At 44.6% G+C, this 71873-nt stretch overlaps 4 long non-coding RNA genes across 4 annotated transcripts in view; 1 reads left to right on the forward strand and 3 right to left on the reverse strand.

Annotated features, from left to right (window-relative positions):
* Nucleotides 1-23404: 23404 nt before the first annotated feature.
* Nucleotides 23405-31488, reverse strand: LOC140697927 (uncharacterized). Its single transcript, XR_012075307.1, has 2 exons — nucleotides 31249-31488; nucleotides 23405-23565 (listed from the first exon to the last, which is right to left on the reverse strand). It is a non-coding gene; the product is annotated as an uncharacterized lncRNA (long non-coding RNA).
* A 2593-nt stretch (nucleotides 31489-34081) lies between these two features.
* On the reverse strand, nucleotides 34082-34841 carry LOC140697928 (uncharacterized). Its single transcript, XR_012075308.1, has 2 exons — nucleotides 34634-34841; nucleotides 34082-34284 (listed from the first exon to the last, which is right to left on the reverse strand). It is a non-coding gene; the product is annotated as an uncharacterized lncRNA (long non-coding RNA).
* A 6781-nt stretch (nucleotides 34842-41622) lies between these two features.
* Nucleotides 41623-48505, reverse strand: LOC140697929 (uncharacterized). Its single transcript, XR_012075309.1, has 3 exons — nucleotides 48420-48505; nucleotides 42183-42321; nucleotides 41623-41780 (listed from the first exon to the last, which is right to left on the reverse strand). It is a non-coding gene; the product is annotated as an uncharacterized lncRNA (long non-coding RNA).
* A 20187-nt stretch (nucleotides 48506-68692) lies between these two features.
* Nucleotides 68693-71873, forward strand: part of LOC140697930 (uncharacterized) — a 22980-nt gene continuing 19799 nt past the window's right edge. Inside the window, exon 1 of the long non-coding RNA XR_012075310.1 lies at nucleotides 68693-68977. This is a non-coding gene — a long non-coding RNA (uncharacterized lncRNA). The remainder of the gene's footprint in view (nucleotides 68978-71873) is intronic.

The raw sequence follows: 71873 nt of genomic DNA on the forward strand, positions 1-71873 counted from the left end.
TCCCCACAGACCTGGCCCTCCTCCTGCCGCCAGCAAGCTGACCTCCCTGTGACCATCCGTCCTGCCTCGGCCTCCGCTTTCATTCTCTTTTCCCACCCTCGCTTACCAGGCCTGTGTCTCTAACGTGTCACTGCCTCCAGCCTTCACCCGTCCTTCTCCACCTCCAGCGCTGTGACTCCAGTTCTCGCAGGGACTACGCCCCAGTGAGATTATGGAGAATTTCCTATTTGTGACCCTGAGACTGCTGGTTGGGGTCTGGTCTTGCCGGCTTCATGACGTGCTCAGTGCTGCAGCCGGAGTGGTCTTCTGAAAGCACAGGTCTGGTCAGGGCACTGGCCTGATGGAGGCAACTCGGTGGTTTCTGGACCTCCTGCTGGCGAGTTTCTGACAGCACTCACTCTGCCTGCGTGTTTACAGCTCTTGCTCTTCCTTCTTCTCCCTCAGAACTCCAAACAAATGATTAAAAAAATTTTTTTTAAATCTTAAATAAGACATTCTCTCCCATTTTCAGGGTAGTTCCCTTTGCTGAAATGTACTTTCCTCCACTAGCGCACGTAATTCCTGCTCGTTTTCCCCTAATTCCTGCTCATTTTTAACTTTTCATCTTAGATTTACGTCCCTTCAAATATCTCCTCTAATGCCCCAAGCCCGAGTTAGCTGTTCCGTTTGTGTGCTCACCCAGCTGTCACTTACACAGAAGTAGAATGACCCCAAAGTAGGGTATCTGGAGGCCCATAAAAATGCTCAAGGAATACACTGAGGTTTGGCAATATTTGATGTATCTTGTTAACTAATGAGCTAAGCAGTGCTATTCTGGGCAGGAGAGCCACCTGATCTGATGGACTCTTTCATGGTTGAAGTTGGAGTATTCTCCACCCCCTGCCCACCCCACCCCGCCAACCAGAGACTTTCATCATGTCCATGGTCAATCTTCACTTGGCCTTTGGGGAGACCCTACACCTCTCACAGTCTCCAAAGCCTTTCTTGTTTAATTGAGCTGATTTCCACTAGATCAGGCTGCGCTCAACCCCAGCATTTTACTCCACTGCTGTAGGTAGTAATTTATTCTTTTGTAACATGCCAACAACTTTGATTCCTCACTTTCTTCCTAAGATTGTGTTGTTGTTGTTGTTTAATTACATGAATCACAAGGGGTATGACCCTGGAATTTGGGAAGAAAATTAAAAATGAAAAAAAAAAAAGATGGCAAAAAAAAAAAGTGCCGACAGCTCATTTATGAAAGCCATTTTATCAATGCCTGCTCCTGACTGATAGCTGAAGAGCCCCGGGAAGCAAGCTAGTGCTTATGGCTGGGATTGGAGGCAGCGACGTCGCATGACTTTAATTTGTGAAAACATTACCAGGCAATTGCTTATATTCTTGAGATGTTCTTTTGAATCTTGCCAGTGTTTTCCCTTAGTCTGTTTGGACAACATATAAAAAGACATGTATATAAAATCCTACTGTATTGAAACATGTACTAGTTGTAAAATGTCTTTTAATAACTTGAGACAATGTAGGCTCTCAGTACATGTTTATTGAATTAAATCATTTATTGTTAATATTTTTGTTTAACTTCAGAGCACTCATTTTTTTTTTTGTCCACAAGTATTTCTAATGTGCTTTTAGTAGTTTAGAGAATTTCATTTCAGTGTAGATTAACTGTTTTCTTTACATTAAAACACTATGCATAATGGACATTCTTTTGAAAAATATAAAATCATACATTAGGAAACAGTGATGTTGAAGATTTCAAGAGAGTAGTCATTTTATCTAATTCAGCTAGTGAATCCTGAGAGTAGAGTTTTTAATTCTTTATTTTATTGCTCTTGTGTCTCACCTGAGTCTTAAATAATCTTGGAGAGAACACACTGTACTATTTTATTAAGAAATAAATGTCTGTTCTCTAGGCAGGAGAAAACACAGTAAAAGGTTAACATTCTGTTGTTGAGCTAAAACGGCTAGCGGTGCTACCTACCGGAGCATGGAAATGCTGCTTCCTGCGGAGCGGCACTGACGCCCAGACAGCTGCGCCTACAAGGTCTTGTGGACTGGCCCCGAAAAATGCAGGTCTGAGTAGAGATACCCACGTGTAGCCCCCACATGTCACAAGCAAACAGTACGCACTTATAGAAATAGATCCTTTTTTTTTTTTTGATCAGGAATGCACTGAATAATTTAAAACATTAAAAAGTAATTTTGACTTCACATTAATAGGACAGTATCAACTTCAAATTTTAGATAATACTAGTTATTTTGCCTGAAATGCCCTAATATCTCAAATATTTGGGGCGGCTTGTGACAAGTACTAAAATCTTGATTTTTCATTACTGCAAGTGCTTTAGTAAATCCGCATGGGCCCTTTGTTAATTTTTTTTTTTGCCACATTTGGTTAGTTTTCAGTCGTTTTTTCCATTATTTTCTTCTGCCCCTATTCTTGATCCTCCCCTTCGGAGACTCCAGCTGTCTGTATTTTGTGTGTATGTGCTATTGTCTGATAGCTCTCTGAGGCTCTGTCCATGGTTCTTCAGTTATTTTTCTCTCATTTCTTCATAATGAATAGTTACTTCTAATCTATTTTCAAGTTCACTGAATCTTCCATAATTTCTAATCAGTTATTAAGCCACATCCATAAAATTTCAATCTATTTCTATTTTTTGGCCCTAGAATTTGCATTTTTAAAGATATATATTTTTAAAGCACATTTAAGTTCACAGCAAAATTGAGGGAAAGGTTGAAAGATTTCTCACATGCCCTCTGCCCTCACACATGCACAACCTCCCCCGCTGTCAGAGTCTCCCACCGGAGTGAGATGTCTGTTACAGCTAATGCATCGTAACCACCCAAAGTCCACAGTTCACTTGATGGTTCTCTCCTAGGCTTGTAATTCTATGCATTTGGACAAATGCATAATGACATGTATCCATTATTACAGAATTATAGAGTATTTTCACTGCCCTAAAAATCCTCTGTGCTTCACCTTTTCAGCCCACCCTCTCTCCTCTGACCCCTGGCAACTACTGAACTTTTAATTGTCTCTATAGTTTTGCCTTTTCCAGAATGTCATATAGTTGGAATCATACAGTATGTAGCATTTCCAGATTAACTTCTTTCACTTAGTAATATGTAATTAAGTTTCCTCCATGTCTTTTCCTGGCTTAATAGCTCATTTCTTTCCAGCACTAAATAATATTCCATTGTCTGGATGTACCACAATTGATTTATCCATTTATCTACTGAAGGACATCTTGGTTACTTCCAAGTTTTGGCAGTTATGAATAAGGCCGTTATAAATATCTGTGTGCAGGTTTTTTGGTGAAATTTGAGGTTTTTTGTGTTTTTTTTTTACAGTTTCTCTTTCTCTCCTGAGATTACCTATCTGTTCATTATAAGAATACTTTCTTTGAGTCCCTGAACATATCTGTGGTAATTGCTTTAAAGTCTTGTCTGCTAATTACAACATCTAGGTCTTCCAGGGGGGATTTTTGGATGGCTTTTGCTCTTCAACTTTGGTCAGTTTTTATATCTATTCATTTTTCTAGCTGTTTTTAGGTGAATTTGAGGTGTAAATATGTGTTGTAGAGAGTGTGGGGTCTGTTCTATTCCTCTGTAGAGTATTGATCTTTGTTGTCACAGTTGTTAACTTATCTGCAGTCAAACTCTAAACTCTGTGTCCCCTGCAGTGGACAGAAACTGAAATCTTTGCTATATAATTTAAGCTTCCAAATGCTGTTTTTTTCCATAGGGTCTCTCTGTGTGTACGTAGTTTAGGAGTCAGGGTTTACTCACTCTGCATCTCTCTTCCTTCTAGATTTTCCTCCCAAGTTTGCAGCTGCTCTGCCTTCTGTCTTCTCTGTCCTCTGGTACTTTTAACTGTAAGACTCTGACTTTATGCCCCATGGGATGAATGATTGGGGTGTACCCTCAGTCAAAAAACTACAAACTCACAAATCTCACAGTTGATCTCGCCAGGATAGACTCTGCTCCAATTTATGCCTGTTTTTGACCACTCTTGGTGCCTTAGTCTTTAAAAAATATTTTGTCTACATTTTCTGATTGTTTTCTACAGGAGGGTAGTCTGACCATACAACTCTACTGTTATTTCCCCTTTGTTAAATTTTCATGATTCTACATGGTTCCATAAATTGAATTGATCATGTTGGTAAGTGATCAATTTTAAAGATGTAGGTTATTTTATACACAGAACTAACAAAGTTCAAGGGTGTAACTGTGGAAAGAAGCTGGGGTGCAAAATGACTTATCTAGTTGTATTAAAAGGTTTTTAAGATGGGAAAATCCAAACATATTTAAAATAGTGATCATGCAATGATTTTGAAAAAAATTATTGAAGAGATATTTATAGAAAACTTCAGTAAAATTTGCTTGGATGAATATTTAAGATGAGTCACATATGGACAACTCTTCTCAAGGAACTCAAAACCCAGAAAAAAACAGGAAGAAATGCCCTAAGCTGTGAAGGTGAGTGAAGCTGGAGAACGGGAAGGACAGGGTCTTAATCCTTTGCTTAAGAATATCTTTTACCACTGGAACAGCATATGCTCTGAGGTCTGGACTAGTGAAAGTTGCCAACAGTTAAACAGCAAAATGCTAGGTAGCTAAATTCTGGGGGAAAAAGGAAAAGAGGTAGATAACTGCTTGAAACAGGAAATACTATAGAAATTATAGTTTCTGCACAAAGTGGAACTCTTTGTAAGGAACACTCAATTAAGAAGCCCTATTGTACTTTATAAAGCACCAGATAATAACGTGCCCATGTTGGTTCATTGATTGTACCAACTATGCCACACTGATGAGGGATGTTGAGGGGAGGGGAGGGTATGTGTGTGGGTGGGGAGGGATATGTGCGAACTCCCTGTATTTTCTGCTCAATTTTGTTGTGAACCTGAAACACGCTCTAAAAGAATAAAGTCTATTTTAAAAAAAAAAAGCATCAGAAGTTCCAGCATTGGTGAGTAAGGGTGGGATAAATGTTCAGAACTGAAGAGAGCATTGTCATCTCCAGGGGGCAAATATTCCAGGAAAGCAAATCTCCTGAAATGTGCTGATAAGATGTGATCTCCCAGCAGGGCTAGGCAGGAAGGCTGAAACTTTGTGTACAAAGAAGAAACCATGCATGCCAGTGATGGTGGTGTGGCCTGGCAGCGTGAGGCAGAGCGAGTCAGAGAAGAAATGGAAAATTCACACCTGCCTGGGTCAGAAATTTCCCTGAGGACCCCACAGTACGGATTTCATCAAGTCTCTGGTGGATTGGGGATTGGACATTTGTGCTAGAATCATGATAGATAGGTAATAGAGATAGATGGATGGACAGACAGATGAATAGAGGTAGACAGGCATACGGACATCTAGACGCAAACACACACATATTCATAGGAAATGGTACTGCAGTTTACAGTCAGGGTAACACAGTTCTCATTTCATCTGTTAGTTCAGTGTTTCTCAGTTTTTTTGCTGTTTTTTTTTTTGTTGTTGTTTTTTTACAAAGAAGCCTTTCGAAGTTTTGTACTGAATTAGACAGAATTCAAAGGAAAATTGTTTCAGATTTTGGCCCCATAATAGGCAAGTCAGTTGGGCACATCCTGTTCCGACTAGGCTAAATGAAACATTGCACATGGGTGTGTAACGAGTCGTGATTGAAAAGACTGGTTATAAAATGGAGGACGGAGAAATTTTAAAAATAGATTTTATCCACTCAGCTTAATACACAGGCAATATGTTGAGTTTTGCAAGGAGCTATCCCCTTCCGCCACGCTGTGGGTGCTAAGCACAGTAGGGGTGCATCTCTAACACATTTCAACCGGCAATAAGCCCTGATGCCTCTGCGCAAGAGAGAACAACTTCCAGGAGTACGATGTTCTGTGTGATTAAACAATGCAAATGCGTAAACAGATTCTAGATCTGTGATTGTGGGTTTAGTGTGTGTGTGCATTGGCAAGCTGAGTGTATGGGCGGAAATGATTTTGCCTGGATTGAATGACTTTTTGGAAGTCATACTACCAAATTTCCGTCCATCTACGCAGTCAAGCATTAATGTCCTCTGGGTCAGGGTTCTATCATTCCTTCACGATTCCTATTGGAATGCCACTCCTGTTCTAACAGCAAGAGTACTTTAGTTCCAGAATGCACCAGTCCCTTCCAGATTTCCTCTCTTTTCCTAGAGTTTTCAGTGAGTCAATCTGAATTTTAGAATTATTTAGTATTGAGCAAAGTAAAAGTAATCTGAAGAAGGGAGAGGCTATAAGAGTTTTCATCTAACAAAGTATTTTAACAAATGTTTATTGATGTGTGGCACACAGAGAAGTACACGGATCACAATTGCATAACTCAGTGAGTTGTCACAAAGGGGCTGTGTCTGTTTAACCACAGCCCAAGCCAAGAAATCAAACCCTACCAGCACCACTGACGCTCCCTTGTGCATGTCCTCATCATTGTCGCCACTCCGAAGGTAATTGCTACCCTGAATTCTAAAACCGTTGGTTAGTTCTGCCTGTTGTTAAACCTTATATAGATGGGATTATGCAGGATATACTAATTTTTTTGTTTGTGTTCTTTTACTTAACATTAGGAGACCCATCCATGCTGTTGCGTGTTGTTGTGGTTTATTTTAATTGCTGTATAGTACTTTATTTTGTGGACATATCAAACTTGATCATCCATTGTCTTGTTGATGGATATTTGGGCTGTATTCTAATTTTTGGGTATCATAAATAATATTGCTGTATCGATTCCTGTACAGTTCTTTGGGCGAACAAAAGTATACCTTCTATATATATATCAAAGAGTATAACCCCTGGGTCATAGGATACATGCACGTTCAGTCTTGGCAGATGCTGCTAGACAGTTTCCCAAAGTGATTGTACAAATAAACACACCAACTATGTATGAGTTCCTGTTGTCCCACCTTCTTGCCAACTCTTTCTATTTCCAGTCTTTTTAAGTTTAGGGTTTCTTAGTGTGATTATAATAGTCATTTGTTGTAGTTTTAATCTGTATTTCTTTGATGACTAAGGGGCTAAGGACATTTTATAGACTTACAGACCAGTGAGTTATCCTGTTCTGGGAAGTCTTTTTGCCTATTCTTCTGTTTGGTTGTCTGTCATTTTTCTTATTGGCTAATAAGAGTTCTTTATATAATGTTTAGAAGACGGTACACAAAGAGAAGGGATTCAGTGTAGCTACACATCAGGCCTGCCCCAATCCTCAGGTGTTCCTGAGGAGTCACTGGAAGTCTTATGGGATGGCAGATGAAGCATATTTTTACTACTTTTTGTGCATTCTCCCAGCTGGCCCAGGCCCAGAATGAGGTGAGAAAAAGTCTCCACAGGATGCTCACCTCTTGCCTTCTCTGCTTACCTCGAACAAATGGGAAGATGCTGGTGATCACCCGGTGGTCCCAGTGATTACGTTAGTACCAATAACCCCCCTGAAACTAGCCACTGGTGGGCAACATTTACCAAGTGTCTGCATTAGGGCTGAAATAGGGGAAAAGAATTCTCCTATGTTCCACCACACATAGTTGAGGAGTCCCAGAAGTTAGAGGACACTTGGGTACAGACTTGTCTAAGTGAAGGTTTCCCCAACAGATGGTGGCCCAGCTCTGTCCAGACACTTCAAGTGACATGAAACTCCATTTTATGCTCTGTTATTGGTTAGCTCAAATTGGGAGAAAATTCTGGTCTGTATTTGTAGGAAGTGTGGCTCCCTGTTGCTTCTACCCGCTGATCTTGTTTGCCTGCTGCAGTGCAGGGGGGAAGGCCACTTGCTCCCGGCTTCTTATGGGAGCTCTTCAGATATTTCAAGACAGCCATCATGTCACCACATCTTCTCAATTTTTCCTTTAGATTTTAAAAGAAAAAAAAAACTAACCTCCTTGGAATAAAAAATGTTAAGCAGAGAAAAGAAAAGTACCACAAAGGGTGCAGTAAGATTGAAGGTGAGAAATTCATTGAGGGTATTTTCTTGTTGGATAACATCCATTATTTTCCTCTTTGTTTATTTTTCTTCTTATGAAACAGCAATTACAAGTGGCTCCTGGCAGGCTCATTAAAATCCTTAACTTCCGTTAATACAGGTAATTCCCCTCATTTTGTAGACCAGTTTCCTTCCTGCTTGCCTACACCTGTTGTCACCTCCTTTTTTGTGGGGGGGGATTATTGTTAGCAGAATAACTTTGCAATGGGGAATCCTTTAAGTGTGTGACCCTGGTGAACACAAAGTTCTGCCCAGGTTTTACTTCTGCTCAAGGTGCTCAAGGTTCAAGGAGATTGGCCAAACCATTGTGGTGCATCTTTGCTCATTTGCATAAGGAACTGCATTCCTGATCCTACTTCCTGGAACTCAGGAGCTTTCACAGGGCTGCTGGGAGCATAGGCTGAACTGTTTTTAGGGAAGAAACGATCTTTAAGGGAAGAAAAGGGGAAAAAAACCCCAAAACAAGAAAGAGATGTGTTGATCCATGGTACGGGAATACTGGCACTGTGGAGCAGTTCTCCCTTAGTCTATGAAATGGACTATTTGGAAGCTGCATTTGTTCTGTACCTATTTACGAAGCGCCTACTTTATGCCAGGCACCAGACTCAAAGTATTGAGAATACAGTGGTGAAAACTGCCTCCACTGAGCTTACCTACTGACTGGAGAGACTGGTAAACAATACCACTTTGAATGCTTAAAATATGTCTAGTAGAAAGTGCTCAAAAATGGCAGCCATTAAAGGTTATTACAAGATAACGAACATAGTTCCCTGTGCTATGTGAAAGAAACTTTTCCTTTTTTAAATCTATTTTTATATAGAGTGGCTGACATTTATAAATCTCCACCTCCCAAATGTATCTCCTCCCATCCCCTTCCCCAGTAACCATAAGACTGTTTACTATGTCAGTGAGTCTGCTTCTGTTCTGTAAAAACATGGAAGTGAATACGTGTATGTATATGCATGGCTGGGACACCGTGCTGTATGCCAGGGACTGACACACCGCAACTGACTGCACTTCAATCAAAGAAAAATGGCAGCCACGGCCACTGCGGCCACTGCGGCCACTGCGGCCGCTTCTCCTGCCTTTCCTACCATGACTGCTGCTCCTGCTGCTGCTCCCACTCCGACCGCTGCTACTATCGATGCTGCTGGCATTACTGCTACTATTACCGCCACTACTGGCGTTACTACTGCCATGGCCACTGCTATTACTATTACTGCTGCCGCTGCTCCGGGTCCTCCTCCGCTGTCCTAGCCCTGCCAAACTATCTGGCCTTTGCCATATTACTTAATCTACTTGGGTGGCTTTCTCCCCTGTTAAATTGGAAGTAGATACATTTCTGTCTGCACCATGGCAATGAACATGTTACGAAAACAAAACAAAACAAAACAAAATGAAGGAAAAAAGGTGGAAGAGATCAGTATACAAATATTTTGGGGAATGCTATTTTAAACAAAGTTGGCTTAAGGAAGAATTTCCCTTTAATGTTTAATATGCATGATGAATCTCTAACTGTATGTACCAAATTTATTTGGCTGCAAAATACTGTTCTTTTTCCTTTGTTTTTTGTGTTAGGCTTTTTATTTTTTATTTTTTTGATGTTTCTCGGTATTAATTAAACCAGTTTCTCAGAAGTAATGCCTCTTGTTCTGGGAACAGATTTTTTTTTTCCTCCCTTAGTACTAAACTACAGGATTGCCTAAGAACTTTTTAGCTTTAATGCTCTATGATTCTATTGGGTCTTAAAATCTCCTAGTACCAGGGTGGCCACACATCCCAGTGTGAGTGAGGTAATTATTTATAGCACTCCTTTTTTCTTTAAAATATTTCCCATTTTGAACAATAAATGACACAGTCACCTTACCCAACACAGTGACCCTACCTCCTTCTTGTGAGGGTAGGGAGGACACAACTCAGCACACCGCTTCAGTTGTCCAGAGATCCTTGGTACAAACCATTCATTGGATTTTGAATAATAGTAACATTTTCCCTCCCTTAACACCACCTTTTCTCAACTGATCACCGCCAGTTTCTTTTTGTGATTCTCCATTGCAATGGGGAAAAACGAACAGGGTAACATTTATCAGCTCTGGGAAGAGCAGAAAGTGGGGAGCATCTGTTGGGCTCCTAGCCCTGTGACAGCTGCCATGATATATTAAAAAATATGAGCTATGACCTTTGCTTTTAAGGAGCTCAAAACCTAAGAACCTTGTGGGGGTGGCATGTGTTTGGTAAAGCATTTTACAATGTACTGAATTTATAAATTAACAAGCGATCTCCATAATGATTACTAAGACAGCCAATTACAATTATTATCTCTGTTTTGGGGTGCTTTTTTAACACATGCAGTAATAATCTGAATAAGAGCATATGAATTGGGTCATAGCTAGCTGCGTCCTGAAGGTCCATATTTAATTTGTGACATTAGGCTGATGTTAGTTATTAGTTTTTCCTTCTTTTCACCTATTTCGTGTGGCAATGATTTGCCTGGTCTCAAACGGAGGGAGATACAGCCTGGACAAACTGAGGAATTTAATTTCTGAAGGGAATTTTTAGACAAGTCACAGAAGCAACAGCCTGAAAACCAAGCTGACTTTGATTTATCAGGACTAGACTTTACTGAGAAAATAATAAAATGTTTTTGGAGATTAAAGTGGGTAGGATTTGAATATCAGTAACTCACCTTAGAACATGATGCATAGAATATATACCAAATGCTTTAAAGGAAAAAGGAGAATTAGATGACATCACAGCCATTTTCCTCCCTGGAAGGAAAGCTGGATTCAGTAAGCTGATGCGGCAGTGTTGGCGGGAGGAAGATCTGTGAGCCCAAGAAAGTCTCCTCTCTTTATCCACCAAACCCCAGGGGGGAACAGCAGATACTTTGCGGTGGCTCAAGAGCAGTGAGATGGCACCTGCCATTCCAGCATATGACCAAAAAGGCCAATGTTCTTTTTGAGGACATTTAGGTTCAGAATCGCCCTGGAAACACAGAGCTTCTAATCCAGACATCATCAAATTAGTTCCCAAAGAGACTGCTAGTAGCCCAGTGAGGTTCTCCCATCATTGGCCTGGTGGAAGGGATGCAGGCATGGATGTTCCTGTAACCAAGAAGACTCTATTGTCATCAGTGACCACGTGGTGTTTATAACTGCCTAACTGTACAATAATGTAAAGCATTTTTCTCATGCTTTTGCTGACCAGGATTGGGCTGGAAGGGAAGGGGGATCTTGGATGATCTGCCCATCCCCCTCATTTCGTTTCCAACACCTCAAAGATAGCAGTTGGGTATTTTGTGCACCTTCTCGTTCATAACTCACCCCAACTGCGCGTGTCTGCAGCTGCTTTCAGCCCCTTATGGTTTCTTTGTGTCCTGTTGCCCCCACCTGTGCTGACACTGTAGCAAGAGGTCTCAGGCTTCAGCCTGCCTAAAATGCCAGAAGCGTACACCAGTCTGCCTTTAAACTGCAGAAGTTTTTCCCTAGACCACGTCCACAGACCCCTCTCCTAAGCACCTTTGTTCTAGGCACAAGGATATTAGATTTCCAAAGCCAGAGGTGAACATCATACCCAGCAGAAGGGGACAGCTGCATCTATAAAAGTAAGGACAACTTTGCAACAGGTTGTTACCTTAGATGCAATCTCTATGGAAAACAGTGCCGCCCCTTAAACTTTTACTGTAAAACCCCCCGCAGGCCCACAGCCTTGGAGGCAGTAGCCCACTGTGACTTCCTTTGTCTGCAAAGAAATAAAGCTGCCTTTTCTGCTTCATCTAAAACTCTGTCCTTGAGTTGCACTTTGATAATTGGGGTACATTTGGGAGCTGAGTTTCAGTAACATTCTGAACATTCCTCTCCCCAAAAGATGGTGAAAATGGTTCTTAGAAGCCCAGCAGGTGGATGGGAGTAGCCCAAGATAAGAACAGGGATGGAGAGGCTGGAGAGAGTGCCAGAGCAGAACACTCAGGGACCAAGGGGGTCAGACCAAGCCCTATCAGCTGCTTGGGTGGACATCAGAGGTCTGGGTGGACATCAGCACGGAGGGAAGTGGGAAGATGTGAGGAGAAGGGAGGCTCAGGACCTGTTCTGATAAGGGAACCACAGTTAAGCCTCGGGGGGATAAGATGAGAGACTGGAGAGAATGAAGGGGAGAAAGCGGGTAGATTCTGAGTTAACTATTTACTCAAAAGAGGCTTGTTTAAACCTCAAGTGGCTGAATTTTGTTGAATTGACAGTTTTAAAGAATAATTTCCACTATCTCCCTGAAATGAGAGTTTGAGGGATGGAGCACATCTAGATGTCAGTGTAGATACAGAACCTGCCCTTGGGCATTATTTGAGGCGTCTGGAAGATTTCCACACACGCCAGCAACTTTCAAGAAGGAAACAGCGTTCTAAGTCTGAAGAAGAGGAGCCCTGCCTCTGTTCATGAGAACGAAGGCTTGCTCTGTCCCAAAGCAGAATTTCACAGGACTAGTCCGCAGCGGTTTGACCTGCCCGTTCTTGCTGCTGAGAAGGAAGGCTATTATGTGCGTACATTTCCCTAGCGACTTCAGCTCAGTGAGGTCTTTCCTTATAACTCGATTAAGACGTGACTTATTTTGAGCCCTGAGGGTAACATGAAATCTTCTGATACTTCCTATGCTTTCCACTTCTGATTTTCCTCCTCTTAGCTTCAATACATGCCTTCCCTGTTACCGGTTGCTGACCTCATTCCCTGCACAGGCCAACTTTCTGCATCCCCACCCACCACCTGGGCTTTGGAACCAGTTAGAACCACCATCCTTCAGTCCATCATCCTGGCAGGAAAGGGTAGTTAGAGCTCTGAGTTAGAGAAATATAAATTAATGGATACACTTGAAGTCATAACTGGCTTTAAGAACTAGGTCTTCTCTTGAAAAGCCAGTGTAAATTGGTTTTTTTTTTATAAATTAAAGCAGATAAATTATGCTAAAGTGGCCTGATGAAAGAATCTACTTGTGAGTTATTTTGAAAAAGTGACAAATCACTTTATGGATTGGTTAATTACCATTTATTCATTCAAGCCCTTTGTGGTACATGCTGGTCACCTTGCGAGGTGCTTAATTTATCTTGTTTATAAATCTGTTTTGTTATATGGAGTTTGCTTATCCCGTTGCTGTCCTCTGTAGAGGGAGAGTTAGGGTCCCTTCTAGAGGTTGTCTAGAAAAAAATTGCAAATATATATTTTAAGGAAAATACACTCAAAATGGCTTAAAGAGTTAAACATGAGACAGGACACCACACATATCTTAGAAGAGAATGTAGACAAACATTCTCTGACATGAATCATAGCAGTGTTCTCCTAGGTCAGTTCTCCCAAGGCAGTAGAAATAAAAGGAAAAATAAACAAATGGGACCTAATCAAACTTATAAGCTTTTTCACAGCAAAGGAAACCACAAACAAAACGAAAAGACAACCTACTGATGGGGAGAAAATATTGGTAAATGATGCAACTGACAAGGGCTTAATTTCCAGAAGATATAAACAGCTCATACAACTCAATAACAAAAAAACAAACAACCCAATCCAAAAATGGGCAGAAGACTTGAGCAAATATTTTTCCAGTGAAGACATACAAATGGCCAATAGGCACATGAAAAAATGCTCAATACCACTATTTATCAGAGAAATGCAGTCAAACTACAATGAGGTATCACCTCTCACCAGTCAGAATGGCCATCATTGAAAGGTCCACAAACAATAATTGCTGGAGAGGGTGTGGAGAAAAGGGAACCCTCCCACACTGTTGATGGGAATGTAATTTGCTGCACCCTCTATGGAAAACAGTATGGAGATTCCTTTAAAAACTAAAAATAGACTTACCATATGATCCAGCAATCCCACTCCTAGGCATATGTCTGGAGAAAATTCTAATTTGAAAAGACACATGCCCCTCAATGTTCATAGCAGCACTATTTACAATAGTGAAAACATGTAATCAAGCTAAATGTCTATAGACAGATAATTGGATAAAGAAGATGTGGTGTGTGTGTGTATAGAATATATATATATATGTATAAGTACTACTCAGCTATAAAAAAGAATGAAATAATACCATTTGTAGCAACAAGGATGGACCTAGAGATCACCATATAAGGATGTAAGTCAGATAAAGACAAATGTCATATGATATCATTTATATATGAAACCTAAAAAGAAATGATACAAATGAACTTATTTACGAAACAGAAAGAGACACACAGACACGGAGAACAAACCTACGGTTACTGAGGGAGAACGGAAGGAGGAGGGATGAATTAGGAGTTTGGGATTAGCAGATACTCACTACTATATATAAAACAGATAAACACCCAAGTCCTACTGTGTAGCACAGGGAGTTATATTTCTGTATCTTGTAATAACCCATCATGGAAAAAGAATACGAAAAAGAATATATATATATAATACATGTATAACTGAATCGCTGTGCTGTACACCAGACATTAACACAACACTGTAAATCAACTATAAAAAAAGGTGATAATTTCTCCCTTGAGTATTTTAAAACTTTCAGTTCATTATTTTTCTATTCCACCTGTATTCCAAAGGGCCTTGGATTGGTAGCCACGGCACAAACGTGGTGAAGGTGCTTACATGAGGATGCAGTGAGCACGCATTTGAGGGTCCACTTGGCTTCCTCAGCCCCGCCTGCTCGCTGGGGTGAAGCCACCTCCACCGAACATTCTTCCCGCAGCAAGACAGTGACAGCTGAGAAGGAACAATGGCGTTTTGGCCAATCATAAGTTTCAGTGGAGCAGATGATTAATTATTAAGCCGTTGGGATTTTGCCTTTCCCTTCGACAGCTGCTCATGAAGTACCTGCTTGGTGCCAAACACACTTAGATGCTGTGGGTTTGATGTAGGTTTGTCTGAGACCCAGCCGGTTCTCAGAGAGTCCATGAATGATGGTAGGAGACAAACACATCATTAACCAAAATACGTCATTTCCTCATTCATTCAACAACTCCTCATGATTGCTGGAGATGCGTTTGAAAACAAAGGTTTTCCTAGAGGTTCCTGGCCAAATGCTTGGTGGGGGCGAGGCAGGCGCAGCAGGGAGGGGTCAGGAAGAGCTTCTCCAGGAGAATTTATTCAAATTGAGCCTTAAAATCAGGGCGCTGAGGGGAGGAACGCAAGCACCATAATTGAGCCATGGAAGGTGGACGTTGATGATGACGGAAAACAACGTGCACTGAAGCTTAGTCTAAAATACAGCTCCTGCTCAGCTGTGTCTGCTGATTTACTTCTTACTGCAGACTAGCCGGTTTACAGTGTTGTTGGCTTCTGGTGCACAGCATCGTGACTCAGTTGTAGACACACAGAGTCCTTTTCCATTACAGGCTATTATAAGACATTGAGTGTAGCGCCCTGTGCTGTGCAGCAGGACGTTGCTGTTCACCTGTTTTATAGACAGTAGTGTGTATCTGCTGCGCAGGAATTTTAGACGTAAGCAAGCAGGCAGGGGAGACTTCTTTGTGTTACTTTGTTTTCTTCTGTATGGGCTGCATTACAGAAATCTCGGACACTGTCTCTAGCAAGATTACCCTTTTACTCATCATTCGTTACTTGCATCGCGCCATTTCTGTTCGTTGAAGAGAAATATTCAACTGCTTGGATTGGCAGTTTTGGCAGATTCCCCCAGCTGCCTGTTTCCCGCTGGGCACGAGGCACTTAGGATAAAAGCTCTGTTTCCCAGACTCCTTGCCACATGGGTGGTCATGCGACTAAGCTCTGGCCAATCCACTTGGGTCTTCCTGGAAAATGCCCTCTTTCCTGCCTGGGATACAGAGGTGATGGCTGGACCCAGGGCTGACATCCATTAGGCACAGGACGTGCAGTGCCTAGTGTCCACAATACTTTAGGGACCCATGCAAAACTTTTAATGCTTTTTAAAATTAGAAGAAAAAAAAAGCTTTTAAGTTTAAGATGTTCTAATGTAATGTTCATATGTCTGTCTTTATACCAATGTAGTCATAAAATTATATTTTCAATATTTTTTGAGGGATCTATGAAGACAGAAGTGCCCAGGACCAGCAGGCACAACACAGCTCTGGCTGCAGCCACACCTCGAGGACAGAGCAGGAGACAGCGGCCCCGGAGAGGGAGCCGGCCGCCGCCCCGCACGGCAGCCCGCCGGAGGCACCACGTGTTTGGGCTGCTGCACTGCGGTGCCGCTGCGGCAACTCTAACTCACGCAGCCGCCCCTCCCGCCGTCCCCTGCCGGGCTGCTGGGTGACTGACTGGAAACAAGTGCCCTGGGGGCGCACAGACGCCTCTCTCGCCACCTGCTGAAGAGCATCAATCCAGAAGGCTGGGTCAGCGGGGCACTGAGCCTAAAACACGGAAACTCCCAAACAGCTCCTAGTATTAAAAAAAAAGGCTTCGCCTCCCTCTCTGTAGCACGACCACCCAAAAGCGGGCTGAGTGGCATCGCGGCCGCGGGCGTCACTTCCCCCTGGAGTTTGGAGGCTGTAGGCCGTTCTCTCCCTTCAGAATCACAGGCGCCTCGCTCTTCACTGGCGGGTTTATTCCAGAACAGGAAGCGCTTTTCTCCTAAACCTCCCAGGGGTCTTCTCACAGTCTTCCAGCTCATTGCAAAGCCAGGGCTGGGTCCGCATCCTGCCCACAACCCCCATCCCTGCCTCTGGCTCCACAGGAAAACGCCCCGGTGCAACAGGTAACAAATAACAAAAGTCATTTGAACTGACTTCTTTGAAACCTGGTGACTTCCAGCTCCTTTTAAGCTCATTCACACGCCCGGTGTGGTTTGCCCTGATAAATACGGCGCCTCCGCGTTCCCGACCTCTCGCCAGTTCCTGGTTTTGGACCTAAGTAAGTCGATCAGTCAAAGGCCTGGGGGTTCCTAAAGGGGCCGCTGAGATGCCACGGACACCTTTACACATTTTAGTTGAAGTGAAATGTGACTGGGGATGCGCCTCTGTCCAGAGCATCTCCATCTCCTTAGAATCTCACGGTTTATCTAAATAATCTTAAAGGGTTGAGAAGACTCGGTAGATGCTAACAGATCAGCAGAAGCATTCATTTAACAGGACACTTCTCTCCCTCTCTCTTGCTCTCCTCTGAATTCTCTGTGCAACAAGAGTGGGCCAGGCTGAGCCTGTCCTGTATTGACTTACAAGAGCGATTTTTGCGCTGCATGGTTTTTCAGCATTTCAGTGAAAGCTGGCTGAAACACTACCTCGTGCACAAGAGGCAACATTTTGGCTTCCGGCCTTGATCACAACACGTCTGAGAGAAAAGAAAGTCAGGCTGCTTAGATAAAAGACTGTGCGTGAGCAAGGGGCGTCTGATTACTGTCGAGAAAATGAAAGGGATAACAAAGGATAAAGTAGGTCTCAAATGGAGATGGAGTGAAGAAGAAAATCACCCTTTATTTGGGGAGGAAAACAAAGGGAGACAATTAGAGTTATCTAAAGATGTAGACTCTGAGACCAAATGGACCAGAAGCTTAGAAATATTCAGGAGCACAAGCAAAAGTGGGGGTGACGTGTGGGCTGATGATGGCCCCAGGCTGGCGCGACCAGGACACCAGCATCCGGCTCTGAATTCAGTGCACAGAGGACGGACCGTCCTGTGCAGCGGCTGGTCTGGGCTCTCATCCTGCCTCAGTACAGCAAATAGGCGTTTTGGTTCCCCCTCCTCCTCCTCCCCTTCTCCCTCCTCCTCTTCCTGTTTCTTTCTTTGTAATTCTTATCAGGGCATTATGCTGAGTGAGACCTTGAAACACACCTGTTCTGGTGTGGCTCTATCAGCTTTCCTGATATATATTCAAATCTTATTCTATTCTAGGGGAGCAGAAGACGCTAAATTATGTCTGTTCCATGCTCCCTCTCACTTTTTTGTTCAACAGTTGACTGCTTGGAAGTTGTACCTCCAAAGTATTAAAAAAATAAGAAGCTATGTTATTAATAGTTCAAGAGTCTTGACATTATTTCAAAACAAATCACACCACTGTTTTGTTTTTTTTGAACAGAGCTTAAGCATCTTTGCGTCTTGAGCAGCTGGATAATTTTATGCATTTACAGTGAAGGTTCTTTGAATGCTTCATTATGGCTCTTCTCTCCCTGGTGAATTATGCACAGTTGTGTGGCAGTTAAAACTCTTAAATGGCCCCGTGGAGGCATGGATTGCATTGAGCCAGGCTGCCTTCAAATGCCTTTCAGTGGGGTGGCCTCAACCGACCCACTGGGCGAGCTCTGTGTCTTTCCCTTCCCAACATGCAGAGCAAAGTCAAAACCACATCTCTGTAACAACGGCAACAAAAAAGCAGCATCCTCCCAGGGACGTGCGCGAAGTGTTTCTGGTCGCAAGAACTGGGTTGCTTTTCGGTACCTACTGGTTCCTCCCTCCCGTGTGCCGTCACGGCGCCTCATGTGGCTTTCTGGCGTCAACATCACAGTAACCATTTTCTTTATTCAAGTGAAAATTCTATTCCTCTTTCTCTATACCCTTTGTGAGTTTCGGGGGTGAAGGGTGAGGCCCAAGAGACATCGTGGTTAAGGACACAGACAGCGCAGGCCCTGGGAGACTTGGGGGCAGACCCCAGCTGGTCTGGTCCTCATAACGGCTGTGTGACTTTGGGCAGATGATTAACCTCTCTAAGCCTCTGTCTTCTCATGTGCAGTGCCCGCCACCTTCGTCGGCGGTGGACTAGGTGACAGGTGTAAACTTCCTCACTCAGAACCTGAGACAAAGTCGGTGCTTGAGAGTTGTTTGTTGAGTTGAATTGAATTAAGTACAAAGTCTGCTTTATTTGAACACAGATCTTTGCCAATGAAATGATTCTAACAATAGCGAAATACTGAAAACTAAATGAAAAATTGAAATATTGAAAACTAAAATGAAATACTGAAAACTGAAAATCTCTGGAAATAACGCCTCGTACTTCCTCTTGGAAACCTTTCTTATTTTATTTCCTCAAGAAATTCTCTTGGGAGCCTTGCTGATCTGCCATGTCAAGTAGCTAGCTTAACTTCTGGAACCATACTTTCGTTTCGCCATAATTACACGTCTTTTAAGAAACATTTCATGAGTCGTCCCTGCAGCCCAAACAGATCAGCTTTGCTAACTCTGGAAAGTGCATGTGGAGGGCATTTTACTCTCAGAAACGGGGTTTGTGAGCCAAGATCATTTCACAGGCTGGAGCTGTCTCTTAAGGGAAAGCTGATATCTTCTGTGCTTCCAGGCCAAGGAGAGACTCGAGGGGCGCCCCTCCTCAGTGTCACAGGACTGTGAGGGGGTGCGTGTAGGGCTTATAAAGGGGACACAGCAGTCAGGGGTGTCCTCTCAAGAATGGGATGTCTTTAGAAGTAAGTGGGGCACTTTGGGGCTGCAACTGTCTGTGTCCAGGCTCCGTCGGTCATGGTGGGCTACTGGGAGGCTGGCTTTCGAGCTTGCCAGCCTGGCAGTCGCCACCACTGTGGAGTCACTTGGCACCAGTGCCAGCTGACTTTGCTAGGAAGGAAGAGCTGCTCCCAGAACACAGAAGATGCAGCAGGAGAGACGGGGGCAGCCGGTCCATGGGGAGGAGCTGTCTCAGGGGTCACAGGATGCTTCTGCTTGGACTCCACTTCTTATAAAACAAACAAACAAACAAACAAAAAAACACAGTAAGTTCTAGAAGGTGACTATTTTTCTTGTTTATTCTCTGTTTGAAAGAACTTAAAAGCTTTCACCTGTTCACATACCAAGGCAGGACAGACTCTTCTAGAGGGCACTTCAGTGCCAAGGAGTTGGGGATTTTCTTCTGTGACCTTTTCCTTTCCGTGGTGGTTTATTTATTTCACAGTGAGTGGCTTCCGTGTCTGCTTGCCACACATTAGGACCAGCCACGTGCAGTAAGATCAGTCACGTTCAGGAGCCTCAGTTACATCTACCGGGGCAGCGTCCACACTGCTCCCGACACTCCGTCCCCAACCAGTGCTCTCCTGACCGCTGCCTAAAGGGGGACATCCTTCTACGATGGGATTTCCGTTCCAGCGAGCTTTCTCTCTGGGGTTGAACACATGGTAGACCAATTTGCAAGAAATAAATAATGCACATGGCCCACCTTTGGGTATTCTTCCGTTCTTGAAAGGCCCCAAATCCACATTGATCATGCACTTACCTGCTATGAATATATAATTAAAAACCGAATTCTGTGTGAAGTTTGGCTTTATTCTTTCAGAAGCCCAAGAAATGCTTGAGAAACCAGACACTAACAAAGCCAATGAGGGAAAAAAAAATTACAATAAACCACGGGGAAGAAAACATAAAAGAAAAAATATAAAAGGAAAAAAAAACAGGTAAACAGCACGTTGAAAAGACAGGAAGTCTTTCCAGGAAAGCCCATCAATGAAGAAAAAGAACTCATCCAGGAAAGTCTGACTTATACGAAGAAGGAGAAACAGCCACTGAAGAGTTCAATGGACAAAAAGGCAATTAACAAAGAAAACCTGAAATGAGAAAACTATAAAGTTGCTTTGTTACCATACAAAACGCGGAGTTGAAAGTTTTCTGTTGATAAAGACGCTGTCTTTGAACCAAAGACCAACCCAATACCAAGGGCGGGGCTCGCAGAAAGTGGGCTCCAAAGGGGAGGGGCTTTATTCTTGGCTGATTTACCTGAAACGCACAAATACAGCCACGCCGATGCGAGAGGCGGGGACAGACCTAGAGGGAGATCTCAGGTGCTCTCGGAAGGCGGTGGCTGCTTTTCACCCCTCCTTCCCCCAGACAGAGCACAGGGTAAACCTCAGAAGGACCCTGCCTAGAGTCACGGATGCTGCGGACGGTCCAGGTCCCCCAGGCGGGCTCTCACAGGGCTGCGTGGAGCTGCGGCTTCCGGAAGAGTCTCAGCTCCCTCCAAGCAACCTGTTGCCTTTAGCTCCTGTTCTTCCGAACTGCGGTTTCCCGGGCTGGGCCACGCCACTGGAAGCGTACAGCTCGATCTTGAGAAGTGTCTGTCCCACAGCATCCTGTCCTCATCCTCTCTCCCTGGTCATGGTCAGTACTGTATCTGGCATTGTTACGTCATCTCTTTAGTTTAGAAAAAAGTGATGGACGTGGGGGAGGTGACATGTTACAGGGAAACTGAAAAGGAAAGACAGAAATGAGGGGAGCTTTATTCTTATCTTCCATTTGTGGGTCTTGCCCGTCCCCGGGGCCTGGGCTCATTGCTGCTGGCAGCGGGGACAGGCGGAGTTGTGGAAGAGGGTTTGCGTTTCTCCTGAAGTTCCTGGAGGGATTCCCTGTGTTTGTGATGTGTGATGTGGGGTTTGATTTTCAGAATGTGAGGGCTGAGTCTAAGGACTGACTCTGCGTTTACTAGGGCTGAGTAATATTTGCTTTTCAAGGTTATTCGTTCAGTCAGCAAACGTGCATAGCATACCTACTCTTCTCCCAGCTCAGATATGAGGCCTGAGCAGAGCGCAGGACAGATGAGGGCCCGGAGGGGAGAAGATCAACAAGAAGGTAAGTCAATGCCATCCAAGTACTTGGTCTTCAGAAGAGCTGTAGGCGAACACAAGGCGCTGGCAGTGTAATGGAGGGCGCTCTGGTGGCCTGAGCATCAGGGGCAGGGGGCTGGAGGGAGGATGCCGGGACCTCACACAGAGGATGTCTGAAATCTGAGGTCTGAGAAGGAGCCCAGGTAGTGAGAAGAGGGGAGAGCTGTTGCCTAAGGCCTCGGATGGGGACTGGTTTGTGGTGCTGGAGTTAAAGAAGGCAGCCCAGACAGCTGGAGTGTTTGGGGCAAGGCAGGTACAGGAGTGGATGAGGCCCAGAGGCAGGCAGGGGCCATCCATGCAGGGCTCTGTCATAAAGATCAATGTGCAGATGATCAATAACAGTGCCATACAGGCCCACCCCGGAGATATCACAGGTTTGGTTCCAGACCACAAATATCACAGAGAAGCGACTCACATGACTTATTCTGGTTTCCCAGTGCATAGAAAGTTATGTTTCCACTATACTGTAAGCTATTAGGTGTGCAATGGCATTGTGTGTAAAAATAATGTGCATACCTTAATGATAAATACTTTATTGCTAAAATGTGCTAACCATCATCTGAGCCTTCAGCAAGTCATAATCTTTTTGCTGCTGGAGGGTTTGAAAAACTGTGAAGATGACCAAAATGTGACACAGAGACACAAACTGAGCAAATGCTGTTGGAAGAATGATGCCAATGGACTTACTCAATGCACATTTGCCACAAACTTTCAATTCGTAAAAAACCTAATACTTGGAAGCGCAGTGAAGCTAAGCTCGGCACACAAGCCCCGCTACCAGTATGAGCTACCAGTAGTGAGCCGTGGCTGCGTCCTTTCTGCTCATGACCTCGGGTCTCTGGGACGGCCTGGTACACGTGATCACCCTTGTGCGGATGAAAAGCTGATCCTGAGAGGCTCAGCGCCACACTGCAGGCCACCTGGCTATGAAGTGACAGAGCTGGGATTCAAATACAGGGCTGCCCTACGTAGCAGGACCCCCACAGAGGCGCCCCGCAGCTGCCTGCAGAGATGCCAGGCTCTTCCTCCCTGGATTCCAGAACAGTAGGTCTCGGGTGGGGCCCAGCGACACCAGAACATTCTGGAATCTCCCGAGGGCATCCCGAAGATGACTGATATTTATGGTAGAACTGTAGGTCACTCTGCTATTTTCCAGCAAGTGTTCAATAATCAATCAATTAAGCAAGCGGGCAAACAGCAAGGGGCAAACCTTGTCACGTCTGCGAGGGGCTGGGTGTCAGATGCGGTGGGAGGCTCCTCCCTCTCCATCCGCCCCCGCAGCCTCGAGATGCTCAGGCCAGAGACCCTTGTCTCTTGCGTATTCAGAACTCCTTTCACTTTCCTAAGAGCATCAGGCAATACAGAGACTCACAGGAGCTCAGCAGGGGGATGCTAGTCCTGTCACTAGTGAAATGTTTTTCTGCAGAAACACTAAATGTGGAACAGTTATAGTGAGATGACAGAGTGAAGGTTTTTTGACGAGAAGTCCAGTTTTCCCCTGGACCCACATGTGGCTAAAATGACAAAGTTCAGTGGTCTTCAGTAATACATATTTTTAAAATCACTCTCTTATCTCCAGTTGCCTGGCAAATTTGTTGTCTCTGTTGTATGAGTGAAGAGCTGCCACAGGTCCCCGTGAAGGGATTTTAGCAGTAAGTTTGGAAACAGATTGCTTTCCCATGGTTATCGGCGATCACAGATTCTTCTAAGAGATGATGGGAAATGCTAGACAGGATTAGAAGAGCTCTCTCTGGAAGGAACTTTTAAGAGTCTGTCTGATAAGGAGGCTCTGCTCGTAGCTGGGATGTCAGAAGACCGTGAGGATGACTTTTCTGCCCGGCTTGAAGTGCTCTGCTGATAATCATGATACAAAATAAAAGGTACAATTCCATATACATTTTCATTTTCATTCAGGAATATTTTTGAGCTTCTCTGTGTAAAATAATGGCCTCCATGTGGGGGACAGAGGTGACTCAGACATGAACGCTCTTGTTAGGAAGGTTGGTGTACGGGAGGGCGAAGTGGCAGGTACTCGAACTGTCCTGCAAGAGAGAAAGCAGTGTTCACAGGAAGACAGAGACGGGCAGCTCTGTGAAAGGTGGAATTCGTGATGCCATCCAAAGGAGAACATACCTAAGCTGTGTCTTGAAGAATGTGTATCAGTAGACATCCTGAAGTCAGGTGTTCGAACCCAAACTCCTAATCTTGCCCCGTCCTCCCACCTCCCTCTGTGTTCCTTGTGGTACCTACAGTGGCTCGGCCCTTCTCATAACTCACACCATACGCCTTGGCGCTATTGTTGACTCTTCCTTATCTCTTACACCCCATTTTCAACCCATCGGCAAATTATATCTGCTGTGTCTTCAAAATACATCCTGATGATACTCATAGAAAAAGTTTGTGTCAGTGGTGGAGCCAGAACTTGAATCCAAACTCTTGTTCCAGAGTTCATTCTCTGTTCTCCTCCCCAAGGGCAGGGCAGATGTGGAAAATGTTCTGTGTGTGTGGAGGCTGGTGCCGCGAGAAGGGAGTATTGGGAAATTAGACTCAGAGGTGGGCTGGGATCAAGTCAGAGAGGACTTTAAGTTCTAGGCTAAAGGGTTTGGGCTTTATTCCATCAACCACAGAGATATCTAGCATTTAGTGGGGGTGGTTAGGACAAAAGCAGACTCGAGACTCCGCTTTGGGAAGTTTCATCCGGCCGCAGAATGAGAGGACTTGGAGAGGAGAAGTCCCTTGAAGTGGCGCCTGCTCCAGGGGTCTGGAGAGGAACACTGAGAGATTCTGCGGGAGTCGTTGCATTGAAGCTGGAAAGGAGACAATGAAATGGGCATTCCAGGGGTCAATTAAACACAAATTGGCTGTTTATTGGCTTTGGAGGTAAGGAAGGAAGACACAAAGATAACAATTTTTCCACTTTTTTAAGGTAAAATTTACATACAGCAAAATGCACTGAGGTGGAGTGGATGTTTTAAAGCTGTATGTAGAAGATGGTGATGCCATTAACAGAACTTTATTTTGGAAGAAAAATGAAGAATTTGGTTGATTTTGAGGTGCCTGTGGGTCATCTTGCTGAAGTTATGAAATCAGGCAGTTAGAGATACTGTAATACAGAGGTGTGGTTCAAATTCCAGGTTTAGGAGGAAGTCACTTAAATTTCATATCAGCAATATTTTGGGCTGAATAATCTGAAAATGCAGTTTTATCCAAAACTACTAAGTTTAAGAAAAATGTTATCATCAAAGAGGCTGTTGAATTTGTTCATTGGGAATTCAGCAAGGAGAACCTTGAAAGAGCGTTAAATGGAGTGATGAGGGCAGTACTGACAGGGATTAACCTGTCTGCATTGAGATGGGACAGGAACCTGGAGGGGTGGGTGAATAAGATGGTAGCCTTAAAAAGCCTAGAGAGATTACTGAACAAGTCTGGTTGTGAGAGGAAGGAGGAAGGATCCTGCGGGTAAGGCAGGATCAGGGGAGAGACTGTGTGTGTGTTCCGGGGACATGAGACTGGAGCTGTTTGTAGAGAAGTAGAATTCAGATGCAGCAGGGACAAGAGGCAGTGATGGAGCAGGCTCTACACTTGTAAGAAGATCTCCTTTCCACTGCAGCAAAGACTAGAAGTGTTTTTATGTACTTTCCATTGGAATCTGTTTGTATACATTGAAAAGTAAGGAACCTTTGAGGAAAGAAACACCAAAGTATGCATGTGCTTAAGCACTGTGATGCGAGAACCAGATTACACTGGAAAAAAGACATTGTTTCTAATTGCACTTGTTTCAAGATTTTTTCCTTTGTTTCCCTTTGATCTTTTATTTGTTTGTTTTTAATCAGGCAAGGAAATAGTTTTACTATAAGATCTTGGGAACTGATGGGTGGAATGCTTCTGTCTTCACAAACCGTGGGCAACAATTCCCATTTACCTTGTGGAATGTATCCTATGAAACTATGGTATATTTTTGTTCAGAACAAGGGTTTTGTTTGCTTGGTTGGTTGGTTGGTTTTAAAAATCTCTTTTCTTTGCCACATATTAGGAGAAAGTCTGGGAGAAAATCCTAATGTATTTTCTTCCCATGACATTTAAAAAATGTACCGTACACTCTGGTGGTCTTTCTTTTGGCTTGAGCAACGCTGGCTTACTCAGACTCAGCTTGGCTTCCTGTGTCTCAGGAACTTCCTTCCCCTGGCCCAGGCTGTGTCCCCGAGGCATCATAGTCATGTCACCTAGCCCAACCTTGGCCAGCCACATGGCTTATCTGCTGACTCTCAACTCAGCACTCATAATATAAAGGAGCTAAGAGTAGCCCCAGGAATCTTGACCTTAAGGCTTCCCTCTGAAATTATATTGCACCAGCAACTTCAGACTGACACAACAGAAGCCTGTAGGAAAACCTCTTCCCAAGGTCCCCAGGGGGAAGTCAGCACATGGGGATGGCAGCCTGAGTCTCCTCTGCTCCCCGTGTTACCCAGTCTCCTGAAGCTCCTCCCTCTTTTGGGGGTAGGGCGTGGACATTGATCTCTTTGGCTTTTTACTCTCTTCCTTCCCTCTCTATGTCCGTCTCACCATATCCCAGACTGTAACAGTATCAAGCTTTTCTTTTTCTTGTCATATATCATTTTCTACGAGTCGTATAAGAACAAAGCTCATCCTCCTAACTTAAATGGGAGCCCATTCTATTCTAGGAGAGAATGGTTTGAGTGAGTCCCCCAGGTGTGGTTCTTGCTATGTTAAAGGGGGAAATACAGTACTACATGTCTTCTCTCAACAATATTTAGTTCTTGAGATCATGGTCTTGCTGCAAAATCTTATTTTGCTGCTAGAAGTAGAAAAACTAAAAGAAAAGGAAAATACATAGATTGCTAGTTCTACCCATTAAATCCAATCTTCCTATCTTGCATTAGGTAGTAGGATTTTTAGCTAGCTACATTGTCACGTAGCTAGAACACATTTCCAAGATTCTTTTGCAGCTAATTCTGGCCATAAGACTAAGTCTTGGCCAACAGAGTGTGCAGAGTGTTGTGTAAAACTTCCAGATACTGACCTTAAAGGATGAAACTTTCTTTTCTTGCCTCATCTTCCATTCTGCTCCCTGAAACATGGATATAATATAAGCCAATTTGTATGTGGTTGAGCACAACACCTTAGGAAGGACAGAGAAACAAGGTAGGAGGGACAGAGTATCCAGCCCAGATACTTTCATTCCACAATTATAAGAGAGAGAAATAAATTCCTATGTTATTTAAAGTACTGTCATTTTTTATTTCTGTGATAGCATCGAAACTTATATCCTAAGAGATAAATACACTGATAACTTTCAAAACATTATCTCAATAAATTAAGATGGAGTAATAGTATTTGAACTTTACAAAGGCTCTCAGGATACAGGTCATGTAGCCCTAGCTGAATAAATGAATTATGAACCAAAATAAAGTAACTGAATATAAGTGGAAACATTTTGGAAACTTTAAAGAACTTAAAAATTAATATAATGGTAAATGTTCATTTAACTTGATAATCTGGAAGCCAGATTTAAATCAAAAATCCTTTTTCTTACAGATGATGTTTACAGAGTTTCAAGAAGCTCTCCTTTGAAAGGACCATTTCCCCAAGGTCCTGCAGGAAAAGAGTTTCTCAGGGCTGAGGTCATCCTGTTGGACTACATGCCTGAAAATGTTCAAGCTGAACGTTTCCAAAGACAGATGATCTTGTCATCTTTGGCTATTTATGTCTCGCCATGTGGTGACATGTGAGACACTAGCCTCTGTGCCTTCTTTCTCGGTGCTCTGTGATTTTAGTTCTGTATGCCTCTCTCATTTACAGGGAAGTAAAAATGTTCTCATATTTCAACTATTTCCATTCCAGCCAGCCATCTCTAATATCAGCTACACTTATTCCAAAGATTTTAATGTTATTGCAACAGAAGTAGAGAAGACGTGTGACTCACTCAAAATGGATGGAAGGAAGCTTTAAAAGCACCATCTGCGCTTTGTGTGTGATGGCTTCCTTCTGTTCTACATAAAGTCCGACATCCTTACGGTAGATAACTTGGCCTGGAATGACCCGAGTCCTTTTGTCTTGCACAACTCTTTCTGTTACCAAACTGAACTTGGGTCTGCTCACCCACTCCCAGTAAAACCAATCTACTGACACTGGGTTGTGATGAAGGAAAGTGCAGCATTTCTTGCAGTATTTCCTGGACTCCAAACAAGGAGTCCAGGCAGCTAATGCTCAAAAGATCTGAATTCCCCATTGGCTTTTAGGGAAATGTTTTTAAAGACAGGGTGAGGGAGAGGGTTGCAGGGGGTGTGATCAGCTCCTGGACATTCTTCTGACTGGTTGGTGATGAGGTCACCGGGAGTCGACATTGTCAACCTTCTGGTTCCAACCAGCCTGGGGTCTACAGGCTGTGGGCAGCACACGGTTAATGTCTTCCACCTGGTGGGGGTCTCAATGCCTGCAAAACAGCTCAAAGGACGTGGCTCAGAATATTATCTCTAGCCCTGGAGGAGGAACTAAAGGTCCCAGACTTTGTTTAACGGCTGAACTACTATTATTTCATCTTGCTTGACTGTTTTCCTTTCTTTCTGCATTTTCTCACTTCCTGATTAAATTTATTCTTTGGAATTCAGGAAGCCTAGGAGGCTAAAGATTTTCTGCAGACACGAGGAAGGTGGAGGCCATGGGTAGTCTGTCCCGGGAAGGCCCCGCAGGGTCCTGCTCGGACACACTTCCCTTGCTCATTATAGTCCCGCTTCACCGGGAATATAATCTTTCAGTTCCTCAGTGTCCTGCTTTCCATCCTTGCACGCGCTGCTCTGATGTTCCCGTCCACCCCATCTTCCTTCGGGTCCTTTCAGGTGTCCTCTTGGCCTTCCTCAGGGCAGATTTTTGTGCTCCTCACCCCTGGTGGGCACTGTTGTCATTCGTTTCCACATCACCCTCTTCTTTGCCATTTTATTTTAATTGTAATTCATTGCATTAGTGAGTGTTGGCTCAATTTCTTTGCCTCCACTGGACTAGAAGTCCCAGAAATGCAGACACCCCCGTGGTGTATACATTTTGCTCCTGTGTCTCTCTTGCTTAGGAGTGGCATGGTGGATGTTCTTGAATGAGTGAGTGAACGTCTCTTAGAGTCCATTAAACGTAGGATTTCCATGGATTACTTGTGATTACTATGACGTGCCAAGCATCACTGGGAATTCAAAGTTGAGTAAGACGGTCCTGATGCCCAAGGACCATATATTCTTGTAGTTTTCAAGTCAGGCTCTTACTCTGAACCCACCTGAGCTCTGGAGGTCACGTCAGCAACCCAGGCTTGGGGGGGGACAAGAGCCTGATAAACAGAAGCGACAACTGGCATGGAAGGGAAGGAAAATGTAGATGGTTAAGAAAAGACAAGATTTGTTAACTGATTTGGAATTGGAGTTGAAATTAAATGCAGAGAAGTGAGGGCAGAGGGGAAATCAGGAAAAAGGAAGGAGGAGAATCGGGATTTAGGACAGGAAACAGGGGGAGAGAAAGAGGTCGGAGACCCAGCAGAAAGCTTCCATAGGGTGGAAACATGAAAATAAGGATTGCAGGTAGAAAACGGACAGCAATGGAGTGAAGAGGCTACAGCAGTTTCTCTGCCTGTGGAGACCTCGGGGAGGGTGGGTTTGGCACCCTGGTGGGAATGGATGTCAGACCACAGAGGCAGAAGAAAGAGGGACTGGTCAGAGAAACCGCAGCCCACTCACTGGAGATTTCATCGGGATGGGAAGGGGCGAGGGAGGGGTAGGTGGCTTCCAACACAGGGACCCCATGAGTCTGAGAAATCACGTGGCAGCTATGAAGGTAAATAGAGGAGGCAACAAAGCCTGGTGAAAACCTTTTCAGGATTTCCAGGGCCCCACCCATGTTTCGAGGTGGAAGGAACCGAACCCAGGCCAAGAAGCGGGAGGAGCCTGGGGCCAGCCTGGAAGCAGGGAAGGCTGTGCCCGAGGGGGAAGGAGTGGGGCCCAGAGCACAGGGCGGTCTGAGCGGCAGAGGCTCTTCTCCTACAGACTGGGAGGAAGAGGGCGCTCCCTCTCCCCGGCCCTTGTATGAAAACCTTGGCTTAACCCAGCTGTGCTTTAACAAATACTCATGGGATGCTGTGTTGACCTGCCTTCCTCCCCCAGAGTGGAACCCCCTTTGGGGTACACAGGCCACGCCCATCTCCCTCACCAACCAATGTCTGTAGGAGCAAAGTCAAGGGGAGGACCACGCCGGGAAGCAGGCGGGTGACGTCGCACTTTGTGTTCTTGACCAGAGACATGAGACATGCTTGGGATGGAAGAATCCTGGAAAAGGTTGTCAATTTCCCGTGGACGTGGGGGAAGAGCAGAAACGTCACTGATTATGGATAATGCAGTCTCTGGTCGTCAGGGCATCCGGACTTCAGATGCTTCGTTTGGGGAAGGTTCTTAGGGAAAGCAAAGAAGAGAAAAACAAAACGAAAGTGGAAAGGAAAGAAGAGGAAGACAAGTTAAAAGAGGAGAAGAGAGAGTATGAGTTAACTTTGACCCTGGGAAGTGAATCAGCCCACTCAGGAATTTCAGTCTGCATAACCTTTTGAGAAATAGTGTGTTAAGTGAATGCTGCACGATGTTAGGAGGGAGGACAGAATAGGCAAGTTATGAGAATGTTAAATCTCCACGCAGACTGCCAGTGTCCTAGCTTCTTTGCGATAAAGAGATGTTATATTCATGAGGAAGGTGAGTGCGGGAACCGATGGATTGGAGGAGGATTTCTGGCTTTTATGAACAAATCGTATTTCTTATTCACTAAGGCTTGAAATGACCCTCAATCTTTAATAACTCCTTTCATGTCCTATATCCCAAGAGACCTTTCAAAACTGTAAGATTGCAACTCCGTTACACATAAGTAGGTTAAACTTCTTTTTTTTAAGAGTGTGAATCTAAACGATGAAAATTGACATTTCATCTTGCAAAAGAAAATGAATTGCAGATCTCCTAAATAAATACTTACAAACAAAACTCAGACGTCTTGGAATCTGACGTTCGCCTCTGAACAGCACTAAGCTTTGTCAGAGGGAGACTTTGAAGTGCTGCGTAAAGCTTTAAAAGGAAAGAGTGTCTTTGGAAGCTAAGGAGCTTGTAGCACGAAATATTTTAGTGGTGATTTATGAACAATGTTAAGAAATATGCTTTGCCTTTAATAATAATAAGTAAAATCTTGACACTGAGTAAAACAATGAGGATTTACGTGCTAAAATGCTTTTCATGGCAGCCTCTGAGTAATCGATTCATAAATATTTCCCTTTTTTAATTTAAAAGTCAAAATGAATCAGAAATAAAGTGCCAAATTAAAGATACTCGTTCAAATAGAGAAGATGAACTTTGGGTTTTACCTGACCTGGTGGTCTGAGCACTGCATGGCCTCTCTCATTCCAGGTAAGCAGAGATGAACTTCTTCTAAAAGTTCCTTCCTCTCCCTCCCACCGCCCACCCCCGCCACATGTGCACTTGACATAAACAGAAAACATCAACATTTGAAATTTTTACTGAGCTCAGTTTGCTTTAAACCTGCTCCTCTGACCATGTTCCATTTATATTATCATTATTATTGCTTTTCTATAATATCCAATGTGCCCATGGCATTTTATGCACGTGAGAACTTAAAACTGATACGTAAATGTGTGTGTGTTAGGCACGAAGAGTTAAGAAATCGCTGTCACAACTTACTTGAAGAAGGGATAAAAAATGAGGCCAAAAACCACAGGATGGTCGTGGTCCTTGGGGCAGAATCCTGACTCCTCATCGCCTAGACACTTTTGTGCTTCGTGATTTAATTCAGCTCAAAGAGTTGAGTTCTTTTCTTTTTGCTTCTGTGGTGGTGATGGGTGATGTTGCTGGGGACCCATGGGGGCGGGGACAGCAAGTGACACAGAAAAAAGTTGGCCACACAAATGCAGACCCAGGGCAGGGCCCTGGCCATGGGGTAGGGCGGGGGGTGGGGACGTGCTAGAGCCGCACAAAGCCTCTCTTGTTCCCATGGAAACCAGTGCTGAGCTGAATGAGTGGCTTGACTCCACATAGCCCCTTCCTCTTTCTTTTTAAATCTCTGTTGGAGGTGCATGGTCTTCTGGTTATTTTTGTTTTAATGAACATCAAATAAAGGTGGAGAAGAAAACCACTTCTCACCTCCAGGCAGCTCGCTTTACAGGCTGATGACATATATTCTGGACGAGTTGGAAATCTGGCTGGGTCTCCCTGGATCTGAGATCTGCTACCTTTTCTTCAAGCCCTGTACTGACAGGCCACCACGAGCCGTGCCAGGCTGGGATTGGCAGACTCATTTGAATACCAATGCTGCTCTGGGCGGTTGTCCAGACCCGGGGTGGGGTGGGGGGCAGGCAGGGCGGGAGTGGGGAGGGTTCACAAGATTCAATAGTGGTTTCTGGGGAGCTGGAGGGAGTTCTCCCACAGTTATGAGCTTCCTGCTTCTCTTACTCCCAGGACCCTTCTCTGCTGGGTTATTGGCAAGTCTGCCTTCTACTCTTCAAGGATTAATGCCTCAGTGCCATGGAGAAAATTGGCAATTAAAAAAAGAAAGACCTCAAAGTCTGGGATTTCTATCACTTTATCATTTTCCAGTTAGGTTTCATTAGGTTGAGGCTAAAGACAGAGGTTTAGAGCCTCTGTTGTCATGTCGTTAAAGAGTTTAAAACCAGTAACAGGAAAAAAGAGAAAAAAGACCAGCAACCTTTTGTGCTAATGGAGTTTCGCTAACATCAGGAAACAGTGGAGTTTTCTAAAGGAAAGGTGAATTACTGTTACAGTTGCCAACCAAACAATCTGCTTATAAAAACTAAAGATTTTTAAGTTCTTGCCAGAATTGCAGAATTGAAGTTATTTGGTACTTTTCCTGTATTTGAAGTATTTAAAAATCAGAGATGCTATGCCTTTGTGAAAATTCCTTTTATACTCTCTCCCCAGAGCAACGTTATAAATATATGAGGTTGTAGGTTTACTTCTCTGCACTGCGAAATGGTTTGTTTAGGCAAGTTTTCTGCCTCTGAGATTCTAATAAAACGCCCAGCAGATTGAAGTGCCGGTTTGACTGGTGTTGCAGCCACTGGGGAGTCTCCCTTCCTTCCTCCCCATCAGGTGGGTGCAGTTTGGGAAAGAGTGGGGCCTGGCACGATTCCCCTCTGGGGGGCCCCCACACACACTCACTCTGTTGCCCCCAAACCCACCTGCTGCTGGCATTTGTGATTTGGGTGGCACAGCGCCAGTGGCATCAGACAGGCAGTGGTCCTTTTCCCGTGTGAGGACAGATAGGAATTGTCATCTTTAGTGAGTACTTTTTAGGTGTCGGTGGGTGTAAGGCGTCCTGCCAGCAGCCATCACAGAGAGACCAGGAGCAGCAGATGAAGCAGATTTATTCTTGTGGGACAAGATCTCGCCTGCTAGTCATCATTAGCATGTCAATTTTATTTCTGGGTGAGTGTGAAAAATGTAGCCCCAAATGTTCTTACTAATATGCTGACAGGTTGGAGAAAGCCCTGCATTTTTGTTACAGAGCAAGAGCTCTTCCCTTTTGATAATATTTCTGAGGTTTATATACTGAAAGAGTTTTTTGGTCATTATATATTAAACCCAGTGCATTATTATCTCAAAAAACTCAGGGAAGATTTCTTGTTCAGAGCTAAGAAGTAATCATCATCATCATCATCATCATCATCGTAACAGAAGTATTTATCATTTGAAAAGATACATGCACCCCAATGTTCACAGCAGCAGTATTTACAACAGCTAAGACATGAAAGCAAACTAAATGTCCATCAACAGATTGGATAAAGAAGTTGTGGTATATTTATACAATGGAATACTACTCAGCCATCAAAAAGAATAAAATAATGCCATTTGCAGCAACATGGATGGAACTGGAGATTGTCTTCTAAGTGAAGTAAGCCAGAAAGAGAAAGAAAAATATGGAAAATGCAGGGTGAGAGGATGGTTGTGTCTCAGGTCTTGGTCGACTCCCTGGGATGCACCCCATCAAGTATGGGTCCTTGGCTTCACTAGGAACAAAATTCAAGAGCAAGCCACAATTGAGTAAAAGTAGATTTATTCAGAGAGATGTACTTTCCATAGACAGAGTGCAGGCCACCTCAGAAGGCAAGAGGGAGGCCAGGAGGTGTGGGGGTTGCTAGGTTTTATGGGCTTGGTAACCTTATATGCTAACAAGTGGGAGAATTACTCCAACAAGTTTCGGGAGTGGGCAGGGATTCCTAGGAATTCGGCCACCACCCACTCTATGACCTTTTATGGTCAGCCTTGGAACTGTCATGGTGCCTGTGGGAGTGTCCTTTACCATGCTCATATGTTACAAGGAGCACATAATAAAGCTCAAATCTTCCCCCATCTTGGGCCTCAAGACCTACTGGGAGTTGAATCTTTCTCCATCTTGGTGTTAAATGCTGTGTCATTCTTTGAATGTCTGTGTCCTGCGCCCTTCCTTTCTGTCTCAATATCACTTATATGTGGAATCTTAAAAAAAGAAAGAGAGAGAGACACACAAATGAATTTATTTACAAAACAGAGACAGACTTACAGACATAGAAAAGAAACCTATGGTAACGGAGGGGAAAAGGGGTGGAGAAGCATAAATTGGGACTTTGGAATTTGCAGACACTAACTACTATACATAAAATAGATAAGCAGCAAGGTCCTCCTGTAGAGCACAGGAAGCTATGTCCAGTATCTTGGAACAGCCTATAATGAAAAAGAATAGGAAAAGGGATATATATTTAAGTATAACTGAACCACCACGCTGTGCACTAGAAACTAACGCAACACTGTAAACCGGCTATACTCCAAGAAATACTTATTTTTCAAGGCTAACTGACTTAGTCTTTTTTTTTCAATTAAAAAAATATTTAGTTATTTATTTGTTTTCGTGGAGATAGAGGGGATTGAACCCAGCACCATGTGCATGTTAAGCATGTGCTCTACCACTGAGCTATACGCCCCCCAAACAATTTTAAAGAAGTATTTATCATAAAAACTAATTAAGTTGTATGCTAGTCACCAAAGGTGACTTTAGCAAGTTTGGGAAACATACCTGAGAGGGAAGAAAACACTAGTTACTTGATGAGAGCCCAGCGTGGCCGTCACCGACGGAACATGTGCGCTCGTCCTCCCAGACGGGCCCGCGGGCTTCGTTCCTCCTTTGCCCAGCCCATGAAACGAAAGGTTTAACAGAGAGGAAAACCTTCAGCCTCAACACTGAAATCTCTAGCCTAATTAAAAGACAGGCTGGGGGTTCTGGATCAACCTTCACTTACATGTGAGCAGCAGGTCATTACAGAGTCATCCGTGGGCAGAGGCTCTCCGGGACCTGGCAGGGGCCGGAGGCATGTGAATTACTGCCGAAAACAGCAAAACGAGTCAAACCAGTCTCTTCCAACCCCAGTGATCCCGTGGACCAGAATACAAAGGAATAGTGAAGGAGGAACGCTGCGATTGTCTGCCTCCGACTGTGGCTGGGATAGCTTCCAGTCCTAGGCGCCTCTGTGCTGCCAGGTCACCTTTCCCAGGTCTCCCCTCCTGAACTTCCCGAGGGCGGAGCCAGCACGTACTGCTCTGCCTGTTTATTTTCTCCCACCCAAGTGCCTGCTGTGCCCGACGCTCAGGGCTCCAGAGTGTTTGCTGAAGGAAGGAAAGATGCCACTTACAGTTTTTTGGTTTTGGGTTTTTTTCCTTTCGCATTTTGGGAAAGGTTTTATTTTTAATTTTTATTTTTTAAACTTTTTTGGGGGGAGGTAATTAGGCTCATTTATTCACATTTTTGTATTTATATATTTGTGTATATATTTTTTATTGAAGTGCAGTCAGTTTACTATGTTGTGTCAGTTTCTGGCAGTGCTGGGGATTGAACCCAGGACCTCCTCCATGCTAAGCATGTGCTCTACCACTGAGCTCTACCCTCTCCCCCTTTTATGCATTTTTTAATTGAAGTTTAGTCGATTTATGTGTTGTGTTATTTCTGGTGTACGGCATAGTGATTCAGTGACACGTGCATGTCTGTTTCTTTTCCTATCCTTTTTCATCACAGGCTATTACAAGGTATTGACTAGCAAGACTAAGCTCTTCCTTTACTTCCCCTTTTTCCATTTTGACTTTCAAGCTTGTCAGGGCAGCATTAGACTCTGTGCTTCGAGGCCAGCCCGCCTAGTTTGAGTGGGTCACCCCGCAAGTGCCGGCGGGGCTGCAGCGACTTCACCGGCAGGGGCAGCCCCGCTTGCCGGGCTGCTTAGTCTCAGCTTTCGAGGGCCGTGGGCTGGTGCAGACCCCAGGATCACGTTTAGTCTCATTCTGCAGCCTTGTTTCCAGCTGCCACTCAGCCCAGGCAGCTTTCCCGGGGGCTTTGTTAATGAATATAATTTTACAGCCACGAAAAGACACGAGGAAAACTGAAAGTTCTAGAGGGAAGATGACACTTTTGTTGCTTCCAAGTCTAATATTTTAAGTCTCAACTGTTTTCTCGGGCAGACACACACTCACATGGGTCCCGATTCAGCCAGTGCCTCATTCTTTCACTGGGAGGTTTGGAGTTACCCACCTACCAAGACATTTGTTTGAGTTCAAGAGCCATAAATCCTGATTTAGGATTCTTTTCAGCAGTAATTGTCACACACACTTCCTTTGTGTGTTATCCAACTCAGAAGTACATGTGGTGCTTTTAAACTGTGTCAAGCTACCTAATGAGAAACTAGGAAATAATACTATTCTGACCTTGAAAAGGGGGCTTGCCTAAGTGGAAGTGCTGGAAATGTGAATGTGTAGCCTCAGATCTGTTTCGTCTCTTACTTTGTTCTTGTTTCCTCCCTTCAAGTGTAAACATCCCTCCATCTGATCCAAGGACCATCTTTCCCTAAACGCTAAGATCATGCAATTGCAGGATAATTCCAGGGTCCTTTTTTCCCTTGGGAATTCTGCTGCCTCAATCAACTGGACTTCAGTTAGTATGGATAATGATTGGCTTGTTGTGTGCATAAATATATAATCATTTGTGTGCTGCTAGCTACTTCGAATCTGTACATGGAAATTATCGTTGGCAAACAGGTATGTAAGATGAACAGACCTAACCTACTCAAAATCTGCACGATTCCTGTTACTGCATCTACGGCAGTGAGCGGACCCTGGGCATCTTACCTCTTCTCCACCAGGGAGTGGCGTGGTGGATGGTTTCACCACCTACCTCTAAATTTCTGACATGGCCGTGACCTATCCCCTCCTCCTGGGGCTTCCTGCCCTGTTTGGCTGGTGCGTGGTGTGTGTACCTCGTTGAGTGAGCCAGCAGCACCAGTGCGCACAGTGTAAGTCACTGATTATTTCCCGATTCGTGTACTGATTAGGTGGAATATGAAACACTGACTACTCTCCTGCAATAGTAAACAGGTTCAGGCTTGCAAAGTGCTCACAGTTCACTGAGGCTCAGTCAGAAGACAATTGATGTGAGTGGAATCCCTGCAGGAATGGATACATATGTTCAAAGTGCCATGAGAACCCAGAAAGGTCAGCGACTGACTTGGTTGCTGGGAAAACGTTGAAAAATGACGAAGTGGACTTTACTTTTGTAGTGTGCTGATAACTTTCAGCAGAGGAAGAAGACGGGGACTTGGGAAGACGCGGGCGCCCTGGGGACTGTCGCCTACGGTCCTTCTTCCATGAAAAGCACATCTGAGCAAGTCTGCTTCACCACTCGGTATAGAGATGACTATGTTTATACTGTTTACTAACACATTTTGTTTGACCTAAAAATTCACTGTCTCTTCCGATTCTAAAAGAAATGAAAACACTTCGTGGGTCCCTAAAGGTAGGTGCCCTCGGCAAGGTGCCTGCGTTGCCCGGGAGAAGACGAAGGCAGAAGGCGGAGAGGCAAGGACAGGACCGCGGGGAGAGGACAGGGAAGGGGCGCCCGAGAGCGGAACGGGGCTGGGGGAGGAGCAGGAGTCACCAAGGAAAGGGTGCAATAAGCTCACTGAAAACGGAATAAAAATACGAAAGTGGGAGAAAACAGAAAGAAAACAGAAGAGCGAGTAAAGATAGAGAAGCTTCTTCCGTGAGCACCGCTCCTGGACTTGGACGGGGAGGTTGCCTTTCCCGCGATGGTTGGTACTGATGCTTCCGAGGCTCCACGCAGGAGAGGAACAGGTGGTGGGGGTGGGGGGCACTGCAGGGCACGTAGGTCTCAATTGGTTGGACCCCCAGGGGCAGCTTCCCACGTGAGGACAGGTGTCAAGTAACCAACAGACTTGTTTTGTGCATAAACAGCAATAATCGAAGTTTCTTTCTATAAATGGAGCCCTCATTCAAGAATTAGAAAATGATGGAACCCTGCTAAAAACATACACTTAAGATGGGTCATTTGTACCTTTACGTTTATCTGCATCTCACTGGGTTTTCGCACTTCGGGCTTCGTGACATATATTTTGCTGCTGTTTCTAATGCGTATCTGTAAGAAGCTTTTCCCAGTTTATAACAGATTTTCAGGTCTTTATTTATTTGAATACTCACAGTAGTCCTGTGAGGAAGACATTGCCATTTTTATTTTGTAAATTAGGAGCCAGGCTCAGCGTTTGTGATTTGCCCAAGTTCCCACGGTCACATCATTTCAGAGGTGGGACTTCACCCTGGAGGCTTGTGTGTGTACGTGTGTGTTTACTTGGCACTGACTTTCTCTGAAACATTAAACTCAGAAAAGAACTGATTTCACATGGATTAAGGTATCCTTGTACACTTTTTCCCATTTTTATCTCATGTAGTTATTTATGCATTCCAAAATCTGCCTACCGTTTTCATTCTTCTCCTTAATGGAAGCACCATACCTATCACTGACTTGACCCCATTGGCATCATGAGTAAAGAGCCATGAGTGAGCTATTACTCCTCTGGTACCTAGGCATAAAATTTGGCAGACTGAATGTTTATGTTTATAAAGTTTTTCTAACACAGCTTGGGATTTTCATGTCTGTTGATGACATGCAAATTGTTTCCCTTAGTATGCAGAACATCCAAATGTAATTTAGGAAACATTTCTTAGAAACATCCAAATGTACTGAAGGTTGTCACATTCAATGCATAACTTGGCAAGTTTTATTTTTTTCCCCAGTAAAATATAATTTTCAAGGCATCTACTGCTCAGGAAAGATCTTTACCCATTGGAACTAAGTAGAGTTTTACAGACGAGGTTAGACCTCTATGGGTTTCAGTCTCTACTCATTGGCTTTACTCTGTTTCATGCTTAAAGATAGTGCCATGGCCAGGTGTCACGTGCTTGCTTCAAATCAGCCAGAGATACAGGGAGAACATGAAATAGTTATTGTTGACTCATTACCCTCCAGGAAGGTGGTAGATTCTGGTCATACCCTGCTGTCAGTGGCTGATAACAGGGGGAGTGCTGTTTCAACCCTATCCTTTTTCATTGGGTCCACCTTGACTGTGCCGCAGAATGGTTCAATGGACTAAGATTAACTTGGGAGTTCAGTAAATCTTGGCTCCTCGCTGTGGCTCTGTTGGCGATTCACTAAGAGAGCCCTGTAAATCAGTCTAGCTTCTGGTGTGCCCATGTTTTCTCGTGTGAAAAATGAGCCCAGCAACAATGTCTAATGCTATGAATTTTGCGAATACGTTTTTCTAACACAGGTCTTGTTGATGCATGATCCTGCTTACCAAAGGGAAGTTGAGCGCTCAGGACCCTTTGAAGAAATGTATAATGTGTCTGAGTCTATCACTGCTTGGAATGGTGACTGCTAACTCCCTGGGTGATTCTAAGCATTGTGTCTGTAGTTTTAAGCCAGTGACATGGACAATCACTAACTTTCAATAATCAAACTCATAAACTTGTAAAACTCCGTTTATTCAGCTAGCAGTTACTGACTGAACGCTCACTGGGAGAAGGCTGATGGATACAGAAAGAAAGAAGAACTTGCCCCTGCCTTTAAGAGCCTTCAGTCTAACTGGAGTCAGACACATACTACAAATAATACAGTTAGAATATATTGTAAACTTTAATGCAATATGATACCTTCTGAACTGTGTACGAGTAAAGTGCTCTTGAAACCAGGAAGACTGACAGTTAGGTCTCAAGAGGCACCAAATTGAAGAGGTGACACTTGGGAGTAACCAATGGAAGATGATTTGTTAGTTTTGTAGAGAAGGGGCAGGAGAGCTTTCAAAGAGATGGGAAGAGCTGGTGATCAGGCGGGGGAGGGGCCCGGTATCTAGCAGGGAATGGTAGACGGGTGCCAGGGAATTGGTACCCTGTCTACCAGCTGGCCATGGAACGGTAAACTGGGGCCAGTTGGTAAAATATCTTCATCATTATATTTAGAATGTAGACTGAACACTGGAATCATCTCAGGTGTTTACGTGGGAAGGTAGCATGAGCAGAGTGGTCATTTCAGAAACACATCTGTGGGGCAGAGTGGAAGGGGGTTGGAGCAACTCAGTAGTGTTGAGTCTGGGAGGCCAGTTTGGAGGCCATTGTATTATTGACACATCATCACTGTGACAAAGCCAGAAAACATTGTAGATCAAATCGACCTCATGAAATCAGATCCTTGTAGACAGCCACATACTCTACCCAACTGGCCAAATGCCCCTCCAGTACACTATACATTCCCTTCCACCAGGGCAGAAAACAAAAGCCTTGGTCCTCTACCATTTGTGTAAGTCTTTGTAGTGCTGAGTTGGAAGAATCATATCTGGACGTTATTCTGAGGTCACACGTGTCCACAGTAACCCTAGAATTCACCCAGACCCTTCTGCCGGGGCTGGTTACCTGCCATGACTTGGAACACCTACCCACTCTTACCGGACTTTGAGCCTGCGTTAAGTGAACCTGTGTTAAATTTTATCCTGAGTTTGCAGCGTCCACTCTGACTGCTCCGCCTGTCCCTCAGCTCCCAGCCCCCACCCGCCACACCCACCGAGCAGGTGTTACCAGTTGCTCTCTTTTAGTTCTGTTTTCAGTTTATTTGAATTTTCAAGATTTTGTGGTTGGTTTGCAGCATCAAGTCATACAAAGCATCATAAGCTATTTAGTTGACAGTGTGTTTTTGTTTTCCTTCGGAACTGTATTTAACAAATTGCGTTTACATAAACTGTCAGGCATTCAGAAGTGTTTAACAAAACAGAGGCCACCACAGCACGTTCGGCTTCTTTCAGTCAGTACCGTCCGTGATATTCCCTTTCTTGAGATTGGTTCTCCTAATGAGTCTTTAAAGATGCGTGATTTGCTTTATGCACTTAAGAAAGAGATACAGAGAAGGCGTTTGGGCAAAGCTTCTAGTCTTGGATCTGTTTTTTTAAGGTGTAAATCTTGAGAGGAACTGTCTGTCTTTACAGCTGACTCCAGCGCATCCTGCCTCTGTCCGCTGGGGGTCCCTCCCAAGTGGCACAACACAGCAATCACCTCTCTCTGGGCATTTCTTTTTTATTTAATTTTTTCTTAACATTTTTACAGGCTGTTGGAAAATTCTTTAGCTACAGACGTATAGCTGGACTCCCTCAGAACAGCTTTCATTTGTATTTTTACTTTGCTTCAAATTTTAGTTAAAGCAAATAATGAGCAAAACAGTAATGTTTCCCAAATATACTCATCTAATTATCTAATTGTAACATTTCTCTTTTAATGCATGTCTAGTTTTTTGGTCCCTGATGTCTTTTGATTCCTTTGAAAATGTTCACGATATTTAATTACCTTCACTAATTCCTCAGTGCTTAGATTGTTACAGGCTTTATTTTGTATTTCATAGAGTTCATCTTGCCCTTTTTATGACCAATTTTGCGTTTTCTTGGAGTTATTGAGTATGGCACTTGATTATGCAAAATCTTTTGAGCTCTATCACATTTATGTTTTGTTCTAAATGACATTGTTAAAATTCATAAAATTTGCCTATATCAGTTCTTTACAGTCAAATTGAAAAAAGAATGTATCGCTTCAACACGTTCAGAACATTTGCAACCCTAGAGATTTTTTTTCAAGCACGAAATGTGTTCAAGAGCATAAGACCACTTCAGAGGCACAAAGATGAAAACAACTGAGTTATTTCCATTCATCTATTCTTTGGAGTGATGAAATAAACCCAGAAATAACATGAACAGCACAATGATGAATTGAAGATTTGAAATTTTTCAGCTTCCTTCATCCAAGATGTTCATCAATTGGAGGCAGCTTGTTGTAAATTTCCATGTCATTGGTGACTAGTGATTAAAATAAACAAACAAACAAAAAGTGTACTGTCCAGAGTTACTGGCCCAAACCAATTGTGTGACATTGTACGTTAGAGCCATGGGTACTTTTCTTCATTTTTCTTTACCCATCATTTCTTTTCCCATTATACATCTTTCCCTTATACCTTCATCTTTCTTTACCCATCATCAGATTTTTTTGCATCTTTCTTGATCTTCATATTCAATATTCAATAGGCCACATATTTACTCACATAAGAGCCATAAGAAATGCAAATGCTTTCAAGTTCATGTGGTCACCTAAGAGCTTTATGGCTTTGGGTCTTGAGAAGAAATTCTATTTTTAGTTGGCAGTAAAAAGTGAGAAGACAGGAGCCTTATAAAAACGTATGGAGACACTTTAAAGCAACTCACTGTTTTTGATGAGTGGACGGGGGCTTGGTGAAGGCTTGGTGGTTCTTGCTGTTTTTTCTGCCCTGCCCCCACCATCTCCTACTCAGCTCCCACATCTCCCAGTCTTTAGTCTGCAAAGGTTCTCATCCAGGAGAACAAACTGCAAGGGAAGAAGGTGAACTTATAAATTAAACAACTCTCAGAGTCGGGCAGAAGAGGGGGCAAACAAATGACTGGAAAATTCACTGAGTACACATCATCCAAATTATGCCCCAAAAATGTACAGGTATAAATGTACGGACCCCTTTTTCATAGCGCTGTCAAGAAAATCCTTGTGAAAATGACTGAGTGAGAGAGTGTATGACTTGCTTTGGAAAAGTTATTTTTAAGACAACTAAAACGACTTTTTAAACATAAAATACTTTTGCTTATGAAATGTAACAAACATCCAAATGCTGTTGTGATATCTGTTCTAAACAAATTCTAATTTATGGTAAAGAGAAGCCCGTCCAACATGGGGCCAAAGATTCCTAAACCAAATTATTTTTGTGTTGTAAGCAAGTGCTCTGGACTTGGAGTCAAGCCTGCTGAGAAACCTCAGTCGGCCTTAATGTGAGAGGTCCAGGCTGCTATGAGCCTGTGTTTTAGGGCCAGTTGTAAGTATTTTTTCACAACTCTGCATCCAGTGACCTGACAAGGTGGCTTGAAACTGGCCACATGGGATTGTTTATAGCACAAATATTGTTAAATTCTATACATCATAGCTTTCTTCCCTGAATTAGCTGTTAGGTATTTGCCAAAGTATGTGTTTCTAGTTGCTATTTAGGACACTTTCTGTCTGAAAACTCTGTGATGGTCCAGTTCTATGGAACAATTGGCTTTTTGCTTCTAGTTGCCATGGACTCTGACTTAGGTGACAGAGAGTCACGCTGAGTCTCCCAAGCCCTCCGTGCTGGGTCTCGTGGGCTCTGGGCTCGGGAGCGGCAGGCCTGAGCTTCTGGTGAGCTCTGCGGTCCTGTCTCCTCCTTTAGCAGGGCTGTGTTATTCCACCCAGGTCCTCACTGCTGGCTGCTAGAAATAGCCGACGTGTGTCCTGGAGAGCCTGCTGGGGCGAGGAATGCCCAGGGCGATGGAACGCTCCCCTGCAGTCACATTTCCCAGTGGGAAGACCGAACTGAGAACTCACCTAAGGGAGAGTTCCCTTTGCTGGAAAATGTTTGGGACTACTTACTTACACGATATCACATTTACCTCAGATCTGTACCCCACACACAGTTTACAGTGTACACCTTGCACGCATTCCAAAAGTCACTTTCCTGGGGCAAAGTTAAAAGTATGTGAAAGTACAGAGTCTGTGGAAATGGCGTCTTTACGTAACACTGGCTTTTAATGAGATCAAAACATAGGATAAAGGTAATCACGGTCTCAGAACCCTCTGACCATGATTACGGGAAAATTAGAGTGCAGTCCACTTGCTTCGTATAGAGTTTATTTATAGAGATAGTTCGAACGGCATTTCAATAAATGACTGTCTTACTGGTGAAACGCTTCGTGTGTACGTGCGCGGGTGTATTACATCCAAAGTCTCCTGAGGCTTGGGAGGGAATAAATTGCTCCCCGCTCCTGCAAATGCCATCATTTATTAGCCGCTTGCACCTGTCTTGCTGCAGATTCTTTCCCAGCGGGAAGAGGTGCCCCTCCGAGCAGCCACCCCCTCTGCAACCAGAACAAGAGTGAAATGCTGTGGGCGCCCAGTAGGTCTGCTTTGCGCCTTTGAGCCTCTTGTCTGGCGACTTTTCTGACCTCTTTCCAACTATTTTAGTGAAGGTGGTGCACCTTTCACTTTGAATCCAGTATTTTTATCTCTTTACAACCCAATTTATAAGTATTTAAACCCTTTTGAGGGGGACGGTGTGGAGGGAGACATGGGAAAAGGGGTCAAATAGAAAATCATGCAGATGGTGGCTGTGCGTTTCACCAAAACAATGAGCTTCCTTCCTTCAGGGAGACTGTTTTGGAAGGATTGTCTTGGTCCTTCATCTCAGGAACAACTTAATTGCCATTTATTTTCAATTTTATTCTTAACTCTTTTTGTTGTTGTTTTCCTAAGCTATTCTTGACAGAAAATGGGCATCCCTGAGTTACCAACCATGTAGGGAAATTTTTAAGTCCTTTTCATGTTTTTTCAGTGTAAGTCTTAATTTGATTATTATTTTATAAAAATACTGCTTGCCTTTTTTTCTTCTTCCCCTTTGAGCTCTCTTAGCTATCTTTGAAAATGTACACATGATAGAACCTAATAATAAAATTCTGAGCACGGATTTCTCTCGTGGCCGCATTCCTGAACCATGACCATACTTTTGTAACACCGTGTCCTAAGAGGCCAGATGACATTTCTAGCTTGTTAGTTGTTAAGGCATCTTAACCTTGACCCGCCTTCAAGCCCTGCAGGGTCAGCCCTGGCGCACAGGGCCCCCTGCTGGAGGTCCTGCGTTCCGCATTTCCAGTGGAAACGGGAGGGCCTCTCCCAAGAGCTGGGAGCCCCGGAGGCTAACAGCGGGGTCTGTGTAATCTTAACGAACTTTTTTCAATAGCTCTTCATTTCCTTTTGAAAGTTTGGGTGATAAAAGCAACCTCTAAAGTCTCGATCTCTTTAAATCATGGACTGTTTCTCAAACTAGTCTTTCCTGAGAAATCACTCTTTAGGCTATTGGTAGGTTTGTGGGGAGGAGTGGTGTCCTATCTTCAAGAAAGTTTTGAAAATGGTGGATTAAAGGCACTTAAACGTGATTCTTTGTCGCAGAATTTCTCAGAGCCTTTAACATGAAAAGACTATTTCAAACAACGCACAGGGTGTTCCCTAAACTTGTTGGGCCATGGACCTTGATGCTGTGAAACTTTTATTAGTATTTTTGGAAGTGTTTCATAGAATATCAGTGTAGGGGATCCACTGAGGTTCCTCTCATTTTCTCTAAGAGTTCTGTCTTGAAGAATCTTACTTCAGTTTTATCCTAATTTTACCATCGTACCTAAAACTGAAGATTGCTTCTTATCAATATTTTTTATTGCTGTTTTCAGTGCCGAGAGACATAGTGCTTTGCACTCAGTGATTTTCTTTAAGAAATTCATCTCAAGGCTAATTCCTCTTGAGTCTTTGCTCAATGTTTGTGCTAGTCTTATTAATATTTTTGTTTAGACCTAGGTTTGTTCATGTTTATAGAGACTATCACATGCTTTGTTTTAACAATGGGCACAATTTAACTGTTTTTAAAAATAAGACTTAATTTAAGAGTTGTGGGCAAATGAGGTATTGATTCTATATGGGAAAAAAGTGAACTAGTCTTCCATAGGCATTATGAAACCAAACCCTTCCCATAAAATCAGAGAGTGTTTCCAAAGGGAAGCATCTTATTTTTATTAGGATTACCTGGTTTTCTCTTAAAATTTCTTAATTTAAAAATACTCCTCTGGGATCGTGTCCGGATGCATATCACTTTGTCAAGTGTGACTGAGCAAGGCTATTCACTAGAAAACATAACATCTCATGAGAAATTTTAAATTTTGCTGGATTTCCAGTTTGCGATATTGACAGGGTTCTAATTGTGTAGATTACATCTTAGTAAATGAGTGTTCTTGTCTAATCCAGATCCTCTGGTTTCTCTGAGCCCTGTTACTGGCTACTGTGTCACCTGAAACACTGAAACCCAGGTAACAGTTCTTAGTTCAGAACCCAAGTGTCCTTCTGATCTTAGCTTCTAGAAGAGAGCGCCCCAAGGTTTCCCCCGGGGAATACAGGTCCTCGGCAGAGCTTCCGTCTTGTTCTCAGGAGCGCCGTGTCACATGGATTCTCTACCGTTTAAATGAGGCCACTGCAAAACGTGGCACAAAGCGGTCAGAATTATTAGGGCCACACAGTGTTTCCTGGATTGTCTCCATTGTGCACGTTCATTCCGTAATGGTTCTCGGCTTTAGGAAGAGAGCTGCTTTATCCACGAGCAAGAGAAAGGTAATTCTTCAGTCTGCGATTTTCCGTCTCAGTGCTGCGGCCTGAAGTCAGCAGTAAGCGCTGCTCTAACCCTGATGCTTCGGGGTCAGAAGACGCTGCTTCCGCCTCCCTCCTCAGAATGTTTGGGCTGGAGAGGAAAGTGCGCTCTGTCCTTCTGCACCCAGGATTCCCCCAGAGCTTCCAGGCGGGGGCTGCCAGGACTTTCCAACAACTACCTGGAACCTCCTCCAGGGCTTTGCATCCTGACGCTTCAGAAAGCCTTCCTTCTGTGTGTTTCTCCCTTTAGAAAATGACGTATACAAATAACTGGATTTAAATCAGATGCATAACATTTGTCAGATAATTGCTTCTTGCCATTACAGAAACATTCTTTGCTCTGACAGTGTATTCCAGTCCTTCAAGTAGAAAGCTTCTGGTCCCTCTAAACGTGATGGGTATGAGAAAGAGCATAAAATCATTTTCAGGCCCACAGCTGCTGTGTGCCCACCCTGGCCCTGATGGCCTCTCTGTGCTCGGTGCCCTTGTTCATAGGCAGCTAGTTCCATGAGTCCTAGAACGATGCCTGGTTCCTCCCTGCTCCTTCCATGCAGGGATTCCAGACAAAACTCAGAATCTTCTGGTGAATACTTGGGATACACTTCCACTAAACAAGTGTTCACCGTCTACCTGAAGTTTGGAGTTAACTGGCATCCTGTTTCTTTTTGCTAAATCCAGCTCCTCTAATTCCAAATGACCTGGACTCTGAAGAGACCGGGCACTGGATTTCCTAAAAAGGATTTTTATTCTGAAACAAGGAAAATCAATGCAAGTGGCAGTGCTCTTTGTCATCCCTCAGCCTAATTCCTCTCACCTGCGTGCTGCAGTGGGGTCAGACACCCTGGCAGGTACCTGGGGCTTTCTCTGTGGAGGGACACTGAGGTTGTCAGCCTCTCCCCACTGCTTCCCGATAAAGCCTCACCGCTCAGCTGTCACGTAAGACTCTAGTGGCCCGGCCCCACCTGACCTGGGAACAGGACATCTTGTTCTCAGCCGGGGACTCCCAGCTCCATCCCAGCCCTTCCCAGGTCCACCTCCCACAGGAAGCCCCACGCCTCCCTCCTCATCTTCTCAGAGGCCCCAGGTCTGCTCTCCTGACTTGTGTATTCAGTGGTGCTTGCTCTGTGCTCCTCTCTTCCCCTCTTGCAAAGACCTTGGAGGCACGGTTTGGAGTTTTTCTGGCGTCCCCCTCCCACCCCCCCATGTGGTGCACTATTCTTAGCAAGTGTTTAGTAAATGCTTCCTGAATGAATAAAGAATGTCATTCCAACAGAAGCCCTAGTCACACACTCAGGAGATTTAGCCTAACATGTTCAAAAGCCTGCTTTTCTGTAAAATAGCAGGTCTTACCAATGGCTTTTGTAATAATCCTCACGGGGGGAAGGGGGTGGAAATTTATCAGCTTCTTTTAATACCAAAAAGATAATCCCCGCAGCCTAAGCTCCACCCCGACAACTGTGTCAGTTCTTTGTCGTCCTGGTTTAGGTTCTGTTTCCTCGGGGTTCTCGGGGAAGGCCCGGGACTGAGCTGGGTCTTCTGCCTCTTTTGGTCCAAACTCTTTCCCCTCCCCGCCCTCCCCATAGCCTCCGCCCGCCTGCAGGCCGTAAAGGCCCATGTTCAGAGGCCCGTGTTCGCCGCTGTTTCTCCCATCCCTTACTCTCGGCTCTTTCTAGCTTGTCTTTCTGACTAGCAGGGAAGAGCAGAGACAATCCTGACTTTGGAGTCAAACCCTGCTTCACACCGATGCCGGGACTAACGCCACCTCCCTGATCTCTCTCCTGACAACCTGTGACGCACTCGGGCGCACAGGAGGCCCTGAAGGGAAGCACGCTTTCTCTCCTTCTCCTTCCTGCTGTCCCCAGAGTCATCTGGAACACAGAGTGGAGGCCTTGTGGGCCTTGAGCGGAGGGGCAGCGCGTGGTCCCCATCCTACACTCAAGGGCCCAGAGCATAAATACATGAGCACCCCTTGGCTGGAGCATTTCTCTTCCCTGGCTTTTAGGGACCCTTCAGCTGCCTCTGCGGTGTTGTTCGTTCATTAGCCCAGAGAGCAGCTCCTTCTCCAGGCTTTGTCTGTGGACCATCTCGTCCAGATAAATGTTCGGTCCGTCCAGCCTGCTAGGGCTGGGGAGTGGGCGACGGACGCGAGTTGCCGGTGGCCTCCGCCGTCGGCGGCTTATTGGAGGGGCGTCTGTATTTCAGGGAACCTGACTCACCACAAAAGAACATCAGACTTTCCTACAGCTGAGCTTCCACCTTGGAGACGTGTACAGCTTGCCCCAGGCACTCGCCCCGGGTGCCGGGAGGTCATTGTGCTGTCGCTGGAGGTGAGAGGAGGGAAGAAATGATGTTGAAAGTTCTCCCTGCCGTTTCTTCACCCTGACAAAATTTTCAGATGTTATAGCTGGTATTTCTTGAGCGCCAGTACGTTGTTTTTAAAAGTTGAAAATTTAGAAGAAGGGTAGTTACTCTTTCTTTTTAAACCAGTGATAGAAGCAATACATGTTATCAGTAACAGCCGACACTGGTAAGCTGTACCCCCCTTAATTGTCACAACCACACTCTGAGGGTAAGGCCCCCGTCCGGGGGACCCCTTCCAAGACCCCAAGACTGTGGACCGTACCGAACTGCATACACGCCATGTCTTCTCTCTGCAGATATACCTATGATGGCTTAATTTCTAAGTTAGGCGCAGTAAGAGATCAGCCGGATCTAATAATGAAATAGAACAGTCAACAATATGTCAACAAAAGTTATGTAAACATAGTCTCCCTCAAGATATCTTTTCGTACAACTTTAACAACGCCTTTTCCGTCTTGACTAAGCACTTACCATGCTCTGTGGTCGTCCCTTTAGTTTGAGGTGCGACGGCGAAACTAACACGGGTTTCTTTTCCCTTCGTCCCAATTCCATGGACAGAAGATCCATTCTTACCACAGACCCTTCTTAGCAACCTCAGCGCATGATGTTTTTTTCTTTCCTTACGAAGCTGAGAACTTTCACCTTTCCTTCTTTTCCCTTTTCCATTACGGTTTATCACAGGATATTGAATATAGTTCCCTGTGCTCTGCAGTGAGACCTTGTTGTCTGTCTGTTTCATGTGCCGCAGTGCGTAGCTGCTAACCCCAGCTCCCAGTGGAGCCCTCCTCCACGCCCGCTCCCCTTTGGTGACCGTAAGTCTGTTTTCTACGTCTGTGAGTCTGCTTCTCTTTTATAAATGAGTTCATTTCTGTCATATTCTAGATCCCACATATAAATGACATCTTACGACATTTGTCTTTGTCTGCCTTACTTCACTGAGCAGGGTCTCCAGGTCTATCCACATTGCTGCTGAGGACCTTCACCTTTTCCCTTAAAGGAGGCGCTTTGCGGCTTCTCTTTGGCCTCTCGGAATTGCCAGCCTTACTCCTCTGGCATGCTTTGGGGCCTTTATTAAGTAAAATAAAGGTTATTCCAACACCAGCACTGAGATGCCGGGATACCGTGACAGACAATCTGATGAGGGCTAAGTGACTGACAAACCAGACACGCTGGACAAAGGGACAATTTACACCCTGGGCAGGACGGCGCTGAGGGCGCAAGATTTCATCAGGCTGCTCAGAAAGGTGCACAATTTAAAGCTTATAAATTATTCATTTCTGGAATTTTTCGTTTAGTATTTTTGGGCCCCAATTGACTACTGGTAACTGAAACCATAGAAGTGGGAACCGTGGACGAGGGGGTGGTGACTACTTTCATGGTCCCAATTTTATCAATGAAGACACAGGCCCGGGAGGTGTGTCAGTTACCGGTTAATGTATCACAAACCTCCCCAAAGGGGGTTCAGCTTCAAACCGGGGCCAGCGGCTGAGCCTGCCCCGGCGGCCTAGCCTGGCGGCTTGGCTGAGCTGTTTCCTGCAGCCTGCGCTTGTCCTGGGCGGACGGGTGGCAAGGGGGACCGGGCCTTGTCTGCGTCTTCCAGCCAGGTGGCAGGAGGGACACAGGGCTGCGAGAGACGGGGCTTCTCAAGTCTCAGCTGTGTCACTCTTGTTATTGTGACACTGGCCAACCCCACCCCGTGACTGAGCCCAGAGTCAGCGAGAGGGGGCCCTCGCCAGGGAAGTGGGAAAAGGCCTGGACCAGCTTAGTTACTTACCACAGAGCGACTAAGTAACCTGACCGCAGGGCAGCGCTCAGGTGAGGAGGACCTGGGGTTTGCGCCCAGGCGCCGCCCGTGAGGGCTGAAGCCCGGGGCTCAGGTCACAGGGAGGCAGAGCGCAGGCCGAGGCTGACTTCGGTTACTCGGTTCCTCCTCTCCTGCTCTCAGAAACGAGGTCACCGGCGAGCCCCCTGGTGTGGACCGCACGTCCTTGGGCGCCTGAGACTCTGAAAGTGGGAGGGCCTTGCTGTAGCCAAAGCTCGCCTCGGTCGGGTCAGTGTCAGAAGCCCTTCGTCGTCTGTCAGTCTGACTGCTTAACAAGACCTTCCCTGCCCCACCGCCTGGGGCATGATGAACCTTCCTTCCCGTGCAAGCTGCTCGCAATCCGGAGGCAGGAGCGCAGCCCGCCGCGCGCGAAGCGAGGCGCCGCGGGGCCGCCTCCCCCCCACCCCCCACCCCCGCGGGGCCGGCGCGCGGCCAGCCGGGGGCGCTCAGCGGCCAGCCCGGCCGGACTGGCTCTGGTGTGGGAAGGGGGCGGCCCGACACGGCGGCTCGGGGGCGCTCCCAGCTCGGGCCGGCGCCTCCGTCCTCGGAGGGCGGGCGGTGTGCGGAACCGCGTGCCGGGCCCTTGGGCTCCTTTCTAGCGGACGAGGTTGGCCGTGCGATAGGTTACCTTAATTACACTGTTTCCTCCTCCCTGGACGCATTTCCCAAATCTCATTATAGCGCATGTGACACCCCGTGACCGGCCGGAGTGGGAGGTTAGCACAAAGTCCCAGCAGGACAGCCAGCTCCTGGCGCAGCCACAGGCCTCTGCCCACGTGGTCCTGCGGGATGCCAGGCTCAGTTCGGACCCTCCCCCGTGGCCCGGCCTGTGGGGCGGCCGTCTCTGGGCCTGAGTTCGCTCCCACGGGGGGCCCTGGCCCCACCCTTCCGGTGAGCTGGCCCTCTTCCTCCTGCACTTTGACGCCTGTGGCCTTGCAGTCGGCATCTATTTTGAAGGTTCCCCTTGGATCATGTCCCACTTGATTCCATGTCCCGTTCCTCTGGACGAATGTGCCGGCGCCTGCTGGGCGCTGCCAGGCTTGCGGACACTTGGCTGCTCTGCCGGGTGTGCTCTCTCTGCCCGGGTGAGAGCTGTCGTGTGTGAGCGCCGGGCTTGGGCAGCGCATTTCTCTCTCCATCCAGGGTTATCGGGCCCGAGCCTCCCCGCCTGGCCTCAGGGGCTGGCGGCCCTGCAGAGGGTGCTGGCCTGGAGCATCTGAGGGGCCTGGCGGGGGCGGCAGACCTGTTTCGCTCCTCAGATCCAGAGGCCCTGTCATACCTTAGAAGAGTTTTGAAGACCAGCCTCCAAGCCCATTAAAAACCTTCCGTGACTAAAGTTTCAGTGTGAACACAGTCCTCCGACCCAGCTGGGTCTTGGCTCCATCACTGGGGAGGGGACGTTGGTTTCCAGGGGAAAGTGTGAGTGGGAACCTGGGAAAAAAATTCTGGATGGAGGGCAAGTTCAATGAAAAACCAAGCCTCAAACTGCAGGTGAGTGGAAACTCTCGGAAACTGACACCCAACACAACCAGCAAGGGACAAGCGTCAGGGTCCTTTTGTGGGCGAGGGGCACTGACTGGGGTTGAAATGTGAAGATTGGACTCTGCGAGCAGCCAGGCTACGTCAGTTTTAAGGAACTGGAGGCTCCCGTAAAGCCAAGGTGTTCAGTGCAATGGTCTCACTGAGTTTGTCTCCCCCAGCTGGCCCTCGGGTGCTCGGAGCAGCAGGTCAGCATTCCATGTGGCCTCCAGGGCCACCTCGGTGGAGCCTGCCGTGCGGGTTGTGCGGGGAAACCCGGTTCGGGGCTGGTAGAAACCTGTGCAAAGCTTTCTGGAGCCACAGGAGCATCAGGAAGAGCACAGGGAGTCGGTGCCTAAGCGGCCCGGTGGGCAGGGCAGTAGCACCCAGCCAGGGGCTGGGAGCCCTGCAGCTCGCAGAAGCCTCACCCCGGGAATGCCCTCCCTGGGGAGGCTGGTGCAGCCGCAGGAGCCCAGGGTCTCCCCATCCGCAGCATGGCAGCACCAGAGACGCAGAGCCAACAGCGGACCTTGGAGGCCTGGAGAGAGCTGTGCGGCCTGGGGCCCGGCCCTGAAGGTGGAGGAGGGACTCGGGTCCAGAGAGCCCTTTACTAGGACAGACACAGGTGTTGCCCTCTGATCCCAGCTTCAGGGGCAGACCAGCAGGTGAGAGGGGCTGACGGGGCCTTGGCTCTGCCCTTAGATGCTCCCTCAAGTTCAGAGGCAACATGACAACCTATTATGCAGGAAATGAGCAGCGTCAAGAAAGAATCACGCAGGTTCTGTGTGATGTGAATTAACGCAAATGGTAACAGGAAAAGAGACTCATCAGGGCAGCTTCTTGCCTGGGTCTGAGCTGTGGGCGGCCCCGGTGTCCTGATGTCAGAACACTTCTTCTTGGTGACAGTGTCAGAACCAGAGAGATAACAGCTTGATTTCCAGGGCCCAGGTCGAGCCTGCCTGGCTGGCGAGAGGCTCTACTGCTTTGTCAACAAAGCAAATGTGACTCCAAAGTTGCCAAGAGAGAAAAAAAATCCAGGTCCTTTTGTGCCACTTTTAATATAACGGTACTTTAAGAACCCCGGCATGTCTTTATATCATTCCAGAATCTTAAGAATTCACTTCGGTGTGGGACCACTAAGCCACATTGGGACGTTTCTGAAAAAATTTCTTTAAAATTACCATTTCGAGGCCATGAGTGTGTGTGCCTGGGTGTGTGCGTGTACGTGTGCACATGTGTGAATGTGTGTGCATGTGTGTTCTCGTGTGTGCACATGCACACGTGTGTGTACTCACTACTTTGCATCGTATGCCTTTCAAACTGGCTGTTTCAGGAGGGGAAAGGTTTGCATTTTATAAACAGGGCAGCAGCCACGAGTGGTTAATGTTTTTCTATATCCAAATTGAGTCGTGCCTTCAGAAGTCTCAGAATGGACTCAGATCATTTTTTACGACTGACCTCAAGACATCCAAATTATTTTCAACTGAAAAGGCATCCAAGATTTGAAAGGACCCCGTCACCCCTGAAGGAGCCAGCACACAGATCGGAAGGGCGGGGCTGCTGAGAAGGGCTGAAGCGTCTCTCAAAGAGGAGATGAAGTAAACATCCTTTGAATCGCTGGATGCCAGAGGGGGCCAGGGTGACATCTCTGGATGGCTTCACTGAGACATACAGCCGATTAGATATTAAGGTCAGGTGCTAAGAAATCAAGGTCATGCCACATTGCATTTTTCTCAAACAGCTGAGCCCAGATAAGTTAAGCAGTGGGGGATAGCGCCCCACAGATAAGGCGGCAATTTTTAACAATCTTAAAATATTGTTACAGCAAGGAAAGATGATAATATCAAAGCCCCTGGAATTATTTAACTGGTGCCGAGGCTTCTTTTGTCCTCCACGTCCCCATATCTTCCCTTTCCTCTCACTCCCCCTCAGTGCGCAAACACACTCACACGCACACACACACGCGCACACACACATACACACAGAGGCACCCACGGGTCCTCCGCCATTTCCTGGAATATGCTGTTACACAGATAGGCTTTTGAATATGAATGCGGGAAGTGCTGTGATTTTTTTCCATCCCCAGACTAGGGTGATTTATGGCCTGGATTACGGGAAACAGTAATTCTTTGCTCTTTATGATGTTTTGCAGGAAGGTGCAGTAGCCTGCAGTCAGAACAGCGTGATTTCCACTAGGTTTTTACAAAAAGGTCTCGCCACGAGGGTGGCTGTGAATTGGACAGCTTCTGTAGCAGAGCAGTTAATAAGACACTAGCGCATTAATCATGTGACAGCTATTGGGTTTAGCAGGGAAAGGCACTGGCTTTTGAAAACAGCAATTTAGGTTACTGCTGTGTTGAAAGAGGTTGGCTGAACACTCTGTTTTTAACCCGTGGTTAACAGTTGCACTGTGTTGGTCATTTTTACAGACATCTTTTCAAGTCCCTCAAACATTCAATAAACCTAATGAAGTCATTATCTCCTATCTTCTAGCCTGATGTCACTTTCCAAAGCCAGACGCATGTTGAGGATTAAGCCAGTTATCTAGTAATTCTGGAAAAACTGCCAAGAAGTTATTCTGGAATTATCTGGACAACACATAAGCTCATCCACTTTATCATCCAGACCTGGCAGTTCCCCAACACATTTTGTAGTAGGGGAACTGGCAAATCCAATGGTGCCATTTGCTAGTGAAATTGATAACTCCTCTTAATCATGGTGAAATTTGTTCTATATAGAAGCTGACATCTAGAAACATACTGGAAAAAAAAAAGGAGCTGGAACTCAAAAAAAAAAAAGAAACATTGGAATTTCAGTTCTTTGGACCCATAAAGGGTCATGGTATAAAGCTTGAGAAATAAAATGAAAGTGATTTCATGAATTTGTTTATAGGAAAAAACAGTTATCAGTGTGAATGTTGTAAGAAACAAAAATACTACGTGTTGAAATCCAGCGGTGAGTAACTTTTGTTTTTCACTCATTTACATCGATCTAAGCAGTGGTTATGAAGGTCTTATTTATACAAAAAAGGAAACATGGTTACTGTTCATTAATCATGGTCCACTTAAGTACATTTTTATATCCATATTTTATTGCTTTGTAATAATTTGTAATAAATTAATAAACTTAGCATGGAAATTTCTTGATTCATTAACTCTCTACTTAGCAATAGAGAAACATATTAACAATACAGTAAGCAGAATGTTTACTATATAGAATGATCTAGACGATCTCATTTTATTAGAAAAATAATGAGCAGCTTATATTTGTATGTAAACATAGACACGTGATACTCCGGAAAGGGATGCAAAAATGCCCTAGAGATTACCTTCAGACAGCAGGCACGCAGGTGACGCTCCACGTGTGCCTCTTCCTTCAGACTCCAGTTCCACAGGGTGGGCCCGGCTGCTCTGTTCACTCACGTTTCCCAGAGCTGAGCTCACATCAGTTACCCAACATGTACACTGAATCCACAAAACCAAAAAAGGTATTTGAAAAAATAACTGACAGTTTATTGAAATTAAAGAAGAAACATCACCTTGTAATAGAAAAAGAATGAAATAAAATGCATCACCATTAAATGATAGCAAGATGACTGACTGTTAAAATGATAGTCTACCAGAATTTTTTTATGGCATGGAAATTGGTTTGTGACATATAATTAAAAGAAGGAGGTACAAAGATGTATGACAATCTGAGTCTATCTGTGTGAAAAACGGATGAATATATCTCGGCGGAGAGTGGTTTGGAAACAAACGCACATGAGGCATTCTCAGGATCCAGCTATGTGCAATGAGATAATGGACGCTTTCAAAGTTTTTAAAGAAATTTTGCTTATCTTTATTTTCTCAACTATACATTGCTATAGTAACGAGAAAGCAATGAATGTTATTTTTAATTAAAAATAGGAATGTGCAATAGTTTGTTATGTGTTTAAACAGCATAAAGCTATAATCCATTCAACAGGGTGTATTTTTTTCGCCAGCTCCTATTGCAACCAAGACGTTTCAGGTAATCTGGATCTCGCCTCCCAGGGCGGTCTTGTCAAAGTTGCATTCCTACCCGTTGAGCCAACACCAGGGCATCTTCAAACCACACTTCCTCTGACTCCCAGGAGCCTGGCTTGAGACCCTCCTGGCTCCCTGGCCTGGGACTGACTGTTCTTGTTTCTCGGGGGAAAATGTAGCCCAGTTTCTGAGGAGACGCACCGCAGAATTCCATCCTTTGAGATGCTGGGGTCACGTTCGCATCACTGGATGGCACTGACATTTAAAAAATTGTGAGTATCGACCACAGCCCCACAGTGACAGGGAAGTAGATGAGGAGACAGAAGCGGAAACACAGGCTGCCACCCTCCTGACCCCCCACGTGCCTGGTGGGTGCCAGGTCCCCAGGGGCGTAAGGCATGGGAGGACAGTGACGCCCAGCTGTCTGGCTCTCACGCCACTTCCAGAAAAGCCCCCTCTGGAGGCGGGATGACCGGTGCACGTCGTGTCCTCAGTCCACTTTCATTCATCAGGAAGAGGCACGTTTAGCAGCGGAACAGACGCCCTCTGCAGTGGAGGGCGCGCAGGAGGGCCGTGCTGGGTTTGGGGGGTTCACTACATGCATTTGGGGTCCCCAGAGCTCTTTGTGTCTTTACCCAGTGGTGGACTTCGCCTTGCAAGGAGTTTTACGTGTTGGAACAGCCAGGCCGCACGTCGACGGTGCGGAGTGCAGAGCACCTCTGTCACTTTAACCGGCCAGCACTTCAGGGAGCTAAATGTTCCGCACTACTTTTCTTAGACTTTGAAGACGGGCCTTGCTTTCTGCGCCCCTGTCTCCCCCTTGGAAGGCACTGTCTGGGTTCTGTCTTCTAAGGACCTGAGAACGCCTTTCATTGCGGGGGCCTCCCCAGACGTGGCCCCTGGCAGTAAGCTGCCATGGCTCACACATTCCAGGCACTGTTAGCTGGGAAGATGGGACAGTGTTTGTCTTCCACATTCCAGGCTCAGGGCGAACACTTTCTTTCAGAGACAGAGAGCCCGGCTGCAACCTCACCCCAGGCTGTTCAATAAAGCAAACATGCAGCCCAGGACACGGGGTCAAGGCTGATGAGATGATGGGTCTGGGCCCTGGCCCGGAGGGCCTGCGGGGAGGGGCAGTGAGGGGGAAGGGGGGTGGGGAGGAGGGGGAGGGCCGCCAGGCCAGGCAACCTGTGTTTTGATGCCGTCAGCATGCTCCAGCCTCCCGGCTACAGAAGGCACTCAGGAATTTTGTGTCTTGCTGAACCTCTTCCTACCAGCTGGGGAGTGGATTTGTGACTCGGCGGAGGAATGCCCCTGTGGCTTGTCTCTGTCGGGTCCCAGGGCACTTAGGGATGATGCAGCCTAGTGAGTTATGAGACCCTTAAAACAAGCCCTTGTCCTCTTCCTTTAATCTGTGAAATGGGAAGATGTATTTCACAGGCTCAACACACTGACTTACAGTACTGCCTGCAGTTCCTTTTGAAGACACGGTCCATGCTGACTCGTGGGCTGATCGGTGTTTGTACTTTTCTTCTGGAGCAGGTCCTGTTCCATCCTCATTAGAGTATGTTTCAGTGACATGGTTTTGAAGCCACTTCCTGACACATCCCTCATCATGATGTCATCTGACACAAGAAGTCCTGGCTGTGTGTGTCAAAGCGGGGACTGCAGGTGCTTGCAGAGACTAGGGGTGCGTGGGAGCCTTGGCGTGGGGAAAGAGCAGCCGCCCCCCGCCTGGCGACCACACAAGGCTGTCAGAGGACACAGGCACATGCACACCCCCTCCAAACTGAGTGGTTCCCCCACCCACCAGTGACTGACTCAAACACTCGCTGTCAAAACTAAGAGCATCAGAAAGCAAACCTGTTGTAACTAACTACAGATGCAAAAGTCCGAGATTAAGGGTCGGCCTGCTTACGTTTAAACAAACATTATTTCAGGAATGAAGGGACAATTGCTGTCAGGACATCTCTTTACACAATGCACTACACCATCCACTTTAAGGAGAAAAAACACAATCGAGTTGACTTATTCTAAAAAGACACTTGATGAGACTTAGCAGGTATTCCTAATAAAATACGTGCATCGGGCAGAATTAGGCGGGGGTAATTTAAATATGAAGGAGACAATTTGTAAAAGTCAGTAGCAGGTATTATTCAAGAGGGCAAAATGCTAAATTAATTTCCACACAACTGGGAATACGATGGGGATATTTACTATCATATTATTATTGATATTATAGATGTTTCTAAGAAACCTGAAAAGATAAGAAAAGCAGTCTTTAGACTCTTGTAAAGGCGAGATCGAGTCATTCTCCTTCCTGACGAGATGAGCACGAAGATGCTGTGTCTGAGCTCCTCACGTGTTAAGAAGAAGGAACGATACTGAAATCCTAGAAACAGATCCCCGTGTGTTATGGAGACCTGACTAAGGAGTAAATTCAGGAAGAATGGGGGAGACTCTTAACTAAAAAGTGCTAATAGCAGTGGTTCTCTGGCCAAAATGAAATTAGCTTGGCTTCTCTCTCTCATCATGTGCAAAATACTAAATGGACTGGGTGCTTAAAGGTAGAAATTTAAAAGGCAAAAATTATAAGACAAAAATTAGACAGGTGATACCTCAAACTTGAAGGTGATTGGGTCTTGTTAAGCAATTCGGAAGCCATAAAAGAAATAATAAATATGTTTAACCTATTTGGCTACTTGAAAATAGAGCACTCTCTGTAAGGCAGAGATACCGTGGAAGACAGGAAAAGTACTGCACTCCAGGGGAGCCAGAAGGTTAAGTTAGAAGGGAGATAAAGGGTTGAAATTGACACACATATAGAGAACATTTATAAATTGATAAGATTAATGCAAATAATCCAGAAGAAAATATGCAAATATAGACGCTAGACCAGCAAATCCATAGAGACTAGCAGCATACAATAAAATACTCCACCCCTTCCCTAATCAGAGAAATCCAAACCAAAGTAACAGATCTCGCTTTATACACACCAGACTGGAAAAATTTTAAAAAGCTGGCTGGAATGTGGGAAAACTGTCCTCTCACAAATTTTTAGTGGAAATGTAAATTGTTTCATCCTTCTTGGAAAGTAATCTGGAAACTTTTATTAACGTTTAAACTAATATTCTTGACATAGCTGTGCCATGTATAGAAACCTATTCCATAGAAATAAAATGTCAGACTGCAAGACCATTTTTACACAAGAGTGTTTATTACAGCATCTTTAATACCTAACAAAATCAAACCCGAAGGAAGTGCCAATTAATATGAAAATCGTTAAATAAATCTGGCACACTTATAAAACAAACTATTACTTAGTTTCTTAACCAACAACGTGGAAGGAATCTCACTATGTACTATTAATTGAGAAAATCAAGACTGAGAGAAGTTTAATAACACATAATACATTTTCTTTAAGAAACTATGGTGCGTTGAATTATGTATGGCCGCCCAAAGGTGCGTCCAAGTCCCAACTTCCCTACTTGGGAGCCTGACCTTATTTGGAAGTAGGTTCTTTGTAGATGTAATTATGTTAAGACTCTAGAGATGAGATTATTCCGGATTTAGGATGAGCCCCAAATCCAATCTCTGCTGTCCTTATAAAAGACAGAAGAGGAAGATTTGGGACACAGATATACAGAGAGAGAAGGCCACGTGAAGAAAAAGATGCAGAGATTGGACCCATGCATCTACAAGCAAGAGATGCCAAGAATCGGCCGCAACCACCAGAATCCAAGAGAGAAGTGCAGGATGGTTCTCCCTCAGCGCTAGAAGGAAACAGCCTGCCACAACTCTGATTTCAGACTTCCCGCCTTCTGAGCTGTGAAAGAATTTATTTCTGTTTTAAGCTACTCAGTTTGTGGTGATTTGCTAACGAGCCCCAGGGCACTAACACTAATGCAGGAACTAAGGCTGACGCCCTCCTGGCATGTACTCTCGTCAGTGACCCTTTCCATGTGCTGGGAAGACGGAAAAATGCCCGCCGCCCTACAGCACTGGGTGCCTGTGTCTTGAAGACATGAGAAGAAGGATGTCGGTGGAGGAGAGGTGTGGGGCCAAGGGAGGGGGACTTTTGCTCACGTTAATTCACAGAGTGAGTGGTTAAAGCCCTGAGGCCCACGGGGTGGGGATGCTGAGAGACCTAGACCTCCCCCAGAACTCTGTCCTTGATCAATGGCTTTGGGGCTGTGAGAATGACTTCTGTCCATTCTCTCTTTTGGTAGTATATTGCCATGGAGAATAAAACACATGAGAATCTCATTTAAAAAATGCAAATCTGAAATAAAAATAAACCTGGTAAAGCATCACACAATGGTGAGTCTATTAGACACTTGTATGTATTAAGTTATACACTATGTCTTGGATGTATTTGCAAAAGTAAAGGTATATTTATTTGTGTACATATATATGTGTGTTTGTATGTGAAAATACATATTTATATATGTGTTTGTATACATATTTGTGTGTATGTGTATGTTTATGTATGCATGTGTGTGTATATATATATATATATACTTCGGTGTGTGTATCTAGTCCTGTGCACATGTGGTATGTGTCTATATATAGATACGTGTATATGTGTCTCTGTCACTTCCAGGGAATCCCTGAGATGCAAATGTTTTGCCCTTTGCCCATTTGCAGAGATGAGTCTGTTGCTCCAGACTCAATTCACTCAGTTCTTAAACAAAGGAGGTTGGAGAATGGGGGACACGTGAAGAGCCAGCTACAAACAAATCACAAACCGAATCTTCAGAAATCTTGCATCCTTTTTTCCCTGCTTCTGCATAGAGATAACCTCACCTCCAAGGTGTCAGGCTGGGTCCACTTGCCTGGGAAGCGGTGTCCCGGGGCTCCCTCTGCAGATCCTCCGTCTGGTCCCCAAGGGCAGTCCCAGGCTGGACCGCAGGTGAGCACTGCCCCGACTTTCCTGGCTGGCCGTCCTCCTACCTCTCAGCCCCCGACTCCCCATCACATCCCATGCTCTTTGCTTGCTCCCCGTAAGTCCTCCAGGCTCTTGCGAGGGCCCAGTGGACATGCCCAGGAAAGGAGCTGGGGGTTTTAAGCAGCATGTCACTGCACAGATGGAAATGAATGTCCATCTCCTTTGGCCTCTGGGAGAAAACTGGACGCTGTTGACCATTTCTTGCTCAGTTGTTGCCAGAGTTTTCAGGAAAAGCCAGAAATTTGTATTTTTTGTGCAGAGTTTCTCAATTTATAAACACTGACAATGATTTCAAAATTTTAAATGCCCTGTGTGAGTTACCACTGAAAGATGTCTGAGGACAGAATTTATCTGAAAATCACTAGTTTGTCATCTCTGAATTTTGAACATTTTTTTCTTTTCATTTTTGTGAAATGACTAATTTAAAAATATTCTCTTAGAAGCTAGCTCATCCCAAGATATCAGTTGCTTAAAGTATAACCACTTTTAGGATTTCTTGCATCTTGGCTGGTCCTCATAGTCCTGAGGTTCCCTAACTTCTTCAGAGTGAGGAAAACTCCTCTGAAAAATAACATTTTTAAAATTTTTAAATTTAAAATCCCTTTTTCAAACTTCAAAAAAATATTTCAGGTTGCCACATGGTAATAGTGATTCTCTAAGTAGCTTTTGACTGAAAAATATATAATATCAAAACTTTACTGAAAATTCAGCAATGCTTTTAAACAGATGTGCATTTTAGTAATCTCATCATTATACTTCAAAAAAGTACATGTCACACTTTAGTTTCCAGATAGTAGGCACTGGGTTTACCCTGTCACCTGAAACAGCTAATAAAACCAGAAAAAAATATAGATAACTTTAGTTTTCAAGTCACTGGACATCAGGCAGCAAAGGACAGTGATCCCTGAGAGATGGACACTAGTGAAGTTGGCCCTGCGACTGGTCTTCAGAAAACACTGTGAAGAGACAAGCCCCAGAATGGGGGAAATTACCCGCAAGGCTTATATCTGATAAAAGATTTATGCCTACATATTAAGAACTCTCAAAATGCAACAGTAAGAAAACAAAGAACTCTCAAAATGTAACAATTAAAAAAATGGGCAAGAGATTTAAGATGTTTTGTTGAAGAGGCCCTGGAGATGGTCAATAAGCACATGAAAAGATGCTCAGCATTATTTGTTGTTAGGGAAAAACGAATTAAAACCACAATAAGATACCATTGTACATTTGTGAAAATGGCCAAAATTAAAAAAACAGACGTCATCAACTGTTGTAAAGAATGTGGAGGAACCGGATCTCTCCGGTTAGCTGGTGGGAATGCAAAATGCTCTAACTACTCTAGACTCAACTCTACTAGACAACTTGGCCATTTCTTAAAAAGTTAAACATGCATTGACCATGTGATCCAACCATTTCACTCCTGAGTGTTTGTCAAAAAGAAACAAAAACTTACATTCATACAAAGACTTGCACACAAATGCTCATAGAAGATTTATTTGTAAATAAATAAACCAGAAACTGGAAACCAAATCTTGGTACATCCATATGATGGAATGTGAGTCAGCAACGAAGAGGAATGAACTATTAACATGCGCTATAGCATGGGTGACTCTGAGAACAATTACACTGAGCAAAAGAAGTCAACCAAAGAAGCATGATTCCAGTTACATGCAAAATTCGAAAATGCAAACTAACCTAGTGGGACAGAAGGCAGATCAGTTGCCTGGAGACAGGATGAGAAGGGAGGGGCAAGGAGAAGAGATTACAAAAGGTCGCAAGATACCGCTGATGAATGGTAAGCAAAATGTGGTCCATCCATTCAACAGAATATCATCCAGCCTGAAAGAGCAAGGAAGTTCCGACATCTGCTACAACATGCATAAACCTTGAGGTCATTATCCTAAGTGCAATAAACTGGTCACAAAAGGACAAATACTGTGATTCCACTTACACGAGGTCTCTGGAGTCAAACTCACAGAGACAGAAAGAGAAAGAGGGGGTGAAATGGGCTGGGGCAGACGTGGGTGTTGTTTAATGGGGACAGAGTTTCAGTTTGGGAAGAGAGAAAAGTTCTGTGGATGGAAGGTGGCGATGGTCACACAAAAAAGTGAATGTACTTAATGCTGCTGAACTGTACACTTAAAGATAGTTAAAACAGTAAACTTTATGATATGCATGTTTTACCACAGTAAAAATAAAAGGGGACCATGAGGCAACATTTTGGGGCAGGGGGATGGCAGGACTGGCTACATAATTTGTGAAGCAAAATGAGAATGTAGCACCTTTTGTTCAAAAATCATTTGAGAGTTTCAAGACTCCACACTAAACCAAGCGTGGTTCCTTTCTAAATGGGGGTAGGGGGGCCTGCAAGGGTGCAGGCTGCCAGCGCGCCAAGCCTGCCCCAGGGACAGGTGAGTTCACCACCTTGACTGCAAGGAAGGTCTCGTGGGATATACACCAGCTGGAAATTATCAAAACAGAAACTTGAAATGTGCACCATTTATTGTTCATCAATCACACCTCAGTAAAGCTGGGGGTTTTGGTTGTGGTTTTGTTTTGTTTTCTCGAAAGGGAGAAGGTAATTAGGTTTATTTGTTTGTTTGTTTATTTATTTATTTATTTTTAATGGAGGGACTGGGGATTGAACCCAGGACCATCACGCATGCTAAGCACATGCTCTACCACCGAGCTATACTCTCAACCCCTCAAAAACAGTTGTTTGAAAGGAGTACAAAAAGCTGTCTTTGGAAGGAGGGTGCCACATCGGGTACCAATGCAAGGGAGTCAGCCCCTTCTCAGGCTCCGCAGAGCTCTCTGCAGGCGTGTGTGGAGTCTTTCTTCTTTTGCTAGTTGGTCTATCGTCAGTAAGCTGGGATGTTTGCTTTAACCCAGAAGAAAATCATTTGGAAAGGAATTCTTGTTAAGGACGTAGGCTTGGAGTCAGAGGACTTGGGTGTTCGCCCTGGTCCCCCAACTTCTAACTCTGTGACGTTGAAGAGACCTGGGATCCTCACCCCCTGAAATCGGCTCCATGAGGCTGTTGGGAAGATGAAACAAGAGCGTGAGGCACAAAGCGCTCTGTCTCTGTGCTTAAGGAGCAACCTGTGTGGCCTCAGGAGCACATCTTCTCTCCTGGGCACCACGACGGCGTCTGAGGAGCAGCCCTGGAATCGCAGCTGTAGGCACTGCTCTGCATCGAGGCATGATGCTCACATCAGACCCCGATGCACAGTGTCTCGCCAGCTGGGCCATCTCAGGAATCTTACTCCCAGAGCCTGACTTTCCCCATCTGTACAACCGTCACAGGTCCACTGTCTCCCTTATCCCAGGTTTCAGTTACCTGCGGCCGTAAGTATTAAACTGTGAGCTGTTCTGAGCAGCCTGACGAAAGCTCACACTGTCCCCCTCTGTCCTGCTCAGGAAGGAATCATCCCTCCATCCAGCACATCTGGCCCATTAGTGTCCTGATGACCGTCTATGTTAGCAGGTCGACCATCTTGCTACTGCAGTGCCTATGCTTAAGTAGCCCCATTTCACTTAATAATGGCCCCAAAGTGCGAGAGTCCTGATGCCGGCAGTTCAGATGTTCTCTTACTGTGCCTAATTTATAAATTAATCTTTACCATAGGTACATATGTCCGTATAGAAAACCCACAGTGTATATAGGGTTTGGCGCCAGCCAAGGTCTCAGACATCCACTGGGGTCTCGGAATCTATCTTTTCCCATGATTGTGGCGGGGGGTGGGGGGGGACCACTGTAACAGTACCTGACATGACTGTGGTGAGAATTAAATAAAATTATATGTAAAACCCTTCGAACAGAGACCTAACATACAAACGCTAAGTGTAAGTGGTTATCCTGCTGTGTGTCGGTAATCCTGCCCTGCACAGCGCACAGGCTAGTATTTAGCCCAGTTTCCCAAATAAACTCCTGATGGGTCAGAGGATTAGATCAGTGGATTCCCATTTCCTAGACTGGTTTCTCCTCTTTTGTTTTTTTTTTTAATGGAGTCTATAAAAGAGATCAGACCAAGGTAGCCAGATAAGACAGTGCTCTATTTACTTGAATTCCAACGGAAACAATGAGGGCCTTAAAGTAAGTGGGTGAATGTTACGCATTTGATCTTTAATCAATAGCAAAATGGTTATAGACAGAGGGCGGATCCTGAAATCACTTGAAAATGCGACTAATCATTTTGAAGGATTTACAGAAGTAAAAACAGCCAGATAGTCTGTGCTTTTAACTTTTCAGATACCTTGTTTGTATAGTTTCTGTAAAAAAAAAAAAAAATCTTTTAAAAACTCATTGGAATGTCTCTTTAACAGAGTGGGAGTTGCAAACGCTCTAATAATTTTTTTTTACGACTTCCATATTTAAAAATAATATGCCCTCTAAACATTTACGTTCAAGATTTGTTTTTCCTCAGATGTGTAAATAACGCAGAGTCATTTGCATCTCATGCATAAATCTCACTCTGCTGAATACAAATATTGGGGGGAAGTTCCTGGTTTCTATTCTCTGTTTCCCCTGCTCATGGTAGCTTAGTTGACTAACCCTTCCAGAAAGATGAGGAGGGAGCCTTGGTAGTTAGAAGACAAATCTCTTGTTACTGCCTCCTTGGAGTCAGGGGTAGGGAATTCAGAACTGAATAAGGAGCCTAGTCTTCTGCAATACTAATCTAAATATTTCAAACATTACTACTTTCCTAGATGAATGCACTAAATGCATCTTTTGTTAGTGACATGTGTAGATGTTGCCCATGGGGGATTTATCCAGAAAAAATTTGCCCCTTAGGTTTTTTGCAGAACCTTATTGGCATGACTTAAATCAACTCCAGCTTCCTAAGCCCCAGAAAGAGGGCATTCATCCATCCATGGGAGCAGCCCTGGCAGACTGAGGCTGCTTCCTGGAATCTCAGCCGCTGGGATGTTGAGTTACAAGAAGCTCCCCTCTGCCTGGCATTGAACGTGTCGTCTGGTTCAGCTCCGAGGCTTGTTTTATACTCTGAGTTCCCCGCACCACTGGTTTCTTGTCTACTATCATTTGCTGGGTCTCAGTTTGGCAAAAGGATGTCTCGGGAGAGTCTCACCCCCATTATAAAATGTGATTAAAATATTTCATTGAGTCATCTGCCCTTGGCCCAACTAACTCTTCAGCAAATGTTTGGTAATGGTTCGAATGAAAGATGCTGTGTGAAAATAAATTACAGCGTTCTCTGCTCTCGCTGCTTCTCACATTCACTCCTCTTCTGCCGTTAGGAAATTGTCCTATTTACCCTTTTGTGTTTTCTTCATCTAAAATGTGCAGAATCTGGTACTGTAAAATCATTTATTTAGTTTCTCTCTTTTTTTCCCACTTGCTCTCCAAGCAGCTTAATAGGTACCCACCAATCTCCTGTTCTAACTCACACAGTGGGAGGAGCTGAGAGGCTCCATACAAGGGTCTGCTCTTCAGAAGAGCACGGTCTTTTGAGAAGACACCACTTGCAGGTGTAAAACAGCTGGATAACAACACCGGGGCAGCATACAATGGGATCAAAGCCAGTAAGAGCTTTCAGACCCTGGAAAACAGAGACGTGTGTGGGAAATGTAATAATGAGAGAATAATGCTTGACACTATGATTCAATGCTATTGATAATAGCATATTAACAACAGTTTTCACTGCCAGATACTGTACTTCATAGATGTGACTTTGATGTTTGCCCACGTCACCTTTATGAATTAAGCAAAGGTGTCACCGTCCTGTGGATAAGTGTCTTTGTGGAGGATTTTGAGATTGAAAGGAATCTTTGTCCTATAAGCATGGAACTTCCTGGGAGGTGTTCGGGTAATAATGGCCAAACGTAAGTTTACATGCAGCCATCCAATGGGTCAATGATGTAATAACTCAACTGAAACATTATCTTCATCATTAATTTTTTTAACATTTTTTATTGATTTATAATCATTTTACAGTGTTGTATCAAATTCCAGTGTAGAGCACAATTTTTCAGTTATACATGAACATATTTATATTCATTGTCACATTTTTTTCTCCATGAGCTACCATAAGATCTTGTATATATTTCCCTGTGCTGTACAGTATAATCTTGTTTATCTATTCTACTTTCATTAATTTTTTATTGCATTATAGATGGTTTACAATGTTGTGCTAGTTTCTGGTATACAGCATAGTGATTCAGTTATACATATACGTATATTCTCTTTCATATTCTTTTTTATTATCAGCTATTACAAGATATTGAATACAGTTCCCTGTGCTATACACTAGGACCTTGTTGTTTACCTATTTTATACATAGTAGTTAGTATCTGCAAATCCCTAGCTCCACCCCACTTCCTCCCTGGTAACTGTAGTCTGTTTTCTATGTCTGTGAGTCTGCTTCTGCTCTGAATTGATTTTTATTAGGTTCCTGTCAGGGTGTTTGAAGAAGTAATAAGAGTAAAATTTACCCCGGTGTGGTGTCACTAATCCATTATCATTTTTCTTGGAGCGCTGACCCTGGTGACCTCTCCATCCCCTCCACATACATGTGCTCCATTACATACATGCATGCGTACCTGCATATGTACATGTACCCACATACATGTGCACAAGCATACATCTTACTAAAAAAAGTAGCCATTGGCAGCCATGTTTATAGTCTCTAACCCCAGCTCCTAACTACAAGATTGAGGCTCCACCAAACAGATTATCCTGCCTATGTACTTGGAATTCCAATATGGTGATTCTAACACTGTTGGATGTTTTCCCTTAAATGGAGACATTATGATCTTCAAGAGAGGCCAGGGTCAGGGAAGGATGGAAGGGGGAAGGCAGGGGGAGGGAGAGAAGAAAAATCACATATCTAGTACCTTATGAAATTACCATTTTTAAAGGTGAAAAGTGATTGAATATTGGCAACTTTATATCATTCACCCGAATATATGTATGTATGCAGGAGTGAGGCATGCCTTCCTTTAGATCCTAGGAAATAGTCTATATCGTTTCTAATAAATTTCTCTTGTGTTTTAAACTGAAATAGTCTATATCACGTCTAATAAATTTCTCATATGCTTTAAACTATTCAGAAGGGTTCTTCTCCTCACTTGCAACCAGAAGGTCCTTGACGGGGGCAGAGTCGCAGTCTTTGACATCAAAAATTTGGCATCAGAAGAGCAGAAGCCTGGTGGTTTGTTTTCATCAGTAGCTCCACTCTCAAGGCAAGTTAGATGGACATGAGCGCTCACTGCTGGCCTCATGGAGAAGTCACAGTGATGACTGACTTGGAAGATGCTCGGGTAGCTTTCTGAACACCAGTCATCCCTCTGCTGTGTTCTTCCTTCTCCCCAGGTCAAGGGGGCATGGAGCCTTGCTCTTTAATTCAGGAGCCTTCCCAGGGTGGCTCACCCACCTCTGCGCAGCGCCCAGGGTTCCACCTTCACTCTGATGTTTGAGATTTGTCCCCCCTCCTAGAGTCGCCAATTCCAAATACAGCTGGCCTTTCTTCTTCTCATCTCAACATGTCTAGTCTTTCTGTCTCCTATCTCAGACTCACACTCTGTGCTATCTCACTAATCTAACCGCTCGCTTCTTGGATAACATATTTACATATTTTCACATTAAGAAATTTCTTTGACTAATGGTGCAGAATTCAAGCCAGCCACAGCCTCAGTCCCAGGGCAGCAGAGGAAATATTTTCGGTGGTGCAGATGTCTTGAATATCAAAACTCCAAGGCGAATGTCTGCCTTTTATGACCTCAAAAATCTATACATATTGCATGAACAATGGCATAAATTCACATAATGCCAATTTCAAGACACCATCACCTGTGTGATGCTTTTCCTGTATCCAACATTGTCCCACAGTCTTTACAGTGTGACAGCCCTACCAAATGCCTCTAATACCATCACAGGGGTCATAAAGGACATGGACATTCCTTCATAGAAAATGTTTTGATGAGGGTTTTTCTTTTCGGGGGAAAGATGGAGATTCATGTCAAGTTAAGGCAGTCTTGAAAGATTGTTTAATGAAAACAATGGTGATGTGAGAATTGATGGCCATCCTTGTAACTGGTGCATTGCCACAGTCATCCTGTCATGTAGGGAGAACAAAAGAAACTTCCTTGGTCAATAAGGTAAGTGAGGGGGAGGGTATAGCTCAGTAGCAGAGCATGTGCTTAGCATGCGTGAGGTCCTGGGCTCCATCCCCAGTACTGCCATTAAAAACAAATAAATAAAATTAAGAAAGAAATCAAATCAAAAATTAGAAAAAAAGAAGACAAGTGAGGATAATAATCTTTGGAGGAAGTAAAAGGTTGAGGCAGAAAGGGGCAAGGCAAAGACAAGTGTGTAGCAGTTTGGCTGCAGCAGGACCAAATCTGGGTTTGCATCTGCCTAAATTCAGGGGTTTACAGAAAATTTGGAAAGAGCCATTGTTAAGGCCTTTGGTTCTTTCCTCTGGAAACAGGGAAAGGGGTGGGACTGGGGCAGAGCCAGAGGGGTTCACTTTTACGTGGAATGCCGTTTTCATTTTGATTGGGAGGCTATGTGAATCTCTCACTCAGTTATTTTTTTAAAGCACACACATAGAAGGAAAATTCTTACAGTAAATAAGACAGTGCTCTCTTAATTAATCCAATTGATGGGAATTTGGGTGATTGTTATTATACTGGTAATTTCCCCCCAAAAGTATTTTTATCACAGGGATTTGGTGACGTGAAGGAAGTATCCTTGAGAAAACTTTCAAGCCAGGCTCTGCACCCAGACTCCGCGCTAACTGGAGGAAAGAGAGAAGCCAGGAGTGAATGAGATCAAGCTTTCGTTGATTTGAAAGAAGACCATCTCTGGGTGCATTCAATCAGGGCTCAGTGTAAATACTTATTTTGGTGTTTCGAAAGGAGCTACATGTTTATAGGAGAGAAAAGGCTTGGCTGGTTGGGATAAGTGCACATTCTGCTCTTTGCGGGGCATCACACACTGGGGGTACACGGCTCTAAGACAGCAGGCCAGTTTGTAGATTGGCACCCCCCCCCTTGCAGGCAGATGGCGAAGGCTTGATAACTGGCTGTAGAGTTTTGTCACAGAAACCCAGAGGTGTCAGCTCAGGTTCCTGCTCCGGCCCCGCACTCGGTACAGCCGGAGACAAGCTGCTCACTGTGGGCTTTGATGCTCCTTTGATCTGACTAGTTAGAGGAGGGCAGGCCAGCAGCCGTCTCTGCCTCCCTGTTTCCCAGCATGTAGTATGGTGAGTGCACTTGGCCTTGGGCCTGCCTGTGGACACCTTAGGGACTCAAGACCCTCCTCTGGTCTGCGTCATTTTTCTACATCCCTGATGGCCAAAAGCTGCCCATCATTTTTATCCCAGTTTCTGCATCTATGTTCCTGGCCCTGATCCCAAGGCACAGGCCGGACTGGCACCCTCTTTGAATAGGGGTTGGCTCCCGGCTGGATTCCCATCTGTCCGGTCCCTGGGGACCTGGGTGTGGATCTGCTCCTCCCTCTTTTGCTCCGGTGCACTCTCTGGTCTGCCGAGTCCCATTCTCTGCACCTCGTGCTCTCAGAACTGGGCCCCATCTGAAGATTTGCTCTCCCTGGGCCCCTGGTGTTTGACCTGCATATGAGCGGTTCTGCCACGTCCCTGTTGGACTTGGTCTTGGTCTCTCTGGCCCTTCTCTCATGCGGTTTTCACCATCTCCTCATCTGCCTGCCCAGCAGGTAACACAGCTACACCCCATCCTCCTACTCTTTGCGAAGGTGATCACGACAAAGCCTGTTCACTGATCACAGTCATCACAGACTTGTCACTCTGCCTCTGCAGGTTGCCTGCAGACAAAACAGGGAGCAGAAGGAGGAAGGGTGATTCTTTCCTTACCAGGAAGACCCCAAAACTGGAATATTGTCAAGGCTGATGACCTTTATGGGGACTTAGGGTCATGGTATAATAATGTTATTTATTATTCTTGCTAAAACTAGAAATAATACCTACTAAGAAGAAAGACAATGTGTGTCTTTTTTCTTTACTTTTTTTTTCTTTCTTTTTTTTTTCTTTTGGTTTCTAGATGATCTTAAAACTGGTTTTCTTAAAATACAGAGGGCAATTAGTGTTGGAGGGAGTTTGGGAAGATTATATTTTATAGGGCATATTTATGTTTTCAGGGAAGATTTCATGCACAATAATTTTGGATAGAGGTAATTCTTGGAGGAAGATATCCTTACTTCTAAATTAAAAAGTGCCACCATAATTAACACTTTATTTTTTCAAGGTTCTAGAGTTTTCTTCATGTGACTGTTGTGAATTTCTGTGATGTAAGACCAGTCTCCCCAGTTCTGAACAAGATTCAGTGTGTGGTTCTTTATTAAGCATTTGGGAAATTAAAACATTCCTGACTCCAGGAGACTCTCGATCTGAAGAAATGGCAGATTCCTCTTCTCTCCAGATGGGCGGGATCTTCCTGAGGACACATTTGGAGTCTTTGGTAGATTTGTGTTTGATGGACAAAGTAAATCCCAGTTGTGGGTTTATAGATGGTCCTCCTGAAAGACAAAGCATGATAAGTATTCAAATTATTTTTGGTTCTGTTTTGTAAAACATGCTGTTTTTATTTATTTATATTTTAAAAATTTCTTTTAATTGAAGTATAGTCAGTTTATAATGTGTCAATTTCTGGTGTACAGCATAATGTTTCAATCACACATATACGTACATAGATTCTTTTTCATATTCTTTTTCATTATAGGTTACTACAAGATATTTAATATAGTTCCCTGTGTTATACAGAAGAAACTTATAGTTTATTTATTTTACATATAGTAGTTAGTATCTGCAAACCTCGAACTCCCAATTTACCCTTTCCCACCCCCTCCCCCAGTAACCATAAATTTTTTCTATATCTGTGAGTCTATTTCTGTTTTGAAAATAAGTTCATTCGTGTCTTTTTTTTTTTAGATTTCACATATGAGTGATCTCATAGGGTATTTTTCTTTCTTTTTCTGGGTTACTTCGCTTAGAATGATGATCTCCAGGTCCATCTA

Source organism: Vicugna pacos, chromosome 8, assembly GCF_048564905.1.
Source record: "Vicugna pacos chromosome 8, VicPac4, whole genome shotgun sequence".
NCBI classification, from domain to species: domain Eukaryota; kingdom Metazoa; phylum Chordata; class Mammalia; order Artiodactyla; family Camelidae; genus Vicugna; species Vicugna pacos.